Below are 71,201 nucleotides of genomic sequence, written 5' to 3'. Positions count from 1 at the left end.
CCCGGACTCGGCTCAACCCAAGCCCGAAAGCCGGACTCGGATGTGCGACCCAACCCAACCCGAACCCGACATATGTCATCAGGTCCCATCGGGTTCGAGTCGGGTAGCAGGCCTTTATTCTGGAAAGGTTCCATCAGACTGGAAAGGAGCAAATATAACCGCTCTATTCAAGAAGGGGAAGAGGCAGAAAACAGGTCTGATAGCTTGACGTCTGTCGTGGGGAAGGTGTTAGAATCGATCATTAAGGAGTTTGTAGCTGGGCACTTAGAAAAACTCAAGGTAATCGGGAATAGTCAGCATGACTTTGTGAATGGAAAATCGGCTGGGATTTTACCTGAGGCGGACAGAAGCCGGCCACGGTGGCAAACCTGATTCCGCCTCGCTTGGGGATCCGACCCTTACTTTGCGGGTCCCTGGGCTTTAATTGCTCTGAGGTGGGATTTCCAACTGCTTGAGGTAGGGGAAGGGCCCCCGGAGCCTCCATTTTACGCCACCCCCACCACTCCCCCCCCCACCACCTTCCCGCTCTTTGGGGGGCATAAAATTCAGCCCATCATGTTTAACCAATTTGTTGGAGTTCTTTGAAGGAGTGACATGTGCTGTGGATAAAGGGGAGCCCGTTGATATACTGTACTTGGATTTCCAGAAGGCATTTGACAAGGTTCCACATAAAAGGTTATTGCGCAAAGTAGAAACTCATGGTGTAGGGGGGTTACATATTAGCATGGATAGAAGTTTTACTCGCTGGCAGAAAACAGAGACTATGCATAAATGGGTCCTTTTTGGATTGGCAGGATGTGACAAGTGGAATCCCACAGGGTTCTGTGCTAGAGCCTCAACGTTTTACAATTTAGATCAATGACTCAGATGAGGGAAGTGATGGCATGGTAGCTAAATTTGCAGATGACACAAAGATAGCTCGGAAAGTATGTTGTGAAGAGGAAGTTGCAAACTGACATAGATAGGTTGAGTGAGTGGGCAAAAATCTAGCAGATGGAGTATAATGTAGGAAAATGTGAAGTTGTTCACTTTGGCAGGAAAAATAAAAAAGCAAAGTATTACTTAAACAGAGAACGACTGCAGAGGGATCTAGGTTTTCTTATGTGGAGTCACAAAATGTTAGTCTGCAGGTACAGCAGGTAATAAAGAAGGCTAATGCAATGCTATCCTTTATTATGAGAGGAATTGAAAATAAAAGTAAGGATGTTATGCTTCAGTTATACAGGGCATTGGTGAGACCATATCTCAAATACTGTGCGCAGTTTTGGTCTCCTTATTTAAGGAAGGATGTAAATGCATTGGAGGCGGTTCAGAAGAGGTTTACTAGATTGGTTACTGGAATGAATGGGTTGTCTTATAAGGAAAGGTTGGACAGTTTAGGCTTGTTTTCACTGGAGTTTAGAAGAGTGAGGTGAGACTTGATTGAAGTTTATAAGATCCTGAATGGTCTTGACAAGGTGGATGTGGAGAGGATGCTTCCTCTTGTGGGTGAGTCCAGAACTAGGGGTCACTGTTTTAAAATTAGGGGACGTCCTTTTAGGACAGAGATGAGGATGTTTTTTCTCTGAGAGGGTTGTGCGACTTTGGAACTCTCTGCCTCAGAAGGTGGTGGAGGCGGGGACATTGAATATTTTTAAGGCAGAGCTAAATAGATTCGTGTTAGGTAAGGGAATCAAGGGTTATCAGGAATAGTTGGGAGTGTGGAATTCGAAACACAAACAAATTAGCCATGATCTTATTGAATGGCAGAGCAGGCTAGAGAGTCCGAATGGCCTACTTCTGCTCCTAATTCGTATGTTTTTATGTGTTTGTATATATTGCTCTGATTGCTGGATTATTTTCAGCCTCCACCACAAACTCCATGCCTTCACCACTACAACCATTCCCCTCTCCCAGCCACTATCTCAGGCTGAATCAGACTGTTAGCAACCTCTATGGCCTATTCAATCCCATATATTCTCCATCATAAAGTCCAGCTACTTCCACCAAATCTGCTTTTGTCACCTCCAGGCTCAACTATTCCAATGCTGTCCTGGTGAGCCTCCTATCCTCTATAAAACTTCAGTTCATCTAAAACTGTTGCCTGTATCATATTCTAGTCCCACTGAGCAATCACCTCTGTCCTTTTTGATCTAAATTGCCTCCCAGTCACCAAAAAGCCTCCAATTGAAGTTCTCAACCTACTGTATAAATCTCTTCATAGCCTCATCCCTCCTTTTTCTGTAACCTCCTGCAGCACAATACACCACAATTCTCCTCTCCCTAAATCCTGTCTGCTTGTACATCCTTCCCCTCCCACTGATGGCAGTGCCATGAGCTGTCCAGGTCCCATCCATCTCAGGAATTTCCTCTGTCAACCCTTCTGTCTTTCCACCTCCCTCTCCTCCTTTACGCCCCCCCCCCCTCCCCTCCCCTTCCCTTCCCTTCCCTTTAAAATTTGATGTGGGCTAATCGACTGCCATGTTTTCCAACATTTTGAAAATACTATTGGACATAAAATGCTTTGGTTTAAAAGATAAAAACAGCAATGCTGACCAGCGGCCACAGTATTTTGCTTTTGCATTTATGTCTTCACGAGAATGCTTTGACCAAGTTTTAGGCCACCCCCTCTCAGTATCGTGTGCTTTGGATCAGCATCCATTTCTTTTCTGACTAGTCGTCTATGAAGCACCATAGTATGTTTTTCCATGTTAAAGGTGCTGATATAACTGCGCATGGTTGTTGTCTAAATTATAAATCAGAGCAAGAATATAAATGCAAAATACTGCGGATGCTGGAAATCTAAAAAATAAACAGAAAGTACTGGAAGTACACAACATCTGTGAACAGAAAAACACAGTTAACCTTTCACCAACAGTGCATGAACCCGATAATGAAGCCCCAGGTCCTGCCGGGGCAGCCAGGTGTTTGCACAGAGTGTGCATGCGCACATCTGTCCAGGGAACCCCCCCACCCCATTGGATCCGCCACGGTGCCAGTGCACCCTGGGAGCTGTAGTTCGCGCGTCTCAAATGGCCCTCGGGCTAAACTACAAACGGAGGACAACAGCTCCCAGAATGCCTTACGCCACACGTTATAAAACTTTAAATAATTAATACCCATCACAACATTTAAATGGCTTAATTTTAAACAGTTCACACGAAAGAGGCGTTATTTTTAGAAAGGGGTTGTTTGGTTAAAGGAGTGTAAGAGGCTTATTTCCCGTCAGGGGCCTCAGGTCAGATGGAAACAAAATGGTGGTTTGTGGAGGGGTGCTAGTGTTGCTAAGAAGCCCGTTCTTCCTTTGTGTTTTACATATTCGGTCTGGGAAGGTGGAAATATGATCACTGCTCCTGATGTTGTGGCTCTCACTCATGAAGATGACTACGGGGAGCAGTATAGCAGTGACTCGGTACCCCCTTTCCAATTCCAACCCGAAAACCCCTGGTCCAAGACGGCCACGGCTAAATTCGAGAAGGATTTCATTCTGATTTCTGAATTTTCCGAGCAGGTAGGCCCTCAGCCTTTGTTAACCATCCCGGACAATGCCCGCGGTAACTTTGATCTCAACTATTTCTCTCTCAGGATCATGTCTGTGGATTATCAAGCCTCTTTCGTGGGGCATCCCCCTGGGACCAGCTATCCCAAGCTCAACTTTGTGGAAGACTCCAAGGTGGTGCTGGGGGACTCCAAGGAAGGGGCTTTCGCCTACGTTCATCACTTGACTCTCTACGATTTGGAGGCGAGGGGTTTCGTCAGGCCGTTCTGTGTGGCTTACATATCTGCCGATGAAAACAAGATCATGCAGCAGTTCCAGGAGCTTTCCGATGACTTTTCCAAAGCCTCTGAGTGTTTGAAAACTGGAAATAGAAAAGCGTTTGCCAATGAACTGGAAAAGAAACTCCAAGATCTGGAGTACACTCGGAATGTGTTACATAATGAAACGGAAATCCAGAAAAGATCTAATGATAAAGGATACTACTCGTCTGTAGCAATAGAAAAAGCTAACGAGTTAGCCAATGTGGAAAAGTGTATCATTGAGCATCAAGATCTTTTAATGCAAATAAGAACTTATTCATACAAAAAAACGAAAGATGCGGACTATTTTCATTATGAACCAGAATATGGCATAGAACAATCTGACACCGGGTTGGAACAATTGTCAAATACAGACGAATTGTGTGAAAAGAATAGCTTTTCCGATAGAAGATCTTACACACCTAAGTTCACAAGGGCTAAATCGGCAAAATGCTTTGAAAAAAAGTTGAAAACTTTAGAAGAACTTTGTGATAGTTATTTTTTTAATCAGACTCTGGAACAGCTCAGGCAGGTAGAGAAGTTCTTTAGAGGTGATGTATGCTATCTAATTACCAGCCAAATTGAAAGAGAGCTTCTTCAAAAGCAGCGAATAACTTCCTTTCTGTTTGAAGACCCACTACTCTTCTCAGATGAAGAACAAACAGAAAAGCAACAGCGTTTTGACAAACTGCTTCCAGGTTTTAACATTCTCAGTCCTAAGGTTTTGGAACACCCTTGTTTATCAAATGAGGCCACCAGTTTTGATTCATACAAGTCCTGTGTGGAGTCTGTGCCTATTAAACTGGATCAGCAAATCAATGTAGAGAGTTACCATGGGACTGTGGCTGATTCTATCCCATGTAAAAATCCTGCAGTAGCTTCAGACTATCTTGAATTGGAAGGGAAAGAAAAGGGAAGTATCAGTAGTGGTGAAAGCATTGAAGTGCTGGGTACAGAAAAATCCTGCCCAGCCCCAATATTTTCAAAGTCTGACAGCCATACAAACCTGCAGTGTCAGCATCCAGAAATTGTGAGGAGGAAGTTTGTCGTCACAAAGCGGACAAATAGTGAGGACAGCATTGAGGTCCTCAGTACCACCGAATCTCTAATACCTGAAGATTTTAAGGCTAGCTATCCAAGTGCAATACATGAAGAAGACCCTGCTTTAGGCAATGAAGAAGAAAAACAGCTGAGCACAGGTCTTGTGCAAACGGATGCAAATCTAAACCATGGTGATGGGTTTAGCAAGGCGGATTTTGAAAATAATGACATAACGCTGCCTGTTTTATCTGAGCCTTTAGAATCCACTTGTTGTATTGGGAAAGAGAGCCCAAATTTTACTAAGTCAGTACCTACATTTGTAACTGAAGAGTACAATGATGGAATAGTCAATGTTCCACCACAACGCAGTAAAACAATAGACCAAATATTCCACAGTAATTTCCCACAAAAAGATGCTGGAAATGGATTATTTGATGCTGCTGATCAAGTATTATCTACTTATGAAAAAGAGTTCAATGGTGTACCTGGTAATGGAGAAACGTTTCAAATTCCAGTAGATGAATATTTGGACAACATGAGTTACATTAGTGCATCGTTATGTTCTGACAGGACTCCGTCTCCAGGCTTTCCAAACTATCCAGCAAAGAAGCTCTCTGGAAAGCGCAAGAAACAGTCTGGGAAGAATTCGCTCTGGTTTATAAGACAATATTCTTTTGCACAGCAGGCAATTTTTTCATTGCTGTCTGGGCGGACACTTGTAATAGTAGGTGAACAAGAAGGAAAAGTAAAGAAGCTTGTCAATGCTTTGTCAACATTTGTCCCCAATTATGGCAGGGATGGAGACTCTATAAAGCAATGGGTAACGTTCCCTTTGCACATCAACCATTTACAGACCTGGAAACTCATTGGACTTCAGAGGTGCGTATTAAATATAGGTACAATATAGCTATATTTAAGGACTAGTTTACTTTGTAATGAATTCAAATCCGATAATGTCAGAGCGAAAGATAAGCTTAGTACTGTAATAAAAGCAAAATACTGCGGATGCTGGAAATCTGAAACAAAAACAAGAAATGCTGGATTCACTCAGCAGGTCTGGCAGCATCTGTGGAAAGAGAAGCAGAGTTAACGTTTCGGGTCAGTGACCCTTCTTCGGAACTGAGTACTGCTTAGTACTGTAGATGCATTTCAGAATGGCAAGAATTGGTGAATTATTAAACGATTAAATAGTAAGCTCAAGAGAATTAGGAAACCAGCCGCCTTATAGGTGTTTGTAACTCTCTTTTATCCGTACTGTGGATCCCCAAGCTAAAGTTCTGAAAGGTCTTCCTGATGACCTCCCATTCTTATTTTATTTCACCAGTTATTAGCAAACTTAACATGGTGTTCTCTATCAAATATTGGGTCACTTTCAAAAGTGAGAGTATTGGGACTTTTAATAATACTTGGATTTATAATCAAACTTGAAGGGTGACTTCCTGCTTAAGCTGTCAGCTTATTTGAAAAATAAACAACTTTTTGGACATGTGCTTGTAAATATTCTGGTAGTGACCAGGATCTTGTTACCTCAGTAACTTAAATATACACTTGATAAGATGTATTAAACTATTGGCTCCTTGTATGATGTCTGAAAATTGGACCCACATACATTTATTTCTCCACAAAGACTGATCTGTGACATTAGTAAGATGAATTCAATTTTAACCAGATTTACTGTAGATTCTTTTAAAACCCGCTTGGACTTTCTGTTTGTCTGACAGATCTGCTTCAAGCAGGACTGTAAATACTCCCCCCCCTGCCAATGCACATGTGTAACATGCATAAACACTGGTAATCTTTTGAGAACTTGTTTTAAAGTTCATCTTCGTTTGTAATCCCTCCTGATATCTTAATTGCTTTTTGTCTAATTCTGTAGTCTCGTCCATTGAATTTCTTTGAGAAATTTTGTATAGCAGTTTCTCACTGTTTCGTGATTGATAACTGACTCCAAGCAAGAAAGACACTGAACTTAAATTCCAAAGAATTTAATAGTAATATTTTGCATTCTGCATAGTGCATCCAGAGTCAATTGCATGATTACACTCAAGACCACATCTTCTATTAGCATGTAGGTCCCAATTGTTTCTGTGCACCTGCCACACAAGCCATGTAACTTGTCACAATTATTATTGAAACAAAATTCTATGAGGCGTTCAGATTTTTGTATCATTTCCTCCTTGGAACCGTTTAAATTACAGTCTGAAGCTGTTTTATTTTGCAATCTGTAGTTTTTGCTCCTGAGTTACCTAAAGAAACTAAGCTGATAATAAACCCGAACATTCTTTACACATGCCATTACTTTATACTCCTCTGTGTACAAAGTGACAATTGATCACAGTTGATGGGATTCACTAACTTGGTGCTGTCATATTGGTGTTTCCCCATTGCAGAGAAGTTTTGGAAGAGTGTTGACACAGGATCAGTAGTTGAACTTTGCAGTATGTATGCAACCTCTGAGCACACAAAAATCAAGAGGAGCAAGACCAACTCCAGGTGGTTGTCTTGCACCACTTGGGACTTTGCGCAGTATCATTCTAACGTAGTGTGAAAATTTATTTTAATTTAATGGGAGCCACTGCTCCCACCTGCTGTCCCATCTTGGGTAGAAGCCATTCCAAGAGTGGAGCTCTGAGCATGCTCTTTTGTCACTGAGCTGAATTTGAGACACAATGATACACTGCCTTCCATAACTTGGTCTGCCGCTGCACGTTTACATAATACAGAAGGTGCCTCTGAGAGTCTGCAGTCATTCCATCTTAAAGCAGCACTGCAGCAGCTTGCCTGTTTAAAAAGTTCCTTAAAAATGCTGTGCTGGGTTCAAAAAAGGAAATATGATTGAGCTTGGTAATGTTTCCTCATGTCCGAAACTGTAATAAAGTGAACAGAAAATATGTGTGCGCGGTTAGAAGGAATCAAGAACTTCCACTTTTCATAAAAATAAGAAATGCTGGAACCACTCAGCAGGTCTGGCAGCATCTGTGGAAAGAGAAGCAGAGTTAACGTTTCGGGTCAGTGACCCAAAACGTTAACTCTGCTTCTCTTTCCACAGATGCTGCCAGACCTGCTGAGTGGTTCCAGCATTCCTTATTTTTATTTCAGATTGCTAGCATCTGCAGTATTTTGCTTTTACTTCCACTTTTCATACTTGAAACCATGATATCTGAGAAAAACCTAACTGCATCTTCCCTTTCTGTATGTACAGCTACACATAGGAAAGTTACCTTTTACTAGTAACTATCCCAGGCAATCCAAGTAGATTGTTCTATTGTGAACAAAGTGACTCCTGACAACGCAGTGGCCTGCCGACGTCATCAGAGCGCTCTAGGCTACACACCTATGGTCGGTCTGTCTTCCCATATGCGTGATAAAGTGTCATCGGGTATCCAGCCCCTTTGAGGCTGGTGCTCGATCCCTGCTACTCGCTAGACGCTTTCTCCTCCTCCCCACCGGCGGCTGCTTTCCCCCCCCCCCCCCCCCCCCCCCTCAGCCACTTGCTCCAGACCTCGCTGCTGTCCCCACTCCCCTGGCTGAACCTCGCTTCGCACCACCCCGCTCTCCAGCCACATGCTCCCTGCTTCCCCCTCCCCAGCTCTAGGCCATGCCGCTTCCCTCCTCTTGGCCACTCATGCCTACCTCGCCCCGTCACCCCTCGCGGCCCGCCTTGCTTCAGGCGGCGCGCGGATAACGATCAAATGTAGGAGCGAGTGACCGAGAGGAGGGAAGCGGTGTGGCCTAGAGCTGGGGGGGAGGGTGGGGTAGCAGCAAGGTCTGGAGCAAGTGGTTGAGTTGGCGTGAAATCAGTCCTGGTCAGTCATATAAAATGTGGATAACGAATTAGCAGCACATTTTATACTTTGCCTGATTTTCTTCTCCATCGATCAGGGTGCCAATTCACTATCTCCCAAAAGTATCAGAACATGGAAATTCAATCATAAAATTCCTTTTGTATTTAACAGGATTACTGGAATATTAAATGGGTTACAATTAGTATCCTTTACTACATACTAGCGTATTACTGGGCTTCTATCCAACTTAATGTAAGGTTAGTTTGCTAGAACTAACTAGCCACAAGCCTTTCCTGTGATAAATTGAGCAGTGCCATCTTTAACTCTGGCAGCTGCCTGAACATTGCAGACAGTGACGTTTCAGTGGAAGAGGCTGCATTTGCGCATGTGCTAGTACTGCGCCACCGAGTGGTTGCGTTGTCAGCAAACTCAGCTTATTGTGAAATAAATGTTAACAGAGTATTAGATCGTGGTGTAAGTGTTGTCAGCAATATGGTAAACATACGCAGAATTTTTTTTAAAACCCTGCTATACTACCTGCGAACATCCTATTGAAACTTTTTAATTGTTTCGTCTGTACTTCATATCCATTACTGCAATTAATCGTCGCAATAGATTCTAATGCCAGCTGAAGCTGTATTATATGATCTTTTCTGTCAAACACATGGGAGCCAGGTAAAGGCCTGTTCGGGTCTGTAAATGAGACCTGACCTGGCCCGAGTCCTTCCATTTTTTTCCCCACACCTGACACGACCCGACCATCAGTTAACCTACCTTCCGTTTTTCACTTTGTTCCTTACCTGCAGAAGCTTAACATAACTGTAGCAAAACCACCTTTAAAGTCCAAGAAGTAAATTAACAAAGTCAATTACCTGAGGTGGCGATAGTGCGTGTCCAATTTGGCCCGACCTGACCCGAGCCCGATTGCCGGATCCGGAAGTCCGCCCTGACCTGAACCCGATACACATCGTCGGGTAGCAGGCCTGTAGAGCCAGGTAAATCACATTGTAAGGTGGGGGGGAATCTCTCAGATCTAATTGCAATAGTGAACTCCAAAGCAGCAGGTAAGACTATCAGAGTCATTTACGGCACAGAAGGAGGCCATTCGCCCTTCGATTTCATGCCGGCTTTCCACAGAGCAATCCAGTAAGTTCCACTCTCCTGCTCGATCCCTGTAGCCCTGCAAGTTTATTTCCTTCAAGTGGCCATCCAATTTCCTTTTGAAGTCATTGATTGTCTCCGCTTTCACCACCCTTGTGGACAGCGAGTTCCAGGTCAATTCCACCTGCTGCATTTTAAAAACAAAATTCTTCCTCACACCCCCCCCCCCCTGCATCTCTTACCCAAAACCTTCAATCTGTGTCCCCTAGTCCTTGTATCATTAGTTAATTGGAACAGTTTTTCCCTGTCTGACTTAGCTATGCCTGTCATAATCTTGTACACCTCGATCAAATCTCCCCTCAATCTCCTTTGCTCCAGGGAGAATCGCCCCAGCTTTTCCAACCTAACCTTGTAACTAAAATCCTCCATCTCTGGCACCCTCTCAAGGACCCTCAATTCCTTCCTAAAATGTGGTGACCAGAACTGGGTGCAATACTCCAGTTGGGGCCTTACCAGAGCTTTATAAAGGTGCAGCATAACATCCCTGCCATTGTATTCAATACCTCTATTTATGAAGCCCAAGATCCCAAATGCTGTGCTAACCATTCTCTCAGTGCATCCTGTCACCTTCAAAGATCTATGCACATGCACCCCCATGTCCCTCTGTTCCTGCACAATCTTTAGAACTGTGCCATTAAGTACATATTGCCTCACCCCATCCCTTCTGCCAAAATGCATCACCTCACACTTGTCAGTATTAAATTTCATCTGCCACCTGTCTGCCTATCTATGTCCTGTTGCAGGCGGTTTATATCATCCTCACTGTTTACCACGCCTCCAAGTTTGTTGTCGTTGGCAAATTTTGAAATTCTACTCTGTATTCCAAGATCCAAGTCATTTATATAAAGCCAAAAAAAAACTGGTTTGGCAGTGCATGATTTATTATTTTAATAATTGTAAAGCAAAATGGAGTGTTGTTTTGAAACCCACACTACACGTAATGTTCACTTGCCTAAGGACATCTTGGAGTTGGGAGCATTCTGTAGTTAAGACTGAATTTGAAAAAGCCGGAATGGAAATTTTGTAATTGGTATTGTTGCTGAGTATATATTCCCATTGTACAGCAGCAGTCCTATTGTGAATGAATTGGTAAATGTTTCCTTTGACTTTTCTAGAATAGCTTCTCCACTGGGTAGCCGTATGCTGCACTCGTTGAATCGGTACAGTCGCTACATCAGCATTCTAGACTCTGACAACAAAACTCTCCGTTCCCCGCAATATAAAGGACAGCTGATCACCAGATTGGCAGACCACAGAACTCAGATAAAGAGGGGCAGCACATATTACATGCATGTCCACAATATGCTGACCCAGCTGTGCTCCCAGGCCTTTCTCTACACCTTCTGCCATCACCTGCACCTTCCCATCGATGAAAGAGAAACCGAAGAATCGGTCACCTATCGAAGGGTAAACTTTTTAAAGCACCATCTGGGCCTGATGAATGATGATAGCAAAATTGTGCAATACTTTGCAGAACTGATAAAGATGCACTACCTACATGAACCTGCAAAGGGCTTAAATCCAATTCTGCGGTTTAACTACACCGCTAGCTTAGTATTTAAGATCTAGTTCTGCAAAATTCTCCATTCAGTGCTGAATTTTTATTTTGTACTTTAATCGCAGAAAAGCATGACCTTTTTCTGTTGGTTTTTCCTACGTTGCTGTACTGTCACCTGCACTGTGAAAATGCATCAGTCTGGCTATGGCAGGTAAAAGAAAGTTGAGCATTTCTAATTTACAGATCAATGTGTAACTTTTTAATGATGAGACTGAATTGGGAATTTCCAGATCTGGGGTATCAAAGTGTCTTCAGCTCATTAGTCTGGGTTTCATTTTTTTTTAAAGTGGTAGGCTTGGGGGAGAAAATCTCATGATGTACAGCACCAAGGGGAATGGGATGGTGCAGTTTCGTGAACCATGGGTGAAACAAGACTTTCAGTTTTGACACTTTGTTCCTGCTGAGGCCTTGGAGATTTGTTTGCGGAGGAATGGTATTTGATGTAGTCAACAGGCAAGTTAAATTCCAGGTCAAGGTCTCTAAAGTGTAATCCAGAAAAAGCATAACACTGACTGGAGCTTAGAAATTGAATTACTGGGTCAAGAGGCCCCTGAAGTGTTCTGGTTTGTACCTCCCTAAGGCTAAAGTTTCAGAACAATTATCTAGCGTGTGTATCAATTTGCATTTAGGAGATGAGAAAAAAATTCCCTGATTGCCATGTTAGATGTAACTCTGAACATCAGTGGCTCTAGAATTGGCAAATGGGGCCTGTAGGTGATAGCTAAAGTCTGGGTGGTAGGTTGTGTCGTACCATTATAACCAGATTGTCTGCTGTCCTCAACAATATGTGAAAAGTAACTCACAGTTATAGTCCAGAAAATAAATTTAGCTTTTTTTAAAACGATACGGTAGATTCCATGTTTGACAGGGGTATGGTGATATAGTTACATACCTCATAGTATTATGGCAGTAGAGACTTTCTCATGATGCATGATTTTAAGTTTGTTCACTAACTCTCAACAACAAAAAAAATTATCCATGTCAATTAATCTTGTCTCCAATAGCTTACGCTGTGCCTGGACTTGTATGTAATCTGCATGCTGCCAGTATAGATGCAAATCTCATACTGGATGTGCGATGCCAGCACCTGGGCAAGTTCAATTCACCAATGGTATGTGCTTATTTACTAGTTACCCACTTCCTACGGAGGGGAGATTGGAAAGGCTGGAAATAAACACATCTCAATGTTAATTTAAGTTTGCCCAATCACTTGATATCTTCCAGTGTGTTGCACTACCCATTGTGTGTCCAGCAGCACTTTGGATAATATCAATGGGAAGTGAAACACCTCTTCAGATTTGTAGAAAATTTGGATTTTAAATGGAAAAGAGTTGTTGGTGTAGACATGTTACTTGTCAGTGGTTTCATTTAGCATTTTAGTTGGGAAAGAATAGTGTGCCATTTCAAGATGTGGTCTGGTTCAGTTCTTTTTGTCCATTCATTGGAAGACTGTGCTAAGTGGAAGCCAGATTCTTCCATACAGAGTTATGATGGGTTGAATTAAACTGAATCAGTCGGGCTGCTCTTCTGTACCTTCAGGGAATATCTTTGAGTGCTGTGCACTGATCTGCCTTCTTAGTCAGGAATGGTGTGCAGTAAAGCAGGTGCTGAAAAGAAGGGAAGAAAAATAATAAAAACAAAAAGTGCTGGAGATACTCAGCAGGTCTGGCAGCATCTGTGGAGAGAGAGAAGCAGAGTTAATGTTTCAAGTCAGTGACTTTCATCAGAAGGAAAATAATGCTGCTCATTTTCCACTCTAGAAAAAAAATCTAGGAAGCAAACAGTACTCATGCTGGTAATGTGATTGACTAATCCGAATCCCACGTTTGATACTTCAGTAGGGTCTATAAGCTGACTGAGGCACCACAGCAAGGCAATCCTGTTTGTGTAGGCCTAACTGCAAAGAAAAGAGAAGTTAGATATCTGCTGCGTGTGTTTCAAGGGCATTTTTGTATCATGTCAAAATTCTGGCTACTTACCAGTCGAGCATTTTCAGATCCTGTTTTGTTTGCATATTGCTCAGATAATATAGCATTTTATGGAAATTTGCACACAAAGCATCCCTCAAAAGGGTTTCAGCAATAGTGCAAGCTGCTCTGAAAAATAACGCCACGAAGTGCAGCAGCAACTTGGTCATCACAGTTAGAAATTAGCAGTCTACTGAATTTCCCTTTTCTAGAGGCAGAATTAATGTGCTATCACTCAAAGCTATCATTATCTTCTGTTCCTGAAGTCTTTCAGCTGACTGTGCAAATATAACATGATACACTAAACATCGATAGGGCATCATTACTGCACTCACTTCTTTAATTCTATTCATGGGAAAGCTAATTGGAATACCAGGTGTATTGTGGACAGTTGGAGGTATTTTTATAACACTGTTAACTATAGACAATCTCCTTTTGGTTTCACAATACCAATCTCACAGTCGATTGGTTGTTGCACACTATTTGGATATTCAAATATGAGCAATCCCAATCAAATGAATTTTCATTGACCATGACTTGGAAAACCATTCTGTGGTATTGTCTTATTTTTCCCCTCTGTCTTCAATTTTCTTCTCTCTCGAAGGCATTCAGGTCATCCTGGGCTATGATTACGTAACAGCCTTCAGTTACCCATCCTTGTAGCCATTCTTCATTGTGAACATAGGTAATAAGTGTTGGCAGACATTTAAACTGTTGGGAATATCACTGCCAAGTCTAAATTTATTCACATACAATGTGTATTTTCCAGCAGGAATCCTGGATGGCTGCTTCCCTCCCAATCCCAGTTGTACTCGTGTTACTGCTGCCCTGGTCAAAATGGATTAACAGCAAGGGTTGAACCCAAGACCTTGCAACTCATTAGAGAACCATCTCGATTGTGGGTGTTTTAAAAATTAATTGTGGTATTCCACAATTTGAGTTTACAGCGAGTACAAAATAGGCTTGCACACTGGGTGATATTAAGAAAAACCACAGGAGGAAGGGAAGGATTACCTTTGAAATCCATTTGCAGAACCCCCCCCCCCCTCACTTTTTTAGAATTGATGCATTCAAAATGACAAGTGCTCTGTTTCTGCATATCTGTGTCAGTCTTCACTCGCTAGTACCACTGTCACCTCTGAGTCAGAAGGTTGTGGGTTCAAATCCCACTCCAGAGATATGAGCACTTACTGCACTGAAGTGTCAGCTTAGATTACTATGGGAGTGCTGCTTGGCATAGGTGCTGTCTTTTGGATGAGATATTGCAAGACCCTGTCTGCCATCCCAGCTAGATGTAAAACTTTCCATGGCAGAATTCAACACTGGGGACGGGAGTTCTGATATCCTGGCCAACATTTATCTTTCAAACAACACCACTAAAACAGATTATCTGCTCACTGTTTGTGGGACCTTGCTGTGCACAAATTAATTATGTTTCTCTACAAGTGACTACACTTCAAAAAGTACTTAATTGGCTATGGAACAGACATCCTGAGGTCATAAAAGACACTTTAAATTCTTTCTGCTACTGAGCATGGTGGTAATGTCACTTGATAGCAGTACTTAGTGTTGAGCTTTCACTTCAGAAGCCCTGTATCCTCATTGCATTTGAGCCTAGCACAAACAGAAAAAACAGTGATCTAACACTACAATTAATCACGGAATAATTAATGACCAAACCCTTCTTGTGACTTACATGAGTTTTGACTTTGGGTAGGATCTCCTGTATTTACCTGTAGAAAAATTGGAGAACATTTCCCTTGCTTTCTTTCATTACCCCAGCCCTCTTCTGACAGGCAGACTTGCTGGGATATGATTCCACAGGCATTGGTAGTCTCCTAGTACCTCGCAAAAGAAGACTTGGTGTATATCCCTAGGCAATGTATGGCGGTAGATTATTCAGCATGGAGGAGGGGTACACTTCACAGATGAACTGGCCCAGTTCTCATCTAATGGTCACATGCACTTTCCAGCAAGCAACAATCCTTGGTTGATTTCTCTGTTCAGTTTCAGCTGGTTTAATATTTGGTGGAACTCTGCTTTTACCCTGTCTTGTCCCTTTCCCTCCCCAACCACTCCAAAAATACTCGAGTTCCTGACTAGTGAATTTTACCCTCAATGTTTCCTTTATATGAAAATGTTTTATCAAGTTAAACTTGCCTTCCACCTTGGCACTAAAACCTTTTTACTGAAAAATAAATGTTCACTTTTACATTTATCCATATTTCATTTCTTTTTACAGTTCTGTTAAGGCTGTACTCTGTTTGATTGAGGTCCTGCTTGAAAGTTCACCTGAGTATTCAAAAGTTACAGCTTTGACTTTGTTTCTAAACATGAGAAGAAGCTTGTTGGAAAGAAATGCCCTGGAGTTGCAAGATATTTACAACAGATGTGTAATTATTTGGTGGAATTTATGTAAGATATAGTCAGTGACCAGTAGACTCCACAGTCTTCCTAACTACAATATTTGTTCCAAGTCACTCCTCTGAGTCATGAGACCAAAGGTTAATTATAATAGTGCCTCAGTTTTCACTTGATGTAATTTGAAGGAGTGCTCCAGGATAGTGCATTCGAACCCTATATGCTGCATTATCCTGCCCCTAAGGTTTTTAGAAAAGTAGTTTAAAGAATGAAATGGAACCCATACTTGAGATCTCTGTCCCTCATCCTGTCCTGAAGGTGCTCACTTGTTCTGGGTTGCAGTTCAACAGGTGCCCTTTCTGGAACTTGACCCTTGTAGCCATTCTGCCATATGAGAACCTATTCTGTGAGAGTTGATGGGGTATTCAATAATGGTGGCATGACAGCTAAGCATGGTTCAAGACACCCCTGGTGCGCACACCTCTCAGCAAAGGTCATCGAATAGCAGTTGGGAACAGCCCGGGAATGCTGGAGCCAGCTGTATCATTTTAGCAAATCTCTCAATTGGGCATGGAAATTTGAGAATGAAATAAAAACTCAAATTCTACAACTTGCCAACATCTTATCTTTCGAGAATCTATTGTGTTTTGGAGTTGTGCCTTTATTTTCTAAAATCTTCCATGGTTGACGCTGAATCCCTCTAGCACATTTTTCTACTTTTATTTTTGGTTTGCCAATTAACTTTTTCAAGATTGGTAGGAATTGATACATCAGTGCTAGCAGACCATGCAGCCATTCTGTCCATGCAATAGTGTAACCTGGCCCCACAGAACCTCCATCTGAGATTCATGAGCTTTAATTGGATGATGCTGACTAATTGATTTGAAACACAGATCTAAATAAAAAGCCCAACCAGTCCATTGAACAGATCTGCACAGTTCTGTATCCAGTTTGTGTTGCATCTATTGGGTTATTCAGATTCTGTTCCAGATGACTGGTAACAGCATTAATGCAAAATGTGTATTTGCTCTGAATGGCTGACATAATAGGTGAATCTGAAATATCTGTTCACTGAGCATGTTAACATCTTCCTGTACAAGACACAATGCATGTTTAACCAATATGGTCTAATGGAACTGACAGCTGAAGTTGGTTCATAGTTAGCAAATTATGGATTGGCACAACCTGAATACTGAAAATACACAAATTCATTCATAATTTCTAATAGATGCACTTACAGATGCAATGGATTCCTGCCAGAAAATGTGTACTAATTATTTAAAAATGTTAATTTTTTTCAAATATACTGTGAATATGTTTGTTTGCACTAACTTCATTGATTTCCCTCTTCCCCCAATTCAGAACAACTGAATGTAGGACTGTATTAGTCACATAAGTAGTTTGATAAAACCAAATGCTGACCATTACAACTTGCTTTTTCTATATTTGTTTATTTACTGAATGTGTATTGGGGCTCATTTTCCTAACATTTGCCCTCAGAAATACCCATTTCCCCAAGCACAAAGAACAGGAAGAAGGAGCAGAGACTATTTAGCTGTATGCAGGCCTATCACACTGATGCAAATGAGCCAGGAGAGGGTGTCCCCCCAGCTTGATGCTGCATTTTCCTGGGACAATGCCGTGGGGCAGCCAGTGAAATGTGGCACCACATCCTAGGAGGATATACTGGCACCTTGGCTTGAAATGGAGCAGCTCACTTCGTCTGGGGCAGAATGGTCCAGAAAAATCCCATTGTGTTTGTGACTTTTTTAAAATACCCTTTTTAGGAGCTGTTGTCACTGCAGGCCTTGGCAATACAGTAATGCCCCTTTTGGTCTACCGAGTCTGCAGACAAGTCAGAAAAGCAATACTGGGCAATTGAAAGTGGTAATGGTCCCAGTACTTAAGTCTGTACAACATGATGCCCAAACTGCCCAAATTGAAGCAGTTCTGGATTGTTTTATTATTCTTTGAATTCACTCTTGTTTTGCTGTACAGTGAAGTGGTCCAACATCAATCTGTCTTGGAAGTTACTTTTGGCAAACACGCGGAAGTTTTCACCTTCTCTCAGCCAGCTGGGAAATGTGTCTGCATGCCATCACATACAGTAATTGCTGCATGCAGGAGCATGATATTTTCATTGGTGGCTAGTGTGAACTTACTTTGAATTTTGCCTTGCAATGTGTCCAGTAAATGTAGCTGGTCAAAGGTTGAATGAAACCCCCTCACATGTAGGCGTAACCACCTCTGTAACTGTATGAAGTGGGTAATCAGTGTGCATGAAGAATCACCTGCTAATATGGTTTCCTTTTCCAGGGATAGAATTTAACAGTCTGGTTATTTTAATTCTTCTGAATTATTTCTAAGTGCCAGTTGGAGGAAATTATCAGTCATGTACTATATTTTAAGCTGTAATTATGTTGTGTCACAGGACTCTTGCCTCCATTCCCCTGATTCCTTCTATTTATTAAACTAGTGCTGTAAATATTTTTTTTTAAATGCTAGAAATACTCAGCAGGTCAGGCAACATCTGTGGAGAGAGAAACAGTTAACATTTCAATTTGATGGCCTTTCGTCAGAACCCACTGGATATAAAATATAACGATGGATTGTTGGGATTTTGTGATGAATTACAATGTGGTTATCACTGCAATTAATTTTTACATTTTTATACACATTTACCTTTTGATCCAACTGCTTGTTTTTTTTTAACTTCCGTCCTTATCTGTCACACAACCCTCTGGCTTCTACACCATTTCTCTCCACTACCTGATAATGCTGCTCACTCTACCTGAGCTGCGTTTACCCCATACCCAAAAAATTCAACAAATCCTCTTGTCAGCTGTCCAAAACAGCTGCTAGCCATAGATTACAGCTCTCCCTCAGCTCTCTGAATTCCAGCTGTTGTGACTTTGTATCGCCATCTCAACATTTGGGATTTTTGTGACAAGTCAAAACTCGCCTGTTTGCAGGGTGGGGGTGGGTGGGGGGGTGCGGAAAGTCCCTCAGTATCTTTATCAAGCAAATGCTTCCCTCTAGAGTAACCTGATTAAGCCAAAAGAAAGCTTATCTCGGTTGGATAGAATATATTTGTACAGCTCCTGAAAGTGACCACATAACACTTCCACATTTTGGTAATGTTTTGATAAGTTTGTCCTGTACACACTCTGTCCTCCCTTCAATCTCATGCCTCCCTGTATCATCCGATTCAGAAAGAAGGATGATTCAAAGCCAGTAGGGTTAGTCTCACTCTTTTTACTTTAGGGGACATACCCATAATTGCATTGATAGCTGGAATCACCCTATAAGTGTGAAGTACAATTCAGATGTTGTAAATATTTTTTGTTTTGTAAGACAAAGAACATGTTAGACCCTGAAACATTATTGCCCTGTTTTAATACTGGTTGACAAAATTGTTGACAATTTGTAAGGCTGGTACATTGTTGCAATAATGTTCATCCAACAGGACATATGACTATAATGTTTAAATTCTTATCCTGTTACTGGAAATTTACTTTGTTCTTTTAAGAATGTTACAAATTGCACTTTCTTGCTTTTTTTAAAAAAAAACTTTGCACAAAACCTGAGTTGTTTTTGAAATGCCAGATGTCATCTCATGTAATTATTGGTGTAACTGTTTTTGTTTGAAAGTATATGTCCATTTAATTATTGTCTTGAAAAATGTTGTGCCTTCCACTTGTAATCATTCAAATATTGTGTACCTTAATAAAACATTTTGCAACTCATTTGTGTTGCACTGTTAAGTTTGTTTGTAATATTCCTCAGGCTGTCCAGCCACTGTACCCAGTTAAGAAGGAAGCTGGAGAGTCAATTGCAATGACATGTCGTCTTTTTCCCCCTTCTTGCCCACTTTCTCTTCTGCACCTGCTTATCGTTGGCACTTCCCGAGTGGCGCACCTGAGTTGAAGGACTTCATGTGACCCTGTATTCATGGTGAGAAGATTGCGCAGGGTGGTTGTATTTGCTTCACAATGAGTTTTTCGTATAAATTCCCTTTGCAATTTGCTGAGCTATTGTATGTCTGGGGGAAGGCGGGGGGGGGGGGGGGGGTGGTTTGCTGAAACTACATCTCGAAGTACACTGATATTAAAAATTATTGCTATATAAGGCACTTTGTTTCTTGCGGTTGAGACACATTGTAATTTGATCAAAATTTAATGAGTATTAAAATGTAATGGATCAATAAACCATATTTCCTTCTACCAATAAAAGGTATTGTTATGGCCTCAAACCTTGGGGATAGAGGGGTGTTAGGGGATGAAGGGAAACTGGTACTAATGGTACAATTCTAAAAGTTAACAGGAACATATTGTCTGTTGACAGCTCTGGACTTTGTTCCTGAATGCCATTTAGGTAATAAGCTTTGATCATATTAGGATGCAAAATATTAATTGGCCAATAAATAGAATGCTTTCTTTTTCTATGGGGTAAGAATAACAGAAAAACTGTTAATCAATAATTGGGTGTAATTTCCCATAATGTAGATCAAACTGAGGTAAAAGCCAATTCAATTTCCCTGCTAAATGTTTGCTATACATTTTAAATTGTGACTGGTATTTTTTTTTTATGAAGGGATGTTTAAAAATATCTTCCCCGTGTGCTTTGGAACACCTCTGTGGTACAATGGAAGGCTGGGGAACTGTTGAGTTTTCAATTGCACTGTAGTTAAGCATCAAGCAGAGGTTAGATGCCTCCTGCAGGAGGTCAAGGAAAAATTTTAACCTGCACTGCTCTCACCACTTCTACAGAATCATAGAAAGTTTAAGGCACAGAAAGGGGCCACTTGGCCCATCATGTCAGTCGGTTGAAAAACTATCCACCTATCCTAATCCCACCTTCCAGCATTTGGTCTATAGCCCTGCAGCTTATGGCTCTTCAGGTGCATATCCAGACTCCTTTTGAATGAGTTGAGGGTCTCTGCCTCCACTACCCTTTCAGGCAGAGAGTTCCAGACCATCACCACCCTCTGGGTGAAGATGTTTTTCCTTGTCTACCAATCACTTTAATTCGATGCCCCCCTAGTCACTGACCTCTCTGCTAAGGTGAATAGACCCTTCACCTCCACTCTATCCAGGCCCCTCAAAAATGTTGTACATTTCAATCAGATCTCCCCTCATCCTTCTCTGTTCCAAGGAGAACAACCCCAGCCTATTCAATCTTTCCTCATAGCTGCATTTTTCCAGTCCTGGCAACATCCTCGTAAATCTCCTTTACTGCAGTTACATCCTTTCTGTGACGAGGTGACCAGAACTGCACACAGTACTCTAGTTGTGGCCTAACCAATGAGTTCTACAGTTCCAGCATAACCTCCCTGCTCTTGTATTCTATACCTCGCCCAATAAAGGAAAGGATTCCATATGCCTTTTTGACCTATCCTGCTACCTTCAGGGGTCTGTGGACATTCACTCCAAGGTCCCTTACTTCCTTTACACTTCTCAGTATTTTCCCATTGATTGTGTATTCTTGTGCCTTGTTTGACCTCCCCAATGCATCACCTCATACTTCTCCAAGTTGAATTCCATTTGCCACTTTTCTGCCCATCTGACCAGACCATCAATATCTTCCTGCAGCCTACAGCTATCCTCCTCACTATCTACCACACGGCCAATCTTTGTCATCTGCAAACTTCTTGATCGTGCCCCCTACATTTACGTCCAAATCGTTAATATACACCACAAAAAGCAGGGGACCCAGTACTGAGCTGTGTGGAACGCCACTGGAAACAGCCCTCCAGTCACAAAAACAGCCATCAACAATTATCCTTTGTTTCCTGCCACTGAGCCAGTTTTGTAGCCACCTTGCTGGATCTCATGGGATTTTATTTTTTAACTAGTCTGCCATGTGGGACCTTGTCAAAAGCCTTGCTGAAATTCATGTAGACCACATTGTAGCCAGTTCTGTGGAAGTAGGTTGCAATGGGCAATTTAATTGACGTGTTTTTGTCTATTCTGCAGTAACAAGTATTTTTATATGAATAACTAAAGGCTCCACACCTGTGTGACTTTCACTAAGATAAATGACTGAAGTTGTCCAAAGGCAAACAAGATGCAAATCTGAAATAAAAACCCTACATGTGAGAAATAATGAATAATATTTGGTATTTATGATGTTCCTTTATCACATTAAAATATCTCAAAGCCTGTCACCTGATTAGTTACTTCTGAAGTCCAATAATTGTTGTTAGATAGAAAAAACAAGTAGCCATTCAACATCAGTAACAACCTACAGCCAAACAATGAAATGAGTGACCAACTAATCTGTTTTTGCCATTGTCGGTTGAGGAAGAACTCCCTCCTCTTGGAATATGACTTTGGGATGTTTAACATGCACCTAAATCCTAACGGGCAGACAGCACCTTGAGTTAACATCTTGCCCTAAGAATGCCAATGTAACATCCTCCTCGTGGATTTATCAGCTCAAACCCAGGTTTAAACACACAACCTTCTGATTCAGAGAATGCAACCAACTAAATTAACATGATCCCCTCCCAGAGAAGCTTTTGCAAAGTTTCTCCTTGCCCTAAAGCAAAACCAAGCAAAGCTCCACAATATATTCACTTCACATGTTTCTGTGTCCATCCTTCACTGGCTGCATTCCTTGGCATAACATTACCATGGTCCTACTGGCTGAGGAACCATCATACCCAATGGCATACCATTATTTGCATATGCACCAATCAATATAGCCCTCAATCATGTTCCTAAATAGATTCTCACCTAGCCCTCTATTAATGATGTTGATGGGCACAACTACATCAATATATCAAAAGCAATAAAGCAGTTTATGGCAGTTTACACAAGCAAAAATTATAAAAACATACTGTAAAAGCTTCTACAGGTACGTAAAAAGGAAACGTTTGGCTGAGACAAATGTGGGTCCGTTACAGGCCGAGTCAGGAGAATTTATAATGAGGAATAGAGAAATGACAGAGAAGCTAAATGATCACTTTGTGTCTGTCTTCACTGGGGAAGATACAAGAAATTTCCCAGATTTAGAGATCCAAGGGGTAAGGGAGAATGAGGAATTGAAGGAAATTAGTATGAGAAGATTGTTTTGGAGAAATTAATGGGTCTGAAGGTTGATAACTCCCCACGACCTGATATTCCACATCCAAGAGTGTTGAAAGAGATAGTTATGGCAATAAAGGATGCATTGGTCCATCTTCGATCATCTTCCAAAATTCTGTAGATTCTGGAGCGGTTCCTGCAGATTGGAAGGTCGCAAATGTCACCACACTATTTAAGAAGGGAGGGAGAGAAAACAGGGAATTACAGACCTGTTAGCCTTACTTCAGTCATTGGGAAAATGCTAGAATCTATTCTAAAGGATGTGATAAATGGACACTTGGATAATAATGATCTGATTGGGCATAGTCAACATGGATTGATGAATTGGAAATCATGTTTGACAAACCTGTTAGAGTTTTTTGAGAATGTTACTAACAGAATTTATAAAGGGGAGTTGATGGATGTGGTATACTTGGATTTTCAGAAGGCTTTTGATAAAGTCCCCTACAGGAGATTGGTTAGCAAAATTAAAGCACGTGGGATAGGAGGTAATAAACTGGCATGGATTAAGGATTAGTTAACAGGCAGAAAGCAGAGAATGGGAATAAATGGGTCATTCTCGTGTTGGCAGGCTGTGACTAGTGGGGTACCGCAGGATTAGTGCTTGGGCTCCAGCTGTTCACAATATATATTAATGATTTGAATGTGGGGACCAAATGTAATATCTCCAAGTTCTAAGGATGACACAAAACTAGGTGGGAATGTGTGTTGTGAGGAAGATTCAAAGTGGCTTCAAGATGATTTGGACAGACTTAGTGAGTGGGCAAGAACATGGCAGATGGAATATAATGTGGAAAAATGTGAGGTTATCCACTTTGGTTGGAGAAACAGATGCACAGAGTATTTCTTAAATGGTAACCGATTAGAAAGTGTAGATGTACAAAGGGTGTCCTTGTCAATAAAACACTAAAAGCTAACATGCAGGCGCAGCAAGCAATTAGGAACGCTAATGGTGGGGGTAATGGAGGAGTGGACCAGGGTGTTGTGGAGGGAACGATCCCTTCGGAATGCTGACGGGAAGGGAGGGGAAGATGCGACTGGTAGTGGCATCACGCTGGAGGTGGCGGAAATGGTGGAGGATGATCCTTTGGATATGGAGGCTGGTGGGGTGAAAAGTGAGGACAAGGGGAACCCTGTCACGGTTCTGGGAGGGAGGGGAAGGGGTGAGGGTAGAGGTGCGGGGAATGGGTCGGACACGGTTGAGGGCCCTGTCAACCACAGTGGGGGGAAATCCTCGGTTGAGGAAAAAGGTCATATCAGAAGCACCGTCATGGAAGGTAGCTTCATCAGAGCAGATGCGTCGGTGACAGAGAAACTGGGAGAATGGAATGGAGTCCTTACAGGAGGTAGGGTGTGAAGAAGTGTAGTCGAGATAGCTGTGGGAGTCAGTGGGCTTATAATGGATATTAGTAGACAAACTATCCCCAGAGATGGAGACAGAGAAGTCGAGGAAGGGAAGTGTCAGAGATGGACCATGTAAAGGTGAGAGAAGGGTGGAAGTTGGAAGCAAAGTTGATAAAGTTTTCCAGTTCGGGGCGGGAGCAGGAAACGGCACCGATACAGTCATCAATGTACCGGAAAAAGAGTTAGGGGAGGGGGCCTGAGTAGGACTGGAACAAAGAATGCTCGACATATCCCACAAAAAGACAGGCATAACTAGGACCCATGCGGGTACCCATAGCGACACCTTTTACTTGAAGGAAGTGCATGGAGTTGAAGGAGAAGTTGTTCAATGTGAGAACAAGTTCAGCCAGGCGGAGGAGGGTGGTGGTGGATGGGGACTGGTTGGGCCTCTGTTCCAGGAAGAAGCGGAGAGCCCTCAAACCATCCTGGTGGGGGATGGAGGTGTAGAGCGATTGGACGTCCATAGTGAAGAGGAGGCGGTTGGGACCAGGAAACTGGAAATTGTCAAAATGACGTAGGGCGTCAGAAGAGTCACGGATGTAGGTGGGAAGAGACTGGACCAGCGGAGAAAAGATAGAGTCTAGGCAGGAAGAAATAAGTTCAGTGGGGCAGGAGCAGGCTGACACAATGGGTCTGCCGGGACAGTCCCGTTTGTGGATTTTGGGAAGGAGGTAGAAGCGGGCTGTCCGGGGTAGATGCAGCTAAGATGTTTCCCCTGGTTGGGGAGTCTAGAACCAGGGGACACAATTTCAAAAAAGGGGGAAGCCACTTAGGACAGAGATGAGGAGAAATTACTCAGAGGGTTGTGAATCGTTAGAATTCTCAACCCCAGAGGGCTGTGGAAACTCAGTCATTGAGTATATTTAAAGCAGAGATTTTTAAATTTGTAAATACCAATGACATTGGGGATATGGGGATAGTGGGGGGAAAAGGCAGTGAAGTGGATGATCAGCCATGATCGTATTGAATGGCGGGACAGAATCGACGGGCTGAATGGCCTACTCCTGCTCCTATGTTCTTAATCCCACTATCCCCATCGAACTCTTTAAAAATTAGCCTAGTTATTGCAGAAGCGACATCAAATGTCATCCTCAACCGCGACACCGTTCCTCAAAGACGGTACAAACAGCGACCCGTAGTGGTGTCCTTGCCTCTGATTGGGCGTTTAACGCTGTCCCGCGGTGCACTGTGGGAAGTGTAGTATTTACGTCAGCACTGCCCGGCGCCTCCTGGCAGGAGAAAACTACTAATTCCAGCAGGCCATGCGCGGCACCCTGGCCGCGGGAGGAGGAGGAGGCGAAAAGAATTCCTTCCCGAGATGCTCGTAAAGATGGCGGCTTGGGGAAGGAGGCGCGGTGTCACAGGGATTAGGGAAAGGTCAGTGTCCGCGCTCTTGTAACGCTTTTTTAAAAATCCGACGGATGGAGCGAAGGCCTTGGCAGCTTTTCTGATGCCCTACCGTTAGCTCCCAACGAGTGATGGCGGCATATGAGGTTAAACCGGAGCGCTTTGAAGCTCTACACTGGCCGGCCTACCGCAGGGAAGTCACAGGCAGGCCCTATAAAACACGGCCGGCCTTTCAGTGTAGAATGACTGGTCTGCTGATGAAACCTGGCTGTTTAAACTGGTAGTGGCACCGTCCAGATGTGGGGGAGGGGGCAGCTGTTTTGATCCGCAGCCCTTCTCGAAGCTTCTAAACTTGCGATGTGCCGTTGGAGCTGTAAAGGGATTTTAGGAGCCATGGCACGGGTGGGAAGACTTTAAATTAGAATTTCTTTGGCGGCTTCTGTCTAGATTGGCCATGAAGCGCTGAGATGCTGCCCCGTTTGGACGTGAGGTTTCAGGCGGAGCTCAGTAACGCCTCTGCCTTTGTGGGTCAAACACAAGTAAATAGTTAAGACAACGAAATTCGAAGTGTTGCTAATCTCTCTATTGCCCGGTAAGTAATTGATACGAAGTAAAATGGGCAAATCTGTAGTTGCTATTTATACTTCAAGAAGGTGATGAATAAGTAGACCGATCGGTGAACTATAAATAGGTATAGAATCACAATAAGTTCTATTTATGTCATTGGCGTGTGAATTCGTTGTTTAAAAATTAAAAGTGGATATTTTGCCATCTGTACCAATTGTAAAGACAATATTTGCAAAGAACTACGAAGAAGAACATACAAGAAAAATAATCTACAAGAATTTGGTGAGATTGGTAGTGCTAGTTTGAAGCCTTGACGGAACTAAACAATGTGATGGCTGAAAAGTAGATCTATAATTTATATAACTGAAATTAAATTAGGGGGAAAAGTTCATTTCCATGAAAGAGATTAACGGAATAAATGTGCAGAAGTTGGTTGAGTATTTTAACAACAAGAATTTCCTTCAAATTCCACTGGCACTATTTAAATCACTCTTGCCTCAACCTGTTTTACAAATGAAAAATGGAAAAATAATTGGAATTTTCTTTTTAAAAATAAACTTTAAACAACTAAAACTTGTGTCCGATAGATATTCTGTTAGGAAGAAGGCAAGTTATAATACTACTGTCCTACCACAATGTTAGAAAATAAAGGCAAATTGCATTTCTGTAGTGCTTTTTATGACCTCAGGACATCCCAAAGCGTTTTTCAGCCAATGAAGTACTTCTCTTTGAGTGTGGTTACTGTCGTAACGTAGGAAACGTGGTAGCCAATTTGTGCACAACTGCTCCCACAAACAGTGTTGTGATAAATGGCCAGTTCTGTGTTTAGTGTTGTTGGCGAAAGGATAAATGTTTTCTAGGTGAGCAATTCGTCAAAATTCGTGCGATCTTATATGTCTACTTGAGAATGCTGATGTTCATGCTGAAAGTGCTGTGTTGAAATTATTTTGGTGAATATATCACTGTACACTAACAAGTTTACAAACTATGGAAAATATGCAACCTGCAAATGCAGGTGACTTAAAATATCTCTATTTATATTTCATACTGGTTCATGCTGGTTTGTTGCATTTGAATTTGATGGAGCTGGAGATTTGGAAAGGGCTATTTTTAGTGCTAGTACCTCATTGGGGGGTAATTCCTAAACCAGGTTTTAGTATGAGCAGTTTGAGAAATAAACAAATCAATGGGAATGTTGGTGTTAAACTTTAGATGTAGCCCACAAGCCTCCATTGTATGCTTCTAAGTTGCTTATGAAGAGAAACTTTGGAGTCCCGTACTCTGGGCACTTCATGCCCTGTGATAAGACACCAGAAGTGATATTAAATCAGTAAAACAGTGTCTTGTTACTTGAGTTTTGTGTACTATTGATGTGGAGTGGATAGTAAATATTCACTAGTTCAAGCATTGTAATCGCCAGCACAGGCATGGTGGCTGAATGGCCACCTCTGTGCAACCCATAGTGATGTACAGTGAACAATAGAGCTCAGACAAGTCACCTGTGGTTCCCTTCTTTGTGGAGCTTCTGGGCGCTTGCCAATTAACTTTCAAATCAATACAATGGATTCTGGGTCTGCTCGCCCCCTCTTCTAACCCCACTGCCACCTGCTGAACTGTTGCATTGCAGTCACTGCTTTTTGTTTTGGTTCTTTTACATTTCAGTCACTTTAGCTTTAAATGTTTAAACTTAATATCTTAAACTAAAGTTATTTGTTTTGAAGTTGAAGCTGCTTGTTTTGGTAAATACTGTTATTTTTCAACAGGGGAAAACTGTAAGGTCATGCAACTTGGCATTCACGTGTGTCAGCTTAAGTTTGGCAAGCAGCATGTTTGCCGAGTCATTCAGTGTTGATGTCCAGTGGATATGATAGTGTTCTGCTTATCAATACATTGCTGCTGTATGTAAATTTAAACATTCATGTATCAGTTGTGCTGCAAATCATCATACTAGTAAGACATGTAACTTCCTGAAAAATACTAGGCAACAGGTAGGCTGAGCATGTAACAATCTTTCTAGTTTCTTAAATTGCTGCTGTGTTTCTGTGTGTTGAGATGAGACTTGAACATTCTGGCCAACAATTCAACCTTTTTAGTTTACTTATCAAAGAAAATGTTCTTTACCTGGAATTACCATTACATGTGGCGAGGATTATAGTCCATGCAAAGACCTTGTAAACACAAACCTTTGAAAGTCTCCTATTGCTACCCTATGTATTGCACCAAAGCAGTTTGAACTGCTGCAGATATTATACTCACTTTCTCTTTTGTAGGACCCCTTCCTTTGACAGACTTGTAATGCACAGCAAAGAAATTTGTCTTTAAAGTTCACCTATCCAATATATCTAAACACCTAGTAATCGTATATGTATTGCAAGCTGAAAGACATCAGTGTACCAATTGTTAGTCTAAAACATTCTTGCCATTTTCATCAACATCATTTGAAGCATGTTCAGGGTGCAGCATTAACTAATTTGGGGGCACTTTTTGGCCAGTTAGATTTCCATCTGAATATGTTACAAGCTGTGGTGCTCGTACACTAAGCAAGATTTGTGGACTGGCATGTTGCACAGAAAATTTCCTGATTGTGCTTGATATTCCATGGTGATGTGGAAAATAGTAGTTGGATATTAAGGTAAAATTTGTAATTCCTTGTCATATGAGCAAACATTCAAAGTAATTAATGTCAGGCTGCAGTATGCATGATATAGTTCTGATTTCTCTATTTTTTTCAGTAAGTTTTTTTCAATTTTATCCCAAGTCTGAAGACATGTGTACCAAGGTAATGAGGCAAGCTATGGCTGAAATTAAATTTTTCACTTCTCTGAATGTACTTGTGCTGCATACCCCTCCCTGTTCTCGATTATCCTGTTTAGCTAGTGATGGAGTGTCTTACGTTTGTCCTACTCTGACTCCTGCACTGATCTTATTTTGAGCCTTCATTTTTTTCTTTCATGGAGCTGGTTGTATGACTGGTTGATTTCAGCTTTTCTATAAGTGTGGCGTGTCAGTTTCACATTTTCCAAGAACTTTTCTATATGAGAAAGCTTGGTGTATGGCAGAGGTCCACTTTGCAAGTAGTGATTAGGTGATAGTTTTGTTTTGAGGTCATAGGAGTGAATGCGACAAAAATTGGATGAAAAGCTGAAGAAATGGAATGCAATATCAGATTAATTTCATGAAAATTTATGGAGGCACATGTGGAGTGTGAAGGATAGAAAATTTAAGAAAAGGGTTTTGGAAACACCCAAAGACTCTAGCATCCTTAGAGTTTGCCAATGTCTAATGTCATAATGGTAATACTCCAGGTCTGAAGCTTGCCACATGGAAAAATTACAGATCCTGTTCATTCTGTGGTAGTGGTACAGTGTAACAGCTGTATCCTAAATAAATTTTAAAATTGCATAGGAACAATTTATCTACAAATATAATTGCAAGTTAAGAACAATCTATCAGATAAGTGCAGTGCTGCTCTTTTTTGATCAGCCAGGTATCTGATGGACAAAAAGCCGTCACCATTTTTAAGTCTCCAAAGCTGCTGAAAGATCTATCCTACTAGAGTTTGTCTTGCATGGAGTACGTGCTGTTTTCCCTTAGCGATACACCTCACTTACCTGAGTCTAGAAAGTTTTAAGTTAGGTTGGGGGGTTGGTCGTCAAATACAGAAGCTGATTCTATTGAAGTTTAACTAACTAAAACTGCTTAATAACCAACTCAAACTGTTTAGCTCAACAGCACAGAGCACTGGGAAGTTTCTTGTTTCTAGTCTAGCTATGATCATTCTTCCTGTTAGGCAGTTGGTCTGCAGAATGGGGGGATCCTCAGTTCCAAATGGCAGGCCGTACCTTCCAGCTTCCACTCATGGCCAGGTTGGTTTAATCATCAGTGCCCTAGAGTACAGCAGACCCACCTGACATGATCCTTGGATCATCAAGTCTTCCACAGACGATTGACTGGGTTTAGGTCTTTGCGATGTGAATGGTAAGTAGTAAGGGCTGCCTGTGAGCAGCTCAACTCAAAGTGCAGTCACATTGTCGGGAATGATGGTGGCAATCATCCAAAACTGGATGAGCAGAAATTTCCTTCAGTTAAATATTGGGAAAACTGAAGCCATTGTTTTCGGTGCCCACTCCAAAATCCATTCCCTAGCTACCGACTCCATCCCCCTCTCTGGTAACAGTTTGAGATTAAGCCAGTCTGTTCACAACCTTGGTGTCACATTTGACCCTGAGATGAGCTTCCAACCTCCTATTCGTGCTGGCACTAAGACTGTCTATTTCCACGTCTGTAACATAGCCTGACTTCGCCCCGTCTCAGCTTATCTGCTGCTGAAACCCTCATTCATGCCTTCATTATCTCCAGACTTGACTATTGCAACGCACTCTTGCCTGGTCTCCCACATTTTGTTCTCCGTAATCTTGAGGTTATCCAAAACTCTGCTGTCTGTATCTTCGAGAGCGAGACCATTCTGTATCAACCACTGTGCTCACTGACCTACATTGGCTCCCGGTCAAGCAACGTCTTGATTTTAAAATTCACATTCTTGTTTTCAGATTTCTCAATGACCTCGCACTTCCCTCTCTCTAATCTTCAGCTCCACAACCCTCCAAAATATCTGCACTCCTCTAATTCTGGCCTTTTGTGCATCCCTGATTTTAATCGCTCCACTACTGGTGGCTGTGCCTTCAGTTGCCTAGGCCCCATCAAGTGACCTAATATCTCTTTTTGTGGCTCAGAGTCAGTCTTTGTTTTATAATGATCCTGTGAAACGCCTTGACCGGCTTGAAAGGATATTGGAGCGGTAGGGGGAGGATCCAGTTGTTGTGGTCCACGTTGGGACTAACAACATAGGCAAGGCTAGGATGGAGGACCTGTTTGGGGATTATAAAGCACTAGGAACGAAATTAAGGAACAGGTCCTCGAGGGTCATAATCTCCGGATTACTGCCCGAGCCACGTGCAAATTGGCTTAGGGATAAGAATATTAGGGAAGTAAACACGTGGCTAAGGGAGTGGTGTGGGAAAGAGGGGTTCCATTTCATGGGGCATTGGCATCAGTTTTGGAACCGGGAGGATCTGTACCGATGGGACGGTCTCCACCTGAACCGATCTGAAACCAGTGTTCTAGCGAAACGGATAAATAGGGTGGTCTCTAGGACTTTAAACTAGTGAGTCGGGGGAAAGGGAAAGGGAAAATGACAGGGAGTATGATGGTAAATAAAAAGGTAAGCAGCAGGTTAACGTGTGCAGGAGGGTTTAAGTTCAAGGCAGACTATGAAAGAAGCAGAAAGGAAGGATAACTCGGGAGTTATTATTAGAGATGTTGGAAATCATGAGGGTAAGAAAGCTAGCATAAAGGCACTTTACCTGAATGCTCGTAGCATTCGTAACAAGGTTGATGAGTTAACGGCACAAATCATCGCGAATGAATATGATTTGGTAGCCATTATGGAGACATGGTTACAGGTTGGTCACGACTGGGAGTTAAATATCCAGGGGTACCAGACTATTCGGAAGGAAAGACAGGAAGGTAAGGGAGGTGGTGTAGCTCTGATATTCAAGGATGACATCAGGGCGGTGCTGAGAGATGATATAGGTTCTATGGAGAATGAGGTTGAATCCATTTGGGTGGAAATTAGAAACTCTCAGAAGAAAAAGTCATTGATAGGCATAGTCTATAGGCCACCAAATAATATCACATTGGGGCGGACAATAAACAAAGAAATAACAAATGCCTGTAAAAATGGTACGGCAATTATCATGGGGGATTTTAATCTACATGTAGATTGGTCGAACCAGCTCAGTCAGGGTAGCCTTGAGGAGGAGTTCGTTGAGTGTATCCGTGATAGTTTTCTTGAACAATATGTAATGGAACCGACGAGGGAGCAAGCTATCCTAGATCTAGTCCTGTGTAATGAGACAGGAATAATTAATGACCTCCTAGTTAGGGATCCTCTTGGAAGGAGTGATCACAGTATGGTTGAATTTAGAATACAGATGGAGAGTGTGAAGATAAAATCCAATACCAGGGTCCTGCGCTTGAACAAGGGGGACTACAATAGAATGAGGGAGGACTTGGCTAAAGTAGACTGGAAACAAAGATTTTATGGTGGGACAGTTGACAAGCAGTGGAGGACTTTCAAAGCAATTTTTCAAAGTGCTCAGCAAAAGTATATTCCAGTGAAAAGGAAGGACTGGAAGAAAAGGGGTAATCTGCCATGGGTGTCTAAGGAAATAAGGGAGGCTATCAAATTGAAAGAGAAGGCATATAAAGTGGCCAAAAACAGCATGAAACTAGAAGATTGGGAAAACTTTAAAGGTCAACAGAAAGCCACAAAAAGAGCTATAAAGAAAAGTAAGATAGAACATGAGAAAAAACTAGCACAGAATATAAAGACAGATAGCGAAAGTTTCTACAAATATATAAAACGAAAAAAAGTGGCTAAAGTAAACGTTGGTCCTTTAGAGGATGAGAAGGGGAATTTAGTTATGGGATATGATGAAATGGCCGAGGCATTGAACAGGTATTTTGTATCGGTCTTCACAGTGGAGGACATTAATAACATGCCAGTAATTGACAAAGAGACGAACGTAGGTGAGGACCTGGAAACGATCATTATTACGGAAGAGGTAGTGTTGGGCAAGCTAATGGAGCTAAGGATTGATAAGTCTCCTGGCCCTGATGGAATGCATCCTAGGGTACTAAAAGAGATGGCGGGAGAAATAGCAGGTGCACTGGCAGTAATTTTCCAAAATTCGCTGGACTCTGGGGTAGTCCCAGCAGATTGGAAAACAGCAGATGTGACGCCACTGTTTAAGAAGGGAGGTAGACAAAAGATGGGCATTTATAGACCGGTTAGCTTAACCTCTGTAGTGGGGAAGATGCTTGAGTCTATTATCAAGGAAGAAATAGCAGGGCATCTCGATAGAAATTGTCCCGTTGGGCAGACGCAGCATGGGTTCATGAAGGGCAGGTCATGCTTGACAAATCTTTTGGAATTCTATGATGACATTACGAGCAAGGTGGACAATGGGGACCCAGTGGATGTGGTGTACCTAGATTTCCAAAAGACCTTCGACAAGGTGCCGCACAAGAGGCTGCTGCATAGGATAAGGATGCATGGCGTTAGGGGTAAAGTATTAGCATGGGATAGAGGATTAGTTGACTAACAGGAAGCAGAGAGTGGGGATGAATGAGTGCTATTCTGGTTGGCAATCAGTCACTAGTGGTGTGCCTCAGGGATCGGTGTTGGGACCTCAATTATTTACAATTTATATAGATGATTTGGAGTTGGGGACCACGTGTAGGGTGTCAAAGTTTGCAGATGACACTAAGATGAGTGGCAGAGCAAAGTGTGCAGATGACTGTGAAACTTTGCAGAGGAACATAGATACATTGAGTGAGTGGGCAAAGGTCTGGCAGATGGAATACAATGTTAATAAATGTGAAGCCATTCATTTCGGTAGGAGTAACAGTAAAAAGGATTATTACTTGAGTGGTAAAAAGTTGCAGCATGCTGCTATGCAGAGGGACCTGGGTGTCCTTGTGCATGAATCGCAGAAGGTTGGTCTGCAGGTACAGCAAGTAATTAGGAAGGCAAATGGAATTTTGTCCTTCATTGCTAAAGGGATTGAGTTTAAAAGCAGAGAGGTTATGTTGCAGCTGTATAAGGTACTGGTGAGGCTGCACCTGGAGTACTGTGCGCAGTTTTGGTCTCCTTACTTGAGAAAGGATGTACTGGCACTGGAGAGGGTGCAGAGGAGGTTCACTAGGTTGATTCCGGAGTTGAGGGGGTTGGCTTATGAGGAGAGACTGAGTCGATTGGGATTATATTCATTGGAATTCAGAAGAATGAGGGGGGATCTTATAGAAACATATAAAATTATGAAGGGAATAGATAAGATACAAGTAGAGAGGATGTTTCCACTGGCAGGTGAAGCTAGGACAAGAGGGCATAGCCTCAAGATTAGAGGGAGCAGATTTAGGACTGAATTAAGAAGGAACTTCTTCACCCAGAGGGTTGTTAATCTATGGAATTCCTTGCCCAGTGAGGTAGTTGACGCTTCTTCAGTAAACGTTTTTAAAGCTAAGGTAGATATCTTTTTGAACAATAAAGGAATTAAGGGATACGGTGAGAGCGCGGGTAAGTGGATCTGAGTCCACGAAAAGATCAGCCATGATATTGAATGGCGGAGCAGGCTCGAGGGGCCGGATGGCCTACTCCTGCTCCTAGTTCTTATGATCTTATGATCTATTACATTAAAGGTGATATATAAATGTGCTGTTGACTACCCTATTGAATGGTGTTCAACCAGTTAAAGGTGTGGAGCTTTATCAGCAGCTGCTTACCATCACTAAAACTGCCTATTTCCATCTCCAACAATTCCTGACTCTGGCCCTGCATCACCCCATCTGCTGAAACCCTTTGTTACCTCCACACTTGACTATTCCTACACACTCCTAGCAAGGCTTCCATCTTCCACCTTCTATATTCTTGGGCTCATACAAAACTCTGCTGCCGTATCCTACTTGCACCAAGTGTACCCTATGCGCATTGGCTCCTGGTTAAACAACATCTTGATTATTAAAATTTGCATCCTTGTTTTCAAATCTCTCCACAACCTCGCCCCTCTCTATTTCTGTCATCTCCTCCAGCCCCATAACCCTCTTATCTGTGCTGCTCCAATTCAGGCCTCTTGCGCATCCACAATTTTAATCATTCCACCATTGACAGCTGAGCCTTCATCCGCTTTAGATATCCCTTCCCTAAACTTCTCCCCCTCTCTCTTTAAGACACTCGGGAAAGTGGTATTAGGCTGGATTGCTCTTTTTCAGCTAGCACAAAAATGTAGCCGAATCGCCGCCGTCTTTGTTTCTAAAATCTGCTTCTTTGCCCAAGTTTTGGTAACCTGCCCTAATATTTTCCTATTTGGTTTGGTGTCAGATTTTGTTTGATAACGCCTTGGGGGCATTTTACTATGTTAGAGGCGCTATATAAGTGTGTTTTTGTCTGTCCACAACCCAATCATTGTAGGGAGTGAGTCCAATATATAAATGTGTTCTCATATTGGACCAGACCTCCAGGTAATGCCTTCTAGGCTGTCTCATCCCAAGTCTGAGTTTCCTAGAGTCATAGAATGGTTGCAGTACAGGAGGAGGCCATTTGGCCCATTGTGTCCATAACTGCTCTCCAAGAGGAACTCAGCTAGTCCCACTCCCTGCCCGTAGCCCTGCAATTTTTTTCTCTCCAGATAATGCAACACTGTTGCTTTAACCATAAAAGGTAAGACCGTATAACTTCAAGCACAAAAATCATACCGTTTCTCACTTCCAAGTTAGCTATGCAACAGACATTGCCTTTGTGTGGTGGAAGGATCTATATTGGGCAGGTTATGATGTCCAAATGCATTACTGTGCATCATGCTGACTCATCACCAATTTGTTTAATCCAGGTGTGCATGTGAGTTGCTTTTGTAAAGAGGTGTGCCTGCCAATGAAGCTGACTGCCCCTCCAAGGTATTCAGTGACTGGTCAGTGTAGACCAGAGCCCTCCCTCAGGAAAGCTTACCACAAAAGAAAAATGTATGAATATATGCCTTTTTCAAACTTAGCTAGCATTGGGACTTCAGTATTTTGACCAGAGTCGTCCTGCTGCCTCTGTGAGTTCCCAGAACTCACTATGTCCTGTTGAAGTTGACATTCCCAAGTACCCTGGGTACTGAGATGAGTCAACAGTTGAGGCTTTGCCCACACTAGAGAGGGAGAGGTTTGTAGAGTCTCTCGTACATTATACAAATCCAAGATTTGACCACATGCTCCATAACTTGAAGCTTCTTTGTGAAAGCTTCTGAGTCACTAGGTTGAAAGCCTTTTCAATGGAAACAATGTGTGTGTTTTCCTTTACCATTATGAGGCTCTTATAAACTGCTGTGCACATTCCCCATGAGAGTGAAATCCAACCTGTTCCTTTCTGATCACTCTGCGGAAGTTTGAAGCAACTTGCTTGTGTGCCATGAGCACCTAAAGAAATATCTGGCGTCACCGATATTAGCAAGAATTCCTTGATAGTTTTGGGTTCACTCATGGTTTGAAAAGGCAACTGGAGCACCCAGAGTATACATGCATCAAACAGAATCTTTTCACCTCAGAAGGGCAGTTCAAAGGCCAGTTGTTGGTTTCTGGCTCAGATCTCAAAGATCTATGCATTTTTTCTGTCCAAAGCAGATGTTGGGAATTTAGTCAATGACTGTTGCCCTGCCATTATTCAGGTGATGCAGTGTGAAGTCCACTGCCTTCTCTCAAACTGTTCATTAAGGCCATCTATCTATAAATCACACTCCACCAGCTTTTACAACTTCTTTGCAAATGGATCCTTGCAACAGCCTGCAGTGCTGGGTGCAATGCCCGCTTGGTATAGTGCTCTCTTCCGAGTGAGATGTAGGTTTCTTGTGGAGGACAATTTGTCAGTCATTTGATTGATAAAATACTTTAGCTATCAGAATAACAACATAGGATTGATTTTATATCATTATACATCCATACAGATGAATACATCCCATCGATCCTACTTGTCGCTCAATTGCCACAACTTAATCTACCTGTACTGCAGCCCTTGAATGCTCTAGAGAAGGTTTCAATGTTCCTCTGGTTTCATATATCAGCTGTTTGTTGCCCATTGACAATTGAGAGGAATTTGAGCAATTTAAAATATATGGCAAACTTTTAAATTGTTAAAATACAAACTTGTGCTGGATATTTTTGCTCTATGTAGTTTTTTGGGGCCCTTGGATTGGGTTGGTAGTATGCTCTTGTCTCTGGGTCAAATGGTTATCAGTTTGAGCCTCACCCCAGCAGATGAACGTATAATCTAGTGCACTACAAAGGAGTGTTCCATTGCCAAGAGTACTTTGAGTGAAATCTTACTTAAGCTAAGTCTAGGCTCAGGAGAGATGTGATGAAGTTTTTAAAAGTAACATGAGTCGGTAAAATATCCAAAATGGAGAACTTAGCCTATTGATCAGATCGGTGCTGGGACCCTTACTGTTTGTAGTGTACATTTATGATTTAGAGGTGAATATAGGAGGTATGATCAGTAACTTCGCAGACGACGAAAATTGGTGGTGTCATAAATAGAGAGGACGATATAGTTGGACTGGTAAGATGGCAAATGGAATTTAATCCTGAGAAGTGTGAGGTGATGCATTTTGGGAGGACTAACAAGGCAAGGGAATATACAATGGATGGTAGGACCCTAGGGAGTACAGAGGGTCAGAGGAACTTTGGGGTGCTTGTCCATAGATCACTGAAGGCAGCAGCACAGGTAGATAAGGTGGTTAGGAAGGCACATGGGATGCTTGCCTTTATTAGCCAAGGCATAGAATATAAGAGTAGGGAGGTTATGTTGGAGCTGTATAAAACGCTGGTTAGGCCACAGCTGGAGTATGGTGTACAGTTCTGGGCACCACACTATAGGAAGGATGTGATTGCACTGGAGAGGGTGCAGATGAGATTCACCAGGATGTTGCCTGGGCTGGAGCATATCAGTTATGAAGAGAGACTAGATAGGCTGGGGTTGTTTTCCTTGGAACGGAGAAGGTTGAGGGGGACCTGATTGAGGTATACGAAATTATGAGGGGCATTGATCGGACAGATAGGAAGAAACTTTTTCCCTTAGCGGAGGTGTTAATAACCAGGGGGTATAGATTTAAGGTATGGGGCAGGAGGTTCACGGGGGAGTTGAGGAAAAATGTTTTCACTCAGAGGGTGGTTGGAATCTGGAACACACTGCCTGAAGGGGTGGTAGAGGCAGGAACCCTCAACATTTAAGTAGTATTTAGATGAGCACTTGATATGCCATAACATACAGGGCTACGGGCCAAGTGCTGGAAAATGGGATTAGATTGGACGGGTGCTTGATGGTGGGCGCATTGGGCTGAAGGACCTGTTTCTGTGCTGTAAAACTCTATGACTCTATGTCACAAAAGGGAATCCCTTAGGCATGTCACTGTTCCTGGTGCGTTGCTCCAAGACGCTTGTCCTTACTTGGCCAAGGGCAGTTTTTAGGAATTTGGCACAAATTTGGTGCCCACCTTTGGCTAGATGATTCTCTGTTTCTGCTCTGAGTTGTCCTCTAGTTCCTGGTGGTTGTGATAAGTATAATTGCACTTTAGTTCCCAAGGTAGAAAGATACTGGGGAATATGAGAGTCTGTTATGTTTGCCTCGTGATGCATCATGGATATGAGTGGTCTCCTGAAGTCTTTTTGCCTTGTGGAGTTAGGGATATATTTTGTGAACTTAGATGCAGCTCTTTTTCCTTTTGTTTTCAACTACAAAAGCATTTATTAAGCTCAAAGACATTTTGGAGTTTTTTATTGGATAGTGAATGGACACAGAACTTGGTGGGTAGATCAGAGTGTTAAGAGTGAGGAAAATATGATCAAAGAGGATGCTGTTAAGATTTTTATAGCTAGGTACAGTGGCAGCATGTCAAATGCTGATGTGGAGACCTGCAGAGGGTGGGTGGCAAAATGGCTGAAGGAGCAGTCGCTGTGGAGCTGAGCAAAGGTACTGTTGAAGGATCAGAGTGTGCACTTAGAGACTGACATTGGGCTTGGTAGGAATGATGATCTGAGCTTGCAGCTGAGGACACCAGATCATGGCATTTTGAGTGGTTTGTAATTTATGAACTGTAAAATTTGTAAAAATACAAATAAAAGCATAGTTCAGAGTTTTGGCAGTGGGATAGGGTATGGTGGCAGAGGTAAGCAATGTTGAAATGAAAGCAACAGACCAGGTGTGATGGAGGAACTTGAGGTGGAGAACTTTGCCACGGTTCCATATTTCTGGGTAAGCCCAAGATGGGAGTTGGAGTGTTTCATAGAGTCACAATCAGAGGCTTTGTAGGATCTAAAGAGGATGGATTCAGTTTTTCAGCCATTATGCTTGGAGGAAGTTCTGGATCATTTGGGTTTTGATGTCTGCTATCCAACACCTCTGGTTTCCTGAGGAACCAGCTAAGATTTAAAAACATTTCTCTTGAAGCTTATCATAACTTTCTTTCTCCCTTACTGCCCTGTACCTTTTGTAAATATCCCTTGCTCGCTCTGTTGAAATCAAAACTCTTCAGATGTTATCCTCCTCTAGCTCATTCTCTCCCAGGGCGTCTAAACTGTAGAATTACTTCTTTGCCTGTATCTTTCCTTCCTGCTACAGACTTTTAAAACCCATGCTTGACATCACTAATATTGATTTGATCTGCACAAAATCATGTAATTAATTATCTGCATAAGTAAGGATAAGAAAATTTTGGAAATGTCGGGTGTATTGGTAGATGTGAGGTGATATTTGTTCAAAATTTGTTGTATTAACTTTTTGAATTGAAGGGTGTGCATATTCATAAAGTGTATCTTGTTTTTTTCATGAAAGTTTAAATATCTAATCCTACTCAAGTATTGCTGCTTGTGGTGGAGAATCTACAATGGCAGTTTTATTACGCTGCTGTTTTTGACGGTTGTTGATAGTATGCTAGAACATAACTGAAATCATCTGAACTGTAGGTTAAGATTGTATGAAGAAGGAGGAAATGCAGTATGTTAATTTTCACTGATTGTGATTTTGTGCCAGCAATTCTCTTAGCTACATACTGACTTAGTTCTCCTGACTATGAAACACATGCACTTCTCTAGTGACTTTCAGAACTTTGACTGTAAAGTGCTTTGGGACATCCTAATGTGTGATGTTCCAGAAAGCGAGTGGGTGAAGGATAGTACTGAAGCCAATCTTTACTTATTCTAACATCTATTTACAGAGTGAAACATTACAAGCATACACCTCCTAACACAGTTTCAGTAAGTCTCCTTTATATGTGCTCAAGTAAAACCCCAATTAAAAACCCTCCACCTGCATATAATTAAACACAATTGATACACAATTAAGAGGTACTTTTGAAGTGTGGTCTCTGCTGTCTTGTAGGAAACGCGGCAGACAATTTGCACACAGCAGTGTCCCACAAAAGCAGTGTGATATTGACCAGATCTTATTAATTATTGCCTTTCATTGTTTTTGATCATGAAAAGTTACAAATAGCTTTTTTAAAAATGTGACCCACACTGAAATTGCCACAACTATTACGTCCCATTTTACTGTTCTCACCCTTAAGCTAAAGTTGGGGGGCGGGGGAAGGGGTGTGGTGATGTGGAGAATTGATGTACTGCATTTCACTGCAGCTGTTAATCAACCAATTGCCCCAAGAGTTGCCATGGATGGGCAAGATTGGTAGAAATCTTGTCTCCATCATTTCCTATCTTGCATGTTTCTGATGCTTGTCGTTTTATCCTCTGCAGGGGGCCACTGAGTTCAACAGACTGCTATATCGTCCGTGAAATCTACAATGGGGAGAATGCACAGGAGCAATTTGAATATGAGCTGGAGCAAGCCTTGGAGACCCAGTACAAGTATATTATTATCGAGCCAACCCGAATTGGGGACGAAACGGCACGCTGGATCACAGTCGGGAATTGCTTGCATAAAACATCTGTCATCGCGGGATCGGTCTGTTTGTTAGCCCCACTCGCACTGGCTCCAGAATACGCCCGTTACATAACCCTGCCTACTGGGGCCATCAGTGTGGCCTGTGCAGCTCTCTATGGCATTTCATGGCAATTCGACCCCTGTTGCAAGTACCAAGTGGAGTATGACACCTGCAAACTCTCCCAGTTACCCCTGAACACACTCACTTCATCCACACCCGTAGTCCTGATTAGAAAAGATGATATTCACAGGAAAAGACTCCATAACACAATAGCATTGGCAGCCTTGATGTACTGTGTTAAGAAAATTTGTGATATCTGTGCAGTATGATTGGGACAAATGGAGCAGTTATATCCACTTAATAGTACTGTTAATATGACATGTTGTGGTCAGTGGATACGACAGGAACGAGGTCGCAAAATAGATTTTTTAGAAGTATCTCCCCTTGTGCACTGAAGTTTCCAATCCACATACTAGTTCTTGCTCATCCCCATGATTTTGATCCTCTGTAAAAGACCATAGTATACACCTGACATTTGTATAAGAAATTCAATGTATGCAGAACTACTCAGATGTTTCAGGTGAAGAACCGGCAAATGGCCCTCAATTACTTTCATATTCTGCACATTTCCACCAAAAGGGCATTATCTGCCTTCCATGGAGTATTTTGAGTTGTAATCATTTTACAGCACAAAATTTCCACGAGGATCCTAAGTATATGTTCAAAGTTGAATGTGTATAATTTCAGTGGTGGCTTTTGGTGGCTCTTGCCAATTGATATTGCTGCAATTCAGAAACATTTCTGCACATGTGTTGTAAAATGTGATCTTTAAATTTATTTCCTGTGCTAGGTTTCAGCACTTGAGATGAATTAATTTAACCTGATGTTCAGTTATTACTTCAATAATGAAACTGTAACAAGTCAGTTTCCAATTGAAATTGTCACATGAAAGGCAATAGAATGAAATTCATTTGTGAAACATGAGTTAATGTGTCTAAATTTAATGTGCGATAATGCCATCATTTGTTTTTTTTTTAAACCTATAGGTGACCACGCTGTAGTCAGGAATACTGAAGTTGTAAAGGCCAGTGAGAAAGATGCAGCACCCAAATGCTCATCAGTGGAATTTTAATTTTGTCATTAAAGAGGTTCATCCCTCAGTGCTTTTTTTTTGAAGCACGTCTGCTTTTGGGCACCTCTGCTTTCTTCATGAACAAAAATCTGAGCTGTTGCTGCCACTTTTCCTCACTTCTGTTGTAGTAAATGTGCATCAAAATGAGTTGGAGTTAGAATCTGAGAGCAATGCTCTTGATACAGTGCAACTCATTTGAGTTCCGAAGCAGATTCAAGATAGCTTTAAAATTAGAATATATCCTGAAATACACATTGTTTTGTTTCTAGTTTCCCTGCAAACAAGCTGTTGCTGTAATGTGCAGATTTTTTTTTAATTTGGCAATAAAAGGGAACATTTTGGATGCAGTCACAATTTCACCAAGATTCCTAATCTTAATTTTGGTGGCATTTCCAGCCTGACTCATTGGTCAGTATTTATTGCATGTTTGAGTATTTAGTTTTCATTCCTCATGGCAATATTTCATGGGAAGCAACATAAATTTCTGTAGATGCAATATAGAGGATTGGAGGGCCCCCCAGATTGTGGGTTCAGGTTGTACTAATACTTTAGGATTACAATGCAATGTTAAACAGTTTGCATTTATTTTCCTTGGCTTGTGTTGTGGAAATGGTATTTATACGATGCAGTGATGAACTTTCTGTGTATAGTGGGGCAAAGAGGTGTGTTTGATTAAACATGGCGCACTTCAGGCATAAAGATTGTTGGGCACGTTATGAAAATTATATTTTAAAAAAAAAAGTAATTTTTTTGAAAACTTTATAGATCCGTGTATCTTGGACATTCTTAGACAATCCAATAAAGAATGAGAAGAAATGGTGCTGGAAGTGCTAAATGATGTTGGTTAACACTTACCTCCAGATGGTGAGGTTTGTGCTCTGTAATGTGGAGTTTATATGAAACTCTATACCCTAGCTATTGATATACTTGATGGTGCTGACACGAACTTTCTTGGTAAATACTTGAAAATTGATTTATTTGACCTTTTTGTACTGGAAAGCAGCAGAATATGCTGAGCAGGCATTTTGCTTCTTGCTTAGTGTGTGTTTTTCCAGCAAGCAAGTTAAAAGGTTTCTTGAAACATTTGCCAAATGCCATCTGTGATGTTTGATGTCATTGAAACACTTCAGTTGATACAACCAAATTAAAAGCATTTTATATTTAGACACATCAAGAGCCTTAAAGGAAAAGCATGTTCTGTGGAATTGTCACTTAATTCTGATTGTTGTGAAAATTCTGATTGTTGCAAAGGTTGGTCGCCTTGTTTCTGTTCTGTGCGGCTGTACTGCTAACAGCAGACAATCTCAATGTTTGTGGCATTCATTCTCCTATTTCCTTCTCCCTTTCTCATTTTCGCTCCTCCCTTACTTTGTGTACCCCTTCTCACTCTCTGTCCAGGAAAACTCACTCCATGGAATAATTCAGTATTGAAAAGAACACTTCCCATTATTTATAATTCACTTCATGTGGAGTTCTGTATAAAGTGCTTGTCCAAGACTTTTTTTTTCACCCACCAGTGTGAAATGTAAAACAAGTTAGAGAGGTTACAGATCAAATGTCTTTACACCATCCAGTAGAATATACTTGCCTCATACCCACACACCCCAATCCCAGACAGTCATGGTAACCTGTTCACCCAGAGTCAGTATTATTTCAATTACTGCCTTAAATAATAGAAATGCAGAATATTTTCCACATGTTACACCATCAGCTTTTAGACTTCAGTATTGTGCAGCTATGTAGTATATATACCAAAATGTAGTATTCCAAGCATTAGTGTTGTACTATTCAAATCTGAAACCAACGGCAGGACTAAAGGGCAATGTATATTGGGGTATCTATGTCCTGTTGATTACTAGTGTTTCCCCATCAATTTACCAACATTTTTCATAAATATTTTCATGTACAGGTGTTTCATTTCTTGGAAAATAGGTAACAGTAACTTCTGTGAAAAAACATTTTTTGAACTAGTTGCTTATTCAAGAGGCCAGTGTCTTTATGAAAAAAGCTTTTGACAGATGTCTTTACTTACAACTATGGGGCACAATGATGTGAGTTGCATTGAAGCACATCATTGCATAGTTCATGTGTGGTTTCATGGTGGAAAATCATGCATGCCTCCTTTGCCCCACCTTCCCCATCCCACCAAAAAAAAAGTGTTAAGAGATGACTGGGCCCCTTGGATAGTTTCAATATTCTTTCCTATGTTCTAAAAAAAATTTCTACTTTGCTATTCTGTTAAGATGTGCATCTGCCAAATTAGTAGATTGAATAGACTTGTTGAAGTGTTGCATTTCTTAGTGTTAAATGGTTTGAACTGCATACTACAAATAAACATGTTAGTGAGAAAACCAAATGTGTTGCTGCAAAACAAAGGCAAATTTGTTTGATGTTTGTATTGCAATGAGGCAAACACTGTTTTTGAGATTCAGTACACAGTGAAGTTGTCGGTGGGAAATCTGTGGGGGTGGTTAAGGGTCCTCTGGGATGGAAATAAGATTCTATAGTTGATAGTGTTACAAGGATTCTGTGTAGGATGTACACACCAGGATTCATTTGACTTTAAACCATGAACAGGCTATCTATCTGAATCCCAAGGTGTCTTTCAAGTTAGTAATGCAGTGTTAAATTATCAGACAGCAAGCTTATCTATACCAGGGATGACTAAGCTTTTGTCTGCATACACACGGGTATGCACCTTTAGGAGTGGAGAGGGGATACCACACTTCTATGTTCCTATTAATTTATCCATCAGTGCTTTAAAGCAAACGACCTTTTCCAAAGCTCCAGGCCCACAAGAATTCCATGCAAACATAGGACTGCATTGGCTGAGCTTCAAGGGATGAGTTATTGTTGAGGGGGGTTGGTGGTGGGGGGGGGCGGGGAAAAGAGACAAAAAAATGAAGATTGGACACCCTACAGTGATGTAGATTGAATTCACTAGATGAACATAATCAGGGAGTTGAGCAGACTACAGGTCAACCAATATATCGGAAGCGTAAAAATGAAAACTAACCACTGTATGGGATTAAAGGTTGTGTTGCCATTTGTCTATGTTGCATAAATTAACGTACCACAGAGTTACAGATCCTTTGAGAATTTTTAAAGAATTCCAGAGAATGTAAAGTTCCTGGTTGGGTGTTTTTAAATGGCACAAAGGTGTTTGCATAGATTGTGATAGAGTTGTAGGTGTCTGATATTGGTCTACAGTTCAACAAAGGGATTTTACATCATTTCTCCCCCTCATTAATGCTGAAATATACCTGATTGGCAAATATGCAGAATATATTCCCCACATCACTGAGTGCGCCTAGGAATGTGAGCACAAGTTGTCTTATTCTTGTGCTTTTATCAATGTGCCTTACACTGATAACTCTCCCAATTGCTATACCAGCTGACATTGTGGCAAGTCTTAGACTTGTACTGAATTTTATGCTGTGGATTTACACCCAAATTTATTTAAGCAGTGAATCTACATTTTGGTAGAGGAGAGACTTCTAATCAGTTCAGATTGGATTATAATCTCTGGTTAGGAGATGACAGCTCATTGTTCTGATCATCTTTAGTGAACATTTCTTACTTGGGATCACCCTTCCCTCGAAATGGATAAATTTGACGACATGGTACCACAACATCCTTCAGTGAGATCTGTTTAATGTGGCTGTGGTATTTTACATTGGCTGAATGTGATTGGTGGATGATGGTCATCTAGAATTTGGCAATATGGGAAAGTCATTAATGTCCCTTTTGAAAACTGAATCTTGTGTAAAAAAAAAAGTCCAGTTTGTGTAATCCATGTAAATATTTTCTCAGCTACTGATTGGCAAATGGACATAATGTAGATGTGAACCTAGACAGCAATGCAACTAGGGCAAAGGAGTGAATACATCACAACAGCTCATGATCATGCCATCCACACAGCTGTGCTGAATTGCTGGTTTTGTGATTGGGGATTTCCCCACACCCCCCATAATCCAGGAATGCAGAGGCCCCTTATGTTGTCCTGGCTGAGATTGGCTAACTCAGCACAAACTGGATACAAAGGATCAAATCTGAACAAGTCAGCTAATCACTGAGTAAGTTTACTGAGCCATTGAGGCTTTATCTTCATTAAATATTTGACCAAATTTTAGGAGATCTGTTACTTTTGGCATCACATATCCAGCAAGTGATGGGATTTGTTATGGATACATAAATTCCCTACTGTTTGTAGACTAAATCAGTAAAGTACTTTTGATACGATATGAGCCCTCTAGCATAACTCTTCATTGTTAAGGGGGCCATTTATGGGCTCAGAACACTTTGAATATTCAACAGCCCATGTGACGTCTCTACTGAGTTCCGGATGCTGCAATAGTATTCGTTTCATTTTCCAGATGCGATAGACAAATTGTGTAAGACAGGAGCTGTCTTTCTTTCCACAGTAATTCTTCTCAAGATAATCAGTCTGATCCATTGATGCTCCTTTCTTTCCCTGTCCTATGTGGAAGGATAGAACAGGCTACTTTTTAAAAGATGAAAAGCTAGAAACAGTGAAAGTCCAAAAAGACTTGGAGTCTTGGTACCTAGATCATTAAAATTTCATGAGCAGGTGCAAAAAATAATTAAAAAGGCTCATGGAATACTGACTATTTGTATTCTAGTCCTCTAGATATGGTGGTTGAAGTCATGCTTCAGCTATATAAAGCCCTGGTTAAATCACACCTGGAGTACTATGGACTAAAGAAACCCAGCCCGAGTCCTTCCATTTTTTTTCCCGCACCCAACCTGACCCGACCATCAGTTAAACCTACTTTCCGTTTTTCACTTTGTTGCTGATCTGCACGAGCTTAAAATAACTAACAGTGGAGCCACTTACTTGAGATTGTGATCGTGTGTCCCACCCTGCCCCACCAAAGCCCAGTGCCAGACCATGAAGTGTGACCCGACCCGACTCATGTCGGGTAGCTGGCCTTTACTATGGACAGCTTTGGGCACCACTTCTTAAGAATATATTCTTAAGGCTTTTGGAGGGAATACAACGTAGGTTTATCAGCATAATACCTGAACTCCAAGGGTTAAATTACAAAGGAACTGTTAGGGTAGATATAAAGAGAAACTTTTTCCACTGATTGGGAAGTCTTGGACTAGGGGGTATAGTCTAAAAATTAGTCAGACTTTTAGGAGGGAAGTTAGGAAAAACTATTCATGAAATGTGGTAGCAATTTGAAACTCTTTTCCAAAAATGGCAATTGATGCTAGATCTGAGATTGAGAGATTTTTCTTAACCAAAAAAAGTTTTGGGGCAAAGGTGAGTATATGGAGTTTAGGTCACAGATCAGCCATGATCTCATTGAATGGAGGAACATTCACGAGGGGCTAAATAGCCTACTCCTGCCCCTATGGGAGAAATGTAGTAATTCACCATGTTGAAAATGTAATCTTTGCTTAAATTGAATGTGAGAGAATTTATTTCAGGTGGCTTGATCACCACCTTCCCATGTATACCACTCTTGGCTCCACCGAATCTGTGAATAAGCATATAACATAATAGGTCAAAGTTAGCTGGAGTGGGGCATCTTGTGGTGTGTCTCGTCAGTTAGACTTTTTCGACCTGAAGCGTGAAGGATAATGTTTTGCCCTGTAAGTTGCTGGAAGCACAAGCTAATAATGACATGGCGAGGGCGGTGGGGCCGGGATCTTAGTGAACAACTGGACCAGCAGTTTACCAATGAGATTTACGAATTGAGAATGATGGAGAAGGATGTAGGATGGTTTAGTGTTAAATCGGGTACAGAGAAGGAAGAAAAATTGAATTAAAGGATGAAAAAAGACTAACAAATTTTAACGTTTTTAAAAAAAAAATCTCCAATGTTCACTATCTGTATCTGAATTAGCCTCCATATTTCAGATTCTTTTTTTTTCTGGGTCTGACAGGTTGAGAGGCATTGCAGGAACATAAATCTCATTAGAAAGATGCTTATATTTTCTACAGTGTTTAATTGACTAGTAATTTGGAAACCACTAACTGCTAGTGATTCGCAATTTACAGGGTTACCGCTTCCTCACCACGTTACTAGACAGTTTACACATTTGTACTGGCGCACACCACTAAACTTGCCATTAGTTTGGCAGCAAATACTGTGTTCAGTAATTGTGTACTGAGCTATACCGACCAGAAAGTTTCCAGGTTCTTGGGGCATTGCAACTGGCTTCAGTGCCATTGCACTATGAAGTGCCCATGACAGGAGCAGTGAACGTGCCATAACAGCAGGGTCCAATTTTTAGTTATGTATTCTTTGTAATGTTGCTTTTCTGCCGTCAATTACCATCTGTACAACAATATTATTTGCTGCAGTTGTGACTGCAAAGTTCCAGCCAGATTCGATAATTAATCAAATAACTCATCGCAGTTTATCATGGATCTAAAAGCCAATAAATGAGAAACCTACAGGTCACAGTAAGTGTTGGGGGTTGCAGTACTGAGTCTTCAACTCGGGTCCTATTAAGTATGAAGTTAAACTATGTATGAGTGTTTAATACATTTGGTATTCAATTCCTTTCACCACTATCTTAATGGAAGTATTATTCCAATTTAAATAAACAGGTTGATACTTCTGATGAAGGAATTTTCTACAAATGCCTGTTTGGTGGTAGCAGATAAATTTTAAGGTCATAATTGTCATGAGCAACAAAATAAACTACCCATAAAATTATTTGCTGGTTATTTTTCAATGAGCCTCCAGTCAATAATGTCACTTGTTCGGACGAGTAACGCATGCATAAATGACTTGAATGCAGTCAGTTATGTATGCTGACAACCGGCATAGGAATCGATGTTGATATACTTCCAGTCCACACCAACATCAATGTCTTGAGATTATTAATAGCTTATTTGGATATAGTCTGAGTTGCTTGATTACATCACTACCAGGCCGTTAAAGGTATAACTGTTAATTTTGAGTGGATTTTCTTTGCTCGTTGGTGTTTTCTATTATGTTTTAATAACGTAATACTGCCTAATGTGATAGTGACTTAAAACCTGAGGGTTTATTGTGGTAGGTTAGCTACAAGTGTTACAGGTTAAAAGATCCCCTGGTTACCAAGTGGTTATAAATATGACTTGATTCTGAATTTTACAGGATTGAATTGATGAATTCTGCTGACTTAGTATAGCTCAGCTACTTTCATAGCCTTGGGTCCGCGAGAGGAAAAACATAAGGCGGGGTTATCTCTCCTGGGCAGCACACAGCTGTGGAAGAGGTCAGGCTCAGCAGTGATATCTCCACTGGTAATGTAACCTTCAGTGAGTAATGGCAGGTTTACAGGTGAGGAACAGCTACTTCTACCCCACCTTCACAAAAGACAGAGGTGGGGGCAGGGTTTGGCTTGGTGATGGAGAGGAACACAGATTCTGTAATGCCAACCAAAATGTTTGCAATTATGTTGAATGACAGACAGACTTGCATTTATAATGGTGTTTTTCACAACCAGGTGTCTCAAAGCACGTTCCAGCCAACGAAGTACTTAAGTGTAGCCACTGTTGTAATGTAGAAAATTCAGCAGCCAATTTGCACACAGTAACCTCCTCCAAACAGCACTGAGATAATGTCCAGATAATCTGTTTTGTAATGTTAATAGGATAATGTCCCCTGCTGCTCTTTGAAATAGTGCTATGGGATTTTTTGCATCCACCTGCCCAAGCAGATGGGTCCTCAGTTTAACACTAGCTGGAAAACGGTACCTCTATACTGCACTGCAGTGGCAGCCTTGATTGTATTGGGAAAGAGTGCAGGATTTCATCTGTGTAACATGACAATTAGTGGTGAGTCTTTATCACATTACATTTAACCCATACTGCATTGTGAAAATTCTATATATAGCACCTACATCATTGAAAGTTCTGGGAGTATTTTGCACAATGAATTAGTTCATGGTGTGTAATCACGTTATGTCGACAAGCTTAGCAATGATTCTGTATTATAAAACAAGCAGCAATTTAATGAATGACCAGTTGATGGATTTTTATTTTGTGGGATTAATGCCCAGATAAATACTGTCCCATACTCGACACTGCAAAAATCTGTAACATCCACCTAATTAGGTGGACAGGAACCTTTGCGTAATATTGTATCTGAATAACAGATGAGATAAGTGTTTCTCTCCCCCTCCTCCCCACACTTCCATCTCTTCCTGTTTGGAGTCCTCTGACATTAACAAGAAATTAAAATGCTGAAACTGGGGCTGGAATTATGGTTGCCCCTATAGAAGATTTCCTGCCAGACATGAACTCTTCCACACTAAAAGTAGATGTTATAGTTAATGAAGCTGTTGGGGAAGGAGGAGAAATTCTACTCTGAATCCCTCTAACAATCAAAAACAAGCCAGGAAGTAAAAAATTACTGCAGTCACATTATCTGCTCTTCCCACCCCACCGTACCGTTGAAATCAGCTGCCACAGGAGAGACGGGCCTGGTCTACATGGCTGTTTTGCATTTCAATGCATTTTATAACCAGTTCACTCGCACATCTACAGGCACAATATCCTTTGATAATCAAATCTTTATCTCTATTTGCTGACAGAGAAATATGACATTACAATTTTTTAAACAAATAAACTTACACATTTAAATACTTTGGGTGCATTTACACTATAGGGGTTTCACTTTCCACTGATGCTGCAGTTATAATGCAAGTGCAGCCTGAATCTGCTTTGTGTGGGCAGACGTGATAACAGAACAAAGTGGAGTAACAGTTCCTGAAGGAGGTAGTTTCAATCAACTCCACTTTGGCTTCACACTGAAACTCATGGATGCAATGTTCCATGTTTGTTCTGCTCTTTGTACCCACTGAAAGCAGGATTCATTTTTGTTAAGCTCACGTTCAAATGTACTTAATTTACCCTGGTTTCGGTGTAACCAGCATAGAGCATTCCAAAAAGAGTTCAGGAGACATTTTTGGGCACAAATGATCAACAGTCCATGTGGTGCCCAATCGTAGAAGAAGTGCAGCAAAAAGCCTGACAGTAGTGTATGTCGAGTGAGTGATTTAGGGGATGCAGGAGCTTAATTATCCTTCATCTTGCGCTCTTTTTTAGCTCTGGCTGCCATGACAGGAAAGAAGAGACTTGGAACCAAGGTTCGCAGGTAAACTGCAGCAGTCGGCAGAAACCCCGCCAGCAGGACATCCTTCTTTCTCCTGCAAACCGCCATGAGAACAGCTTCAGCAGCAACACCAGGCTCGTAACCTTCTGCTGTACTCTTGTCCATCACTGGTTTGACAACAAAAATAGGTCAATGTAATGTGCCTAGTCACCAATCTGCAACATTTCTCAGGCACAGTTTTTGAAACATTTTACTAACAAATTAAGAATCCTGAGGCTCAAAGTTAAGAAAGTTGGAAAGAACAGTCACATTTACAAATAGGTAGCTACCTTATCAAGTCTCCCAGAAACTAATCAGTGCTCTTCCACTTTTCATAAACTTCAGTCCGTCCTAAATTGCACCATGTCCCGTTCACCCATAAATCCTGTGCTCACTGATCTATATTTGATCCCAAACGAGCAACCCCTCGATTTTAAAAATTTCATTGTCTTGTTCAAATGCCTTCATGTCATCTCCCCTCGCAAACTCTTGTAACCTCCTCCAGCCCTAAAACCCTCCAAGATCGCTGCGTTCCTCCAATTCTGGCCTCTTGTGCATCCCCACTTTTCATCGATTCATCACTGGCGAACATGCCTTCAGCTGCCTAGACCCTAATCTCTAGAATTCCTTTAAGACACTCCTTAAAATCCACCTCTTATACCAAGCTTTTGGTTACTGTCCTAAAACCTCCTTGATTGACTCAGTGTCAACTGTTATCTAATAACCTTGGGATATTTTTACGATGTTGATGGCGCTATATAATGCAAGCTGTAGTTGCTTCACATGAGTTGCTTTGAAAAACAGTAGCTGTTGTGTAGAGAAATGAGGCTGCTACCTTTTACATCAGTGTCATTCCCACAAACACCAATGAGATGTATGACCAGTAGATCCACCTCCGACTCGTAGACCCATTTATACTGTTGCACTCATACCAATAATGATGGTATGGATAGTGCCACTAACCTGTCAGTAAATGAGAGATCCTCACACTACACAGTACCATTCAAAGTGATTAAAAGCGTACCGCCATACTTGGATCCGTCGCCAGTGACTGCGTTCAGGGAAAGATTGGTGCGGATATATCCTGGACTAATTATGGTCACCTTAACCCCGTACTGCTCCACCTCTGCGCGCAGGCAGTCAAAGAAGGCTTGGGTAGCATGTTTAGATGCTGCGTCTGGAACGAGAATTTAATTGGGGACATTTTGATTCCTTACAATGCAGGAATTTGACAAAAAGGGAAATAATGTGAATGTAACCTTAAAATTACCCCTCTGACTAAGGGAGACTATTAGAATGCATCAAGTCAAAACAGTATAGTTGATACAATCTAAATAGTAATACAAAATTTAACATCGTACCAGAGCAAACAATCGCTCAGATTTTGCTGGAAAAAATAATAGCATCTGAACAATGCACTGTTTTATCAACGTGGCGATGAAGAGATACATGGTGAATAGCGAATGGCCACAGTTGCTGGACTCGTGTCACTCCACCATTAGCTTCATGAAAATGCCAGCTTGTCCTCAACCTCTCCATGGGTTTCATGAAATTGCTTCATTTGCACATTAATCGCCCACTAAACTCACCACAGAAAGTCAAGTCCAGTGATTAATAGAATGAATAACCCTTTTCAGAATCAGAGAATTGTTACAATACAGGAGGAGGCCATTTGGCCCATTGTGTCTGCACTGCTCTCCGAATGAGCATTTCACCTAGTGCTATTCCCCCAACTTCTTCCCGTAACCCTGCACATTCTTCCTTTTCATATAAGTCCCTTTTGAATGCTTCAATTGAACCTGCCTCCACCAAACTCAGGCAGTGCATTCCAGACCTTAACCACTCGCTGCGTGAAAACGTTTTTCCTCATGTGGCTTCTGCTTCTTTTCTCAATTACTTTAACAAGGTTATAACTGTTAATGAGTGGCGATCAACCTGTCTTGCCCAGAAAGTGAACAAAAATAAGCATGGAGTCTAATTCTTTCAGGTTACGAATTGTTTTAGGAGATTTTAATGGTCAATTGTTTTTCTTTTCATGTCTATCTCTTTCTATACCTGATTTGACTGTAATTCACCCTCCTTCTCAGTCCTTGTTAATTGTTCAATCCTTTAATGTCAGTGGTTAAGGAGATACACTGTTGGCCCTGTCATTCACCAAGGTTCCTGTTGCTCTCAACATGCAGGTATCAGCTGGCAGTTCCAGCAACTTTGTGGGCCAAGGTTATGAAATCCTAAACACGCACAGCCAAGTCCAACTAAAGGGACACCCTGCGAGAGGTCCCGCTACATTAAAACCAAAGTATATATCAGAATCAGCTGTGATCCAGTTACTGCGTATGTGACCCAATTATACTGGTGAATAAAATGTACATGAAACAATAAACAATGATTGCTTCATCGTACTTACAAGCAGATCGAAATGGAATTGCTATTTTCCCTTGGACGCTGCTAATCACTGCGACATGTCCACTTCTTCTTTGCACCATGGAAGGCAGAATGGCTGAAATGTTAAGCGATTGAGACAGAGTTAAAAGCATTTCAGAGCGGTGCAGTGTGGTGTGTTCCTTGCACATTCACCAAGCTTCCCAATCAGCTGCTGTTGGCAGTAAATCCAACACAATGCCCTTTGTTCTGGGCATCCTCATACATCAATTACATAGACTCAGCAGAGTGACACTCAAAAAAACAACAGTTTCACAAGCCAGCAAGAGGAGAAAATAGAACTGGCCCATGGTATGTATTTTGACTTTGATTTAGATGATAGAAACTTCCTGAGCAGCTCCAACAGTGTTGCAGTGAAATTTGTGCTAAGTCCTAATGAACCAGTTCCCCTCCAAGTCACACACTTCACTTGGGAACTGGGAAATAAATCGCTGGGTCAAAATCCTGGAACTCCCTCCCTAACAACACTGCGGGAGTACCTACAACACACGGACTGCAATGGTTCAAGAAGGCGGCTTACCACCATTTTTCAAGGGAATTTAGGGATGAACAATAAATGTTGGACTTGCCAGCGGTGTGCTCATCCCATGAACGAATAAAAAAGTTAGCTTCAGTCTCCAGTATAAAACAGGCTGCTGATTCACTATTACCATTGAAGAGCAATATCACTCACAAAATACTTGTCTAAAAGGGGAAGCTCCTGAGCTTCGCTCTAGCAGGTTGACACATCAGCTGAGCCCCTCATAGAGGGAGCCCCTCATAGAGGCTGCCCATGGACCACTCCATGAAATCGATTGTGCTTTCACGATCAAAACCAAAGAAAACACCAAAAAAGATTGCTGCTCAACTTTCTAGAGGTTATCGAAACTTTTGCAGAAGTGGCACAAAAGTGAACAACTTAATCCAATTATACTATTGGGGGACAAGAAATTTCTCATGTTCCTGGTGCTTGAGCACCATCTAGTGGTTATCCACAATAAGACCACAGTTCTCCCATGCTGTGTAGACTCGGAAGATCTCAGTGTGTTAATTTTTCTCTCTCCCTGCTCTCCTGAAGAGATTGATCTGTGTTGAGTACAGTTCCCAGGTATCAGAAGGATACTCGTACCTTGCTCAATTGCCCATTCAACTGAAAGTGTGGACAGTGAGTGTTGGTAATTATCTGAGGGAATCCCAGACCTGTTCAATCCCATCTTCACCCAACAGGTATGTACACCTGCATTTTGCAGAAAGAGTCAGTGGATAGTAATCGGGAATAGGAACCCTGACTGATTTCATCCCCACGCCCCTCACATTCCACTCCTTCCCCTACACTCGGGCCCTGTAGCCAATTGTAGTACCATAAAGAACTTGTATTTTTATAGTGCTTTTCACACTGGCCTAAAAAAAGCTGTGTGACAGCTTTGTTACCTGTAGCTCAGGGGATAGTGCTCTTACCTCTGAGTCAATGGTTCACTTCCCATTCCTGAGACTGCAGCACGAAATCTAGGTAACACTCCAATGCAATACTCAGAGGTACCATCTTTCGGGTGAGGTGTTAAACCAAGGCTTCCATTTGCTACCTCAGGTGGACCAAAAAGATTCCATGGCACTATTTCAAATAAGGGAAGGGAAGTTCTCCCTGGTGCCCAGGCCAATATTTATCCTTCAGCCAACACCTAAAACAGATTATCTGGTCATTATCACATTGCTGTTTGTGGGATCTTACTGTGTGCAGATTGTCTGCTGTTTCCTACATTATAATAGTAACTACCACTTAACAAAACACCTCACTAAGGTATTTTGGATCGTCCTGAGGTCATGCCAGGTGCTATACATAATGCAAAAAAACTTTCTCTGCCTCTTCCCACACTACTGATTCCTGATTTCAGCCCTCCCCTAAATGAGGGGGAGGGGGTTGTCACAGCAAAGCACTCGGAGTGAGCCTCATCCCACATCACTTTTAAATATTTCCTCCTGACTGGTTGAAGAGTAATGCTGACAGAGAACTGACAAGAAAATGCCTCTATCTTTTTAGTGTGCAGCCTTGGAGTTGGGCAGGAGACCCAGAAATCAGGATCAATAATGAAGGAAAACTCACAGAATACACATCTAAAAGCTAACAATTGATACCTTTTGTTAAAGCAACTGGTCCAAAATAATTGATATTCATCACGTCCTTATCAACGCTAACGGCAGTGTTCAGGATGTTGCCTCGGTAACTGATCCCTGCATTATTTATTAGCACATCCACTTTGCCAAAGCAATTGAGAATCTCTTGTGCACTGCTTCCCATGGTGTCCAAGTCTGCCAGGTCAAAGGTCACCACGTGTGGCACATGGGTCTGTGAATAGAACCCAAACACACAGTGAGAATTAAAGCATGCACTGATTGTTGTATCCATTATATGTAACTGGGAATGCTGGAGAAAACTCATGATGTGTTGTGACTGGGCTGCGATGGGACAGGGCTCTCACCACAAACCAGGTGCTGAGTAATATACAAGAGGAACAATGGAAGCATGTAAATAATACTTGGCTATATTACTAGCCAGCTTTTAACTTTTGCCTGAAGCCTGAGACTAGGCTAAAGCCTTGAAATCACTTCTTGGACTATAAAAACAGTCTATTTTCTTTTCATCTTATTTGGGTTTTGCTCAGTTTCCGGTTTATTCCACTGTTAGCAGCAACCAGAAGCACCATCAGAGCTCGTCTGACTTTTTTTAAAAGAATTAATAGGTTTTTAAAAATTATGAAAGGGTTTGATAAGGTAGAAAGAAGAAAAATACATGTCCATTTGTGTGGAAGGCCATAAACACAAGATAATTACAAGTAAATCAACAGTGGGAAGACTGAAACTATTGAGTTCAGTCCCTGCCAGCCTCTCCGCCTCTTTCCCACACAAACTCTCATGTCCCTCCCTGACATCTCCTTTAAACCAAACCAGACCTCAGCTTTCTGTTTGACAAAGGGCTGAGCTTTAAAGCCCATTCCTACCCGTCACCGAGAACTGTCTACTTCCATCTCCATTACATTGCCCAACCCCCATCCCTCCACCACTGAAACTCTTACACACAGCCTCACTGTTCCAGCTCCTTTGCAGGCCTCCCATTCCCTACAAATTTCAACATGTTCAGAATTCTGTCACCTGTTCCACACCAAGGGTTGAATTCTCCTGGCTGGAGTGAGGCAGGTGCCAGGAAAATACAGGGGAGTCAAGTCAGATTGGCTCCCCAAAGCATTCCTGCTGCTGCAAAGTTTTCTAGGGAAGTGGATCGGCTGCCCGCTGCATGCAGGTGGACAGGCAAATTAAATAGTTAAGACCCAAATTAGGGACGATTTTCTGAGCTCACTGGCATTTTGCCAATGGCAGAGTGAATCCCACCACGTGGGTAGGGCACCAGCTCTATACAGGCAGCCTCCCTGCAGCAATCCGGGGGGTGAGGGGGGACCTTCGGAGCCAGAGGCTCCATTCCCCAAAGAGGGGGCCGCAGGTCAGAAAGGCAGCCCCTGTGGCCCCAACAATCCAACTGGAGGGGATCCCCTCCAATCCGAGGGGCCTGCCATTGAGGTCTCTGACCTGTCTCAGTAGTGCCCACCTCTCCCAGTGGGACTGCAGAGCCTCGAGAGCTGCTGGCCCTGTGATTGGGCCAACAACATCCTATTAAGGACAGCGAGCTCAGAGGCAGCTAATTAGGAGGCTGTGCCAGGAAATAGCTCCACTGGTCTGACTTCCGGAAAGTGCAGGCTTGGTACCCCCATTGATACCAACTTCGGGGTCCTGAAGCCTGCAGGAAAATCCTACCCTAAGTTTCAGACAGCCAACGGACCTGTCCACACTGACCTACATGGGCTCCCTCTACCATCACCCCAAGCCCCCAATCCTATTAATATTAAAATTCTTATACACAGATCCCTCCATGGCCTTACCACAGAATACCTGATGGTAACTTACTACTCGGCTAGGGCTGCATCTTTCACCTAGCTAGCATCCAACCAAACCGCAGTCCCTACTAGAGCATGGCTACCCGACCAGACCCGATGACATGTTTCGGGGTCGAGTCGGGTCTCCCGGGTCTGGCATTCGGGCCGGACCGGGTCCGACACAGTGCTGCCTTTTGTTCAGGGTGGGAAAGGGAAGTAAGCTTCAAAATTTGAACAGCCAGGACATCAAGGCGGGGAACGTGCATCCGGACTCCACAATAGGTTGCCTCCATCTGCACGATTCAGCAGGAACAGCCTGCTGCCGGAATGGAGGATCACAACATTTGGACAAGGTGGAGCATAACCTCTTTGATATAATTAACTTCATTCCGGTAGTTGGGTCGGGTCAGGCGCGGGGGAAAAAAATCAAAAGACTCGGGCCCGGGTTGGGTTTCAATTGCATACCCAAGCAGGCCTTTAGTCCCTATTTCTCCTCTATTTACATACTCTGCCCAAGAGTTCCCAGCATTTGCTGTTGCTCCCAGAGTTTGCCACTTACACTGAGTTTTCCGGCTGGGGTGAACCCAGGAACCGCAACCCCCTCCTCCTTCTCTCTTTGTTTTGGCTGAGTTTGGTGACTGCAGCTGCCTAGGATGTCACTGGCTTTGACATCACAGGCACTGCAACTACATGTGCAGGTAATCTGCCCTCTGCAATTGGACATCACCAAACTCAGCCTATTCTGATATCCCCTTATTAATATCAGTTACATCTGTGCCAATCTAGAAAACTCGCTAAAGCTTATTGACAGTCTCAAAAAAGGTTAAGGCAGTCCCAAACCCAACAATAACCCTGATGTTATAGGAGCTTCAGAGATCTTTTTTCTATTTGGGTCTGACTCATTTCATAGCAGAAGGTACAGCACAGAAACAGGCCATTCGGCTTTACAGAGCCATGCCATTGTTTATGCTTCACTAGAGCCTCCGCCCACCCCTACTTCATCTATCCCATCAATATATTCTATTCCTTTCTCCCTCATGTGTTTATCAAGCCTCCCCTTAAATGCATCTGTGCTAATCATCTCAACCACTCCATATGGCAGCAAGTTATGCAGGGGTTGGCAGGAAAGTGGAATTAAGACCACAATCAGATCAGCCACGATCTTCTTGAATGGTGGAGCAGGCTCAAGGGGCCAAATGACCTACACATGCTCCTATTTCTTACGTTAAGTTCTACATTCTACCACTTACTGGGTAATGAGGTTTCCCCTGAATTCCTTATTGGATTTATTAGTGGCTAGCTTACTTTTATGACTCCTGGTTTTGGACTATACTAACATGTACCATTTCTTGTATCCCACAGCACTTCTTACCTTTCTCTTTTTATTCACCATTCCTGTTAGCTCCTTTGCGAGTTCCTCCAGCTTCTGCCTGTTCCGTCCGCACAATACCAGCCTGGCACCGGCTGCATAAAAGACTCTGGCGCACTCTGACAGGGAAAGCAAACATCATCAATTTCAGCTTCAACAACAACAACACCACCACCTGCATTTATACAGCAGCTTTAATATAGCAAAACGTCCTAAGGTGCTTCACAGGGCATTAGCAAATAAAATTAGACACTGAGCCACATAGGGAGATATTAGGACTGGTGACTAAACAGGTAGGGTCTAAGGAGCATTTTAAAAGGAGGAGAGAGAGAGAGGCAGAAAGGTTTGGGAGGGAATTCCAGAGTTTAGGGCCCAGGTAGCTGAAGGCCTGGCCTCCAATTGTGGAGCGATTAAAACTGGGGATGCTCAAGAAGCCAAAGGCTTCTGAGAGAAGGCTGGCATTGGACAATCCCCGAACTTTCACCCTGGCCCATGTCAATGTTACCACATACCCCAGCACATTATGTTACTGCACTGCAAACGGGCATGATGTTCCAATGAAAAGAAGCGACACTCTTCCTAACTAATTCCACCTATTTTACATTCCCATACAATTTCTGCAATCTGGAATTTCACTCCTTAGTGATCACTTATTAATGGTTAATGATCACTACTGGGGCCTAGCCAGGACAAAGCAGCCCACTTGATCAGCACCCCATCCACAACCTTAAACCTTCACTCCCTCCACAGTGGCAGCAGTGTGTACCATCTACAAGATGCACTGCAACAACTCACCAAGGCTCCTTCGACAGCCTCCTTCCAAAACCACGACCTCTACCACCTAGAAGGCAGCAGATACATGGGAACACCACCACATGCAAGTTCCCCTCCAAGTCACACACCATCCTGACTTGGAACTATAATCGCCATTCCTTCACTGTTGCTGTCTCAAAATCCGGGAACTCCCTTCCGAACAGCACTGTGGGTTTACCTACCTCACATGGACTGCAGCGGTTCAAGCAGGCAGCTCACCACCACCTTCTCAAAGGTAATTAGGGTTGGACAATAAATGCTGGCCGAGCCAGCGACACCCACATCCCCTGGGCTGGATTTTCAAAGCGCTTTTGAGGTGAGACACGAGTGGGTGCGAACTGAAGACTGCATTCCTGGAAGGCGTCTCTAGATCCCAACGCCTCTGCAATGTGCTGTAATTTTCAAAGAGAGGGCAGGGGTGGGGGAGCCGGGAACCTGCTCACCTCCAATTAACCTCCTATTTAACAGGCTGGGGAGGGCCAGAAGGGAATTTTCAAAGAGGACAGCGGGAGTAGCGAACAGTCCAATGCAGGTATATGGTTCACTGTCAGGAGCAATGCAGTTGGACAGTGAATAATTATTGACATGAGATTAAAAAATTGAAAAAAGATGTGATTGAAACCTAGCACTTCACCTGCCTTCCTGTTCACCATTTGGCCACTTGTTTGCACCATAGCGCTGCTGGCCCTCTGATCTGCTGCCTGCACCATTCTGCAAGGCAAAGGCAAGCCCTATCATGGCTGCTGTCTGCCTTTCGACATTGCATTCTGGAGCCGTTTCCCACCTCCATGCCGGTCCCGGTTCCGCTGATTTGTGCGCCACACTCGCCCTGGCCCAATTACAACATTTACATTTGATGATATTGTTGCATCAGCCAAGCTGATACAGCATGGAGTCGGGACCCGGAAATTATCCGCGCATCGGGGTCCCGACCCGGGAATGAAAATCCAGCCACTGGAGTCAAAATCCCACCAGGCCGTTGTGAAACAACATGGCACAGCTCAGACAAAACACATCAAATGGCCTCCTTCTGTGCAGAAACCATTCCATGACTTTGGGCAGCCTCCAGCTAATTCTTAAGAGGACACAAGGCCAAGGGCTCACAAGGATAGCTGGTGTGCACAGTGGAAAAAACTCACAACAAGGTAGGAAGGAGTGCTCCTCTGAGTTTGGGGGTTGAACCACATTGTTGAGAGCAGAGTAGAGTGACCATTATTCTACATCTGAACTGTGGCCCATCTATCAAGGGCCTGATTCCGATTACTTAAATGGGTAGCAAAAGCGGAAAAAGTGGTTCTGATCCTCAGCACTGACATACTTCATCATGATGAGTGTACCAACCCACATCACGTTCAAACACTGTTTAGGCGTCAGCTGGAGTATTGTGTCCCCTTCTGAGCACCATACTTCAGGAAGGTTGTCAAAAAAAATTCAACAACCTGCAGAGGAGATTTACAGGCATTGTACTAGGGATGAAAGACTTCAGTGGAGAGACTAAAGAAGCTGGGATTACTCTCCCCAGAGCAGAAATGGTTAACATTTAATAGAGATTTTGATGAAGGATTTTGATAGAGTAAAGAAGATTGAGTACGTAGACTTTCCAGTAGCAGGACAGTCGGTAACCAGAGGACACAGATTTAAGGTACTTGGCAAAAGAACCAGAGATGTGACATGATTTTTTTTTTATTCAAAGAGTTGTTATGATCTGGAAGGCATTGCCTGAAAGAGTGGTGGAAACAGATTCAAAATAACTTTCAAAAGTGAATTGGATAAATGCTTGAAGGGAAAAAATGTGCAGGGCTATGGGGAAAGAGCAGGGCAGTTGTACTAATTGGAAAACTCTTAAAAAGAGCCAGTGCAAGTATGATAGTCTCCTTCAGTGCTATATGATTCCGTGACTTTACAATAGCTGCTAAGTCATGCACCATGCTTCAGAGGCTTAGAAGCTGGTATACAACATTTTAAGGCAATGGTGACAATCATAAGCAACACAGTATACAACTGGGGAAGAACTTAGAAGGCAGGAGGAAACGAAGGAGGAACCGAAGTATAAATAGGAAGTGAACAGAGTTTTAACAGTGTTATTACCTTACCTTTACCCAGGCCAGAGCTTGTTCCTGTTATCACCACCACAGCATCCTGAACGTAGGCTTGCTCCTTCATGCTCTGCAGCAGTCTGTATAAAATAATAAGGCCCACACTACCTAGCAGCAATGGCAGGAGGTTTGAAGAGGTTATTTCCATGAGAGTACCTTTGTACAGCATTTTCCTGGGGATTGGAGAGGAAAAAACATACAAAAGTAAAAGCAAATCACTTCCAGTACCTACAAATCAATGGTACCAGAGTAAAGGGAATATTCCCTTCAAGGGGGTATTCTGTCAGGCATGAAGCCCCAGGCTATTAAAATCAGCAGTGACTTTAACAGACTGGGAAGAACTCTCCGGCTCTTTAATTAGTCCCATGGAATCTTTAAGGTTCACTTGAAGGGGAAGACAGGGTCTCAGTTTAACGTTTCATCCGAAAGATGTGACATTGCAGCACCAGACTTTTACACAGTAGTCTCTTTGGCCCATGTAGAATTAGTTTGTCTGTCTCTAATTCTAAACCAGTGAAGAGCCCAAGCCCAGAAAGGACATGCACAATTACATCAGCCTGACAACAGCTGTGAATTCTATTTTCAGCACCGATAACCGGTCTCATCCAAACTTGGTTTTAATTTCAGTCGCTGGGAGTTTGTTTGTTGAATGAGGGAGGGAAAACAGCTGCTACATTTGCTTCAAGTTTACAAAAATAAAATGAAAATAAGAAGCCCACCTTTGTAATCAGCGTCACCTACTAATGTATCTTCAACATAGATGCAGTCCACAGACTGTCTCAAGGGCAGTTAATGACACGCAACATGGATATGAGAGCTTCAGCTGGCCTGAACAGAAATGGTTAACTGTAATTAAAATACTTGGACAAGAACTTTGAATGACGTTAGGAACACCAGGGGCTTTGTGACTTACTTTGTAGGTGCTATGACCCACAAACCAGTTAACTTTTAAATTACTATTGTCAAGCTGTAGTCAGGGGGAGGAAGGTGGGAAGGAAAGGAGGTGAGGGAGCAAGGGAAGGGGGAGGGAGAGCGAGGGAAGGGGGAAGGAGTTGGGGTGAGGGGCAAATTAGCCAAGGCTCCTCTTCATGATTCTGTCCACTGACCTGTGTTGGGTAGTATGTACCTTTGGACACGAGGGTTAGGCCAGTACAGTCTCCTCCTCCAACAATGGAATAAGTCCCCGACACTCGTGGTCTAGGCTCACAATTGAAGAGCTGGAGGAGGCGATACTTGGTTGTTGTACTTTAGCACAAGTCAACAACTTCAGGAGGGAGAAAATTTTGACGTGTGAAATAAAACATTCTTCCTCCCCACCCCCCCCCCACACCACCATGTTCACCCCTCTTGCTACTTCCTCACGGCAGTTTTGTGTTAACTGGAGTAGAGTTTGAATGAATAACAAGCCAGTTAATCCATGTGAAAACACCCAACACAAACACAGGTTGGCCTAGGAATCTTTCACAGCGATGGGATTTGTTTACTTCTTGCCTCAGGATTTCCTGTTCAGACCAGGGAGGAAGAGGCCACAGTCAGCCAAGGAGGGAGGAAATTAAATAAACAGCCAACAGAAGAGATGGTGGGTGAGGATCAAAGGACTGCAGAACAAGAGGATCAAAGTTGAACAACTGGGAAGCCTGCTTGAAAGAGAGGTCACAGGGAACAGAGAAGACCAGACAGAGGAGGCAGACTGCATCCGTGAATCCTTGAGCATGAGGAAGTACTTGTTTGGCTGTAGGATAAACCCAGACACAGCAAGACCGGTCATGTTTTAATATGTGGTAGCTTAGCACGTAAGAGGAAGTCTTGCTTTCTTCAGCTCCATTCTCAAGTTACAAAGAATTAACAATATTGGAACAGGCCATTCGGTCCAACAGCTCCATGCTGGTCTTTATGCTACACTCGAGCCTTCTCCTACCTTATTTCATCTCACCCTATCGGCGTATCCTTCTATTCCTTACCTAGCTTTCCTTTAAATGCATTTATGCTAATTGCCTTAACTAATTGCTTCTAGTTCTCCAAGTTCCACATTCTAACCACACACTGGGTAAAAATGTTTTCCCCTGAATTCTTTATTGTATTAGCGACCATCTTATAATTATGACCCATAGATCACCTCTCAACCCTGTTTTCCAATGAGAACGTAACTGCTCCTCTTGACCTAATCACTCAGTCTTCTCAATCATTCTAATTGCTTTCTACAACTACCTTGTTCCTCAGAGGCACTTTCAGAATCTCCTATACACTTCTCCTGACTATAGGTCAAATAACATGTTCCTTCACTAGTTTTCCTTTCCTCCTCTGTTGAAAGTATTGGTTCTTTGCTGGATTCTGGCCCATTGGGTGTCAGTCATCCACCAGAGACTGCCATTCACAAGTACAAAAAATATACGAATTGGTATCACTCAAAACCAGCCACTTTCAGTCCCTCAGGAACTTTTATACAGAACTCTCAAAATCAGATAGCAAGTTGCACGCATGCAAGAGTGGACTCGGAGTTGTCATGTTGTGCCAAATCACTTGCCCTAGGAGCCAGACTATTTGACTATAGGGGGCATCACAAATAAGGCAGAGCCCATCCTCACGCATGCCCACAGGACAGAGCCCTAAGCTTAGTGGTCATATTCCCACCTCTGAGTCAACAGGTGCAGGGTTCATACTCCAGAGCTTCCCAGCAAATAAAAACCGGAGGTCTTGCTCGGACGTCTGGGTTGACATCTGGCAGGATTCTCATGTCCAATGGATCCAGGTGACTCCCTCCTCATCATATAGGTCTTGGGAGCCCAAAAAACCACCCGTCAAACTGGACTAACCACCCTATCGGCTGGTACAATGTCAGACCGATAATCTGCCTCCAAATGCTTCCACTACTATTCGCCACGGGAAGGTGAAGATACAAAAGACAAACCCATGTCTACACGCACATTCCAGCAGTAGTTCAGGATAGCAACTGGAAGCAAGAATCCTGTTCCATTTTGCCCTACATTAGTACCAGGAATTGAACCTTGAACCTTCTGATCTGCTCTGCAACTCCGTTAGTTTGCCTTTATCAACTGCGCCAGCAGGGGGAGCCCAAATCCTTAACTTCTGATATGTTGGAATACCTCAGGAACATGACAGTATTGAACAGCTCCATTTATCAGATCAAAGATCCAATTATCACTTCTATCTATTATAGCAACTTTAGCTTGCGAGTATCACAACTCTTTAGAAGCCCTACAGCTGAAAGGGTGTTAAAACTTAGCACATTTTCACCTACACTAAGGAGCATGGCTAATTAAACCCCATGTGGACTTGTGTACTTGCAGCAGCTGAAACCACTTCATTGTTATTTTTAATATTTGTTCTTGGGATGTGGGTGACACTGGCCAGTATTTATTGTCAATTCCTGGTTGTCCTGAAGGGATTAAAAGTCAATCAAGCACATAGCGTGGGAAGGAGTTATCCGTGAAGGCCAGACTGGGTAGGGAAGGCAGCTTCCCTTCCCTCAAGGACATTAGTGAATCAGTGTTTTTACAGTAAGGCAGCAGCTTTCATGGTCATTTTGCTAGGGCCTGTGCACAAATTAGCAGATGGTGGGATCTGAACGTGAGACCTCTGGATTGTTAGTCCAAAACCGTGACAACTAAACTACCAGACCAGCAGGGATTGAGTCACGGAGGGAAAAAAAAGAGCCAAGACCCCAATTCAGCTGGGATGAAACAGGATGGCACCGTGTCAGGCTTGCGAGTCAGCAAACCACTCTCCACCCCCACTGCTGTCAGATGACTGAAATAAGCAGTGAACTGAAACACTCAGGAGTCTAATGAAACTAGTTACAGTACAAGTAGTGACTAGAAAGTAATGTCAATAGGCAAACAGCTGGATGGTTATCTCAGTTCACAATTTAAAAGAAGTCCAACAGAAATAAGCAAGCGGCATGGTGACCACGGAATTAGAAAGATGGAGATTTAACTGATCCTACATACCTGTTAAACAGGGCCAATATTTACATAATAAGCTTAGTGGTCAACTCCAGAAGACCAGTCTTCTGAATTATAATGTTTTAGGCACTTGGTTTTTGTTTCAACCAACTTGATCTTCAACTGTTATTCCAATGCTGAATAGAGTCTGCCTGATAGTTTTCACCCTCTAACCCAGGTGTGGGACCCTAGCTGATAGTTGAGCCCAGGTCTCAATAAAGGTCTCGAAAAGTAAACAGTATCTGCTACTGCACAGAATGGTCATAGAGCGCAGCAGTAACAGAATGATAAACTTGGGAATTCTCTGTTAAATATTTCTCAAACTGAAATTTAGTCTAATAATTAGAATTTGTCTTAGACTTAGAGCTTTAAAAACTGAAGAAACTGCAAGCTTCAATGATAGAGGATGTAACAGGAAGTAAGCAGGCAGTAGGGACTTTGAGTAGAATTACATGAGTTGTGTCTCAGCCCCCAGTAGTAACTGTAAAGTGGTATAAATGCTGAGATTAGACAAGCATGTAACAGAGGCAGAGTGGCTTTAATGGGTGATTTTAATTTTCATATAGATTGGGATAAACAGACTAGCATATGTCACAAAGGTAGTGAACTTCTTGAGCGTGTCCGGGATAGTTTTCTGCAAAAATATGTGAAGGAGGCAGGCCAGATTAGATTTAGTAATAAATCAGATTTAGTTAACAGCCTAGCAGTGCGTGAACATCTATCTAATAGTGATCATATGATCAAATTCAACATAGTGTTTGAAAGGGAGAAATGTGAAACAGCTACTGAGATTCTAGTTTAGGTAAGGCCGATTTCAATGGGATGAGACAGACTGTCCACAGTAAACTGGGCAAACCAGTTAATGGGTAAAATCCATGGGAGGTGTTCAAAAAAGACTTAAATGTGATACAGAACCAGTTTCTACCTCTAAAGGGCAAGAGTTCTACTTGCCAAAAAGACAGCTAAGGAGGTACGAGACAACATAAAACTAAAATGCAAAAGATAGCACAGATCCTGGTGAATAGGAGAGATACAAAGAGCAGCAAAGGGTGACCAAGCAAGTAAGGGCTACAAAAAGGGAGTATCAAAAGAAACTTGCAAGAGATATCAAAATCAACACAAAAACCTTTTACAATTACATTTAGGAAAAAGAGAGTTGTCAGAAGCAATGTGGGCCCTTTGAAAACTGAAAACAGTGATGTCAATGAAAATAAGGACATGCTGAATAATTTGCATCAGTATTTACAGTAGAAAAAGAGGTCAGCATGCCAGACATCCCAGGGACTTATTACTGAATCAGGGACTCCTCAAAGTAAGATGACAGTAATGGAGAAATTAATGGCACTAAAGAGTGACAAATCCCCAGGACCAGATGGCTTCCATTCCATGGTTTTAAAGGAAGTAGGTAGGAACATTGCTGATGCCCTAACTATAATATTCCAATTCAGGAACCGTTCCTTCAGAATGGAAAATTGTGCATGTCACTCCCCTATTTCAGAAAGATACCAGAGGGAAACCATAGAAAAATTACGGTACAGGAGGAGGCCATTCAGCATGCCGTGTCCGTGCCGGCCGAACAAACTAGCCACCCAATCTAATCCCACCTTCCAGCACCTACTCCATAGCCTTGCAGATTACAGCACCTTCTGACTCCCCAAATCTTGCCCACCATCTACAAGGCACAAGTCAGGAGTGTGATGGAATCCTCTCCACTTGCCTGGATGAGTGCAGCTCTAACACTTAGGAAGTTCAACACCATCCAGCCCACAAAGCAGCCAACTTGATTGGCACCCCATCCACCACCAACGCACAGTGGCAGCAGTGTGCACCATGTACAAGATGTACTACAGCAACTCACCACGCCTTCTTCGACAGCACCTTTCAAACCAGTGACCTCTTGCAACTAGAAGGATAATGGCAGTAGTTGCATGGGAACACCACCACCATCTGCAAGATCCCCTCCAAGCCACACACCATATTGACTTAGAAATATATTGCCGTTCCTTCACTGTCACTGGATCAAAATCCTGGAACTCTCTTCCGAACAGCATCATGGGTGTACCCGCACCAGATGAACTGCAGCTGTTCAAGACTACAGCTCACCACCACCTTCTCAAGGGTAATTAGGGACGGGCAATCAATTCTGGCCTTGCCAGTGACACCAACATGCCATGAAACCAAAAGTCATCGACATAAACATCTGTAGCCCGAGCACTGATCCTTGAGGCACTCCACGAGTTATACCCTGGCATCCCAAAAATGACCAGTTTAGTCCTATTGTCTATTTTCTGTTCATGAACCAATCCTTAGTCTCTTGCACCCTAATCATGTGCAGCTACCTCTTGTGTGGTACCTTATTGAATGCCTTCTGAAAATCCAAATATACTGCATCTACTGGTTTCCCTATATCTACCCTGCTTACACCTTCAAAAATAAAATTAATAGATTTGTCAAACACAATTTCCCTTTCATAAAAATGTGTCGACTCTGCCTAATCAGTGATTTTCCAAATGCCCTGTTAACATAATGGATTCTAATATTGAATGCACTGACTGGCAGGGCTCAGATCACTACAAACATAGTTGAGATCTTGTCCCCCAGGTGTACGAAGGGAGTAGCTCCAGGGCACCGCTTCCCGCCTCCAGGTTGCCACCTCCATCCCCCAAACCCTCCAGCCAGGTCCGTGCACTTCTCCAGAGGAGAAAATCAGCCATGATTCCTGCTCCAGATCACTATCCAGCTATCATCTGTTGTGGGTTCAAGCACACCAATGTTACCACAATTTCAACGGCTATGCCTTCAACCAACTAAGCACCATACTCACTAACCTACATTCGCACCTGGTGCAGCAACACCCTAATTTGAAAATTCTCAATCTTATTTTCAAATCCTTCATGGCCTCACCCCTTCCTATCTCTGTAACCTCCTCCATTGCTACAACCCTCCAAGATCATGTGCTCCTCCAATTTTAGACACTTTTGCATCCCCAATTTACATTACTCCACCAATGGCAGCTGGGCCTTCAACTGCCAAGGCCCCAAGCTCTGGAATTCACTCCCTAAACCTCTCACACTTGCTTTAATATGCTCCTTAAAACCTACCTCTTTGACCAAGCTTCTGGTCACCTGTCCTCATATCTCCTTCTGCAGCTCAGTGTTAAATTTTGCTTGATAGCGCTCCTGTGAAACATCTTGGCACACTTTACTATGTTAAAGGTGCTATATAAATGCAAGTTGTTGTTGGGAATGGGACCCCCAAGCCAACTCCCAATCACTATGCAGACTCCTACATGAAGAATGGCCATTCTGCCCGTGGCTTGGGTGATAGCCAATGACCACAGGCACCTGCAGCATGAAAAGAACAAATACTGGGAGATGAGCAGCAAACTCCAAACACCCCCACATCCCGAGAACAAATGCCAGCAGTGCTGTCAGACTGCTGCAGGGGTGCAGTCGCCCCGCACAGACTCCCTCACACGCTCTCACTCACCTGCTCAGCTGGGATAACATCCTTCCCCGCCCAGCCACCGCCAGCTGTCCATCATAGTGACTGACAACTCAATCAGCCAATCAACAGATACGCCGTCTGTGGCGCACGCTCACGTCAGCCAATCGGCGGGGTTTCCGATACGGACGGTAATTATCGACTGTCCAAGAAAATATGGCTTCCGGAGGGATTCTGCGAGGAGGAGATATTGGTTCCGCTTTTTCTGTGATATTATGTTTAATATATTGAGAGTATATATTTTTAAACAATATTCACCCTGAAGGTTGTGATTTAAGTTAGCTGGAGAAATCGGTTCAGGTGTAAATAGGTGGCAGATAGCTGGGAAAGAGAAGATAAATTATTGCACTTTGGGCTGGTAATTTTTAATATCTGCCTCATTGTGTGAGGTGTTATGGCCTCTTGTTTTGTTATTGCAGCTGCGCCCAGTTGTTCAAGTTATTCCAGAAACTTCCTTGCGGAAACGAGAAATGGCCAAGCAACATTGCACAAAAAGTAATACGGGGTCAGAGCTAGCAGATATTTAAAAAGACCAATCGCATTTATAATGCGTCTTTTATAACATCAGGATGTCCCAAAGTTCTTTACAGGCAATAAAGTACTTTCAGGTTGTCACTGTTGTAAAGCAGGTTCCAAAGGTGAGACGGGGGACTTCAGCAGATGGAACATTTGTGGTTTGAGAAGGTGAGTGATTTGGGAGAAATAAGGGTGTCAAAATCAGAGGTGAGACAGCAGGTCAGTACAGCAGAGATGTGAGATTAAGTGTGAACAAATTGGGGAACTAAGGGAGAGTTTTTCCCCCCAGTGGGTATGGTGAAAATCTCCTTTAAAAAAAACCCTTGACCCCAACCTTGCAAACTATGCCGTCCTGTCTCCAAACCCCCTTTCCTCTCCAAGACCCTTAAATGTGTTGTTGCCTCTCAAGTTCCAGCACAGTTTTCCTGGAACTCCATGTTTGAATCCCTGCAATCAGGCCCCTGCCACAGTACCAAAACGGCTCTTATCAAAGTCACAAATGGCATCCTATGTGACTGTGAAAAAGTAAACTTTCCCTCCTCGTCCTTCTCGACCTGTCTGTAGCCTTTAACATCGTTGCCCATACCATCCTCCACCAATGCCTCTCCACCGTTGTCCAGCTGGGTGGGGCTGCACTTGCCTGGTTTCATTCTTATCTAATTGTAGCCAGAGCATCATCTGCAATGGCTTCTCTTCCCACTCCCGTACTTCTGCTGTACTCATCTCAGTCTAATCCCTTATCCTGAGACTATAATATCTCGTTCTAGAATCTCCAACAGTAAAAGCAGCCTCTCAGCATCCACCCTGTCAAGCCCTCTCAGAATTTTTTACTTTTCAAATAAGATCACCTCTTATTTTTCTATCCCTGGAGAACATAGGATCGTTCTACTCTATCGTTCCTCAGAGGACAGCCCTCATCCCTGAAATCGATCTACAGAACCTTTGTTGCATCCCCTTTAAGGCGAGTATATCCTACTTTTGGTAAGGAGACCAAAACTGTAAGCAGTAGTCGAGGTGTAGTCTCACGAAGCCCCAATATAATTGCTACAAGACTTCTTTACTTTTAAACTTCAACCCCCTTGCAATAAAGGATAACATACCATTTTCCTTCTGAATAGCTGGCATGTTAACTTTCAGTGATTTGTGTATAATGACACCCATATTTCTCAAAACCAACATATAGGCGTCACTCAGGTTTTAAAAAATATTCTGCTTGTATTGAGTACAAAAGCAAAATACTGCAGATGCTGGAAATCTGTAATAAAAACAGAAAATGTTGGAAATACTCAGCAGGTCTGGCAGCATCTGTGGACAGAGTTACCGATGGACCTGAAACTATAACTATGTTTCTCTCTCTCTAGATGCACTTGAGCTGCTGAATATTTCCCACATTATCTGTCTCTATGTTTAACAGACATGTAGAAGCCCCACATCTGGCTTTGAGTTTTTACATTTACCAGTATATTGGTGCTTCAGGGAGAGTGCTCAGTGAATTTGTGACTTTGTCCCTTTTCGCACCAGCAGAAAGATGTAATAAAGTAATATTCACATTCATGGCAGGAGTACAGAGGCAGCAGCTAGAGCGGCAACTCCCTCAGTTTACTTTTCTTTAAAAAAGATATTATTTTCTCCCCTTTCTCCTTTTACTGACTAATCAGATCATTAAAATGTAGCCCGTGTACAAAATAATTAAAAAGGCTAACAGAATTGTAGCCTTTATAACAAGAGAACTAGAATATAAAGGGGAGGAAGTTTTGCT

General features: G+C 42.4%; 3 protein-coding genes across 13 annotated transcripts; 2 read left to right on the top strand and 1 right to left on the bottom strand.

Moving 5' to 3' along the window:
- The first annotated feature begins 3,236 nt into the window (after positions 1-3,236).
- smcr8a (Smith-Magenis syndrome chromosome region, candidate 8a) lies at positions 3,237-19,388 on the top strand. Of its 8 annotated transcripts, none has more exons than XM_068055836.1 (4): positions 3,237-5,697; positions 10,880-11,171; positions 11,388-11,473; positions 17,151-17,290. In XM_068055836.1, exons 1-4 carry the CDS (start codon positions 3,320-3,322, stop codon positions 17,203-17,205), a joined length of 2,811 nt encoding a protein of 936 aa, XP_067911937.1. In that variant the 5' UTR covers positions 3,237-3,319; the 3' UTR covers positions 17,206-17,290. The 8 variants fall into 8 exon arrangements, with proteins under 8 accessions (XP_067911937.1, XP_067911934.1, XP_067911933.1 ...); XM_068055833.1 differs by having other exon boundaries at positions 14,062-17,243; XM_068055832.1 differs by having other exon boundaries at positions 14,059-17,243.
- Positions 19,389-25,411: 6,023 nt separating this feature from the next.
- Positions 25,412-42,886, top strand: tmem11 (transmembrane protein 11). 2 transcript variants are annotated; one of them, XM_068055830.1, is made up of 2 exons: positions 25,412-25,519; positions 40,397-42,886. In XM_068055830.1, the coding sequence occupies exons 1-2, from the start codon at positions 25,461-25,463 to the stop codon at positions 40,911-40,913; spliced, it is 576 nt and encodes a 191-aa protein (XP_067911931.1). In that variant the 5' UTR covers positions 25,412-25,460; the 3' UTR covers positions 40,914-42,886. The 2 variants fall into 2 exon arrangements, with proteins under 2 accessions (XP_067911931.1, XP_067911932.1); XM_068055831.1 differs by lacking the exon at positions 25,412-25,519 and adding an exon at positions 27,838-27,954.
- Positions 42,887-50,239: 7,353 nt separating this feature from the next.
- Positions 50,240-68,965, bottom strand: dhrs7b (dehydrogenase/reductase (SDR family) member 7B). Of its 3 annotated transcripts, none has more exons than XM_068055828.1 (8): positions 68,912-68,965; positions 62,180-62,288; positions 61,458-61,633; positions 58,555-58,670; positions 55,393-55,603; positions 53,246-53,338; positions 51,863-52,015; positions 50,240-50,966 (listed from the first exon to the last, which is right to left on the bottom strand). In XM_068055828.1, exons 3-8 carry the CDS (start codon positions 61,627-61,629, stop codon positions 50,761-50,763), a joined length of 951 nt encoding a protein of 316 aa, XP_067911929.1. In that variant the 5' UTR covers positions 61,630-61,633; positions 62,180-62,288; positions 68,912-68,965; the 3' UTR covers positions 50,240-50,760. The 3 variants fall into 3 exon arrangements, with proteins under 3 accessions (XP_067911929.1, XP_067911930.1, XP_067911928.1); XM_068055829.1 differs by lacking the exon at positions 68,912-68,965 and adding an exon at positions 62,567-62,723; XM_068055827.1 differs by lacking the exon at positions 62,180-62,288 and having other exon boundaries at positions 68,912-68,962.
- Between the last annotated feature and the right edge of the window lie 2,236 nt (positions 68,966-71,201).

The sequence above is a fragment of the Heterodontus francisci genome, chromosome 24 (assembly GCF_036365525.1).
Source record: "Heterodontus francisci isolate sHetFra1 chromosome 24, sHetFra1.hap1, whole genome shotgun sequence".
In the NCBI taxonomy this organism is placed as follows: domain Eukaryota; kingdom Metazoa; phylum Chordata; class Chondrichthyes; order Heterodontiformes; family Heterodontidae; genus Heterodontus; species Heterodontus francisci.
Note: the sequence above shows the minus strand (reverse complement) of the source record. Positions and strands in the feature narration are given on the sequence as shown.

What these genes read in the sequence shown, in the direction of transcription:
- dhrs7b (XM_068055827.1), bottom strand. Translation starts at nt 68,931, where the DNA reads ATGTTATCCCAGCTGAGCAG. An exon ending in AATTCCATTTCGATCTGCTT is followed by an intron (nt 52,016 to 53,245) that starts GTAAGTACGATG and finishes TTCTCGTTCCAG; the next exon opens with ACGCAGCATCTAAACATGCT. An exon ending in CGACGGATCCAAGTATGGCG is followed by an intron (nt 50,967 to 51,862) that starts GTACGCTTTTAA and finishes TTGTCAAACCAG; the next exon opens with TGATGGACAAGAGTACAGCA.
- smcr8a (XM_068055832.1), top strand. Translation starts at nt 3,320, where the DNA reads ATGATCACTGCTCCTGATGTTGTGGCTCTCACTCATGAAGATGACTAC. An exon ending in AAACTCATTGGACTTCAGAG is followed by an intron (nt 5,698 to 10,879) that starts GTGCGTATTAAA and finishes TGACTTTTCTAG; the next exon opens with AATAGCTTCTCCACTGGGTA. An exon ending in AATCGGTCACCTATCGAAGG is followed by an intron (nt 11,172 to 11,387) that starts GTAAACTTTTTA and finishes CTTTAATCGCAG; the next exon opens with AAAAGCATGACCTTTTTCTG.
- tmem11 (XM_068055830.1), top strand. Translation starts at nt 25,461, where the DNA reads ATGCTCGTAAAGATGGCGGCTTGGGGAAGGAGGCGCGGTGTCACAGGG. An exon ending in GTCACAGGGATTAGGGAAAG is followed by an intron (nt 25,520 to 40,396) that starts GTCAGTGTCCGC and finishes TATCCTCTGCAG; the next exon opens with GGGGCCACTGAGTTCAACAG.